Source organism: Solea senegalensis, linkage group LG9 (assembly GCF_019176455.1).
Source record: "Solea senegalensis isolate Sse05_10M linkage group LG9, IFAPA_SoseM_1, whole genome shotgun sequence".
NCBI classification, from domain to species: Eukaryota; Metazoa; Chordata; class Actinopteri; order Pleuronectiformes; family Soleidae; genus Solea; species Solea senegalensis.
The window spans coordinates 4,791,633-4,863,721 of NC_058029.1; the positions used below are offsets into that span (position 1 = coordinate 4,791,633).

Below are 72,089 nucleotides of genomic sequence, written 5' to 3' on the forward strand. Positions count from 1 at the left end.
CTGTGAGTGTCTTATCCGATCATTACGCCGAGCCTCTGCTGCTCGATTCGTCCAGTGAATCATTCGCCTTTTCCTTTCACCAGATCGTTTGGTGTAAAGGTTTAAGGTCAGTGCTCCTCGATAGGTGGCGGTGTAAGCTGCTGCGTATTGAATCAGTTTCCTGTTTACCTTTAAGTGACAGCGGATAGTTGTTTCGCACCTGCTGTATATTAATCGTGATATGAATTAGATTGAGCATGACTCTTGTGGACACTGTTTTGTCCAAAGAAAGACGGCGTCGCCGTATGATTTCTGGCGTCGTCTCTTTCTAAAGGAAATTTCTCTCCAGTCCAACTCCAGTCTGACTAAGTGTATACATGCAGCAGTGATCACACTATGAACCACATTATCCAGGTATGTTAGTCCGACTAAGACTAGCTCAATTTAATCAGACTAGCGTGTTTACGTGATGTTAAGAAAACCTTATTATTGTCTTTGTCCAACTTAGATTGGACTGATGCCGCAACTCCACCCACTGTCACCAGTGTCAGAGGTGACGGTGCTGCCCACAGGTGGCCGAGACACAACATGACATCTCATGTCATCTCTTAGCAGTTTCCAAGCTTCGCGTGGACAAAACAACAAACAAAGACATCTGTCAAGGAACCAAACACCTACAGCAATTAGACATTTGCTAAATCAAATTTAATCATTGCAGTCACGGATGTCCCTGGCCAATTTAAACAGGAGAAAACATGATAACATTTAAAATGGCTGCTCATCCCAACAGTCTCTCTAAAGCGACAATGCCTTGTGGGCATGGCACAAATTACCGTATAATAACTAGAGCAACAGTGTGGTCAGTTGGGACAGGAAAGAGAGAGAAGGAGGCATTTTATTTCTCCCTCCTTTTTGTGTGCTGCGAAACTGGATCACCTTAGATCTTTATATTTGGACAAGGCAGGGGCCAATCAGCTGCAGGATCAGCTCCAGGCCAGATCTCAAAAAAAGAAAACACTTACATAAATATGTAAAATAGTCACATCAGTTGAACTTGCTGTTCATACGATTGCTTTTCAAAGTACTCGTTATTGAGTAATGTGTCACTCGGCTGTTTAAGGGGCTTCCTGTAGTTTATTATTATTATTTAAAATGAAAGCCGTGCGTGAACACTGGTGCGTGTTTGTATTTCACAGTGGAAAATGGAAATCTGATGGCTTATGTAATTATGCCACTTGGACGTGAGGAGGAATTTGAACAGTTAAAAATGGAGCTTTAAGTAACATGGACTTAAATCACAAGCTCAAGACCTGGTGTTGTTTTCATAAATACTATGAGAAAGTCTAATAAAAATGTTTATTACAGGAGGACAGTTTCTGACTCTGCTTCACTGTCTGATGAATCAATGAACTGCATCAAGAGTTTGCCTGTAATTGGACTCGGAGCCCGACCTACAGGAAGTCCTGGTTCAGATTTATCCGCACTGAAGCTTTTTATGGCCAAAATAAAATGTGAGGTGCTTATTTATCACCTTGACAACGACTCCAGCAAAGATTTGACTTAAGGTGTGAAAAGTATCTCAGCGTCCCTTAGACCGTAAGCAGATTTTCAGAAAGCTTAGTGTTGGGTGTTTTTGCTCCCAGCAGGCGACGCTGAAGTGGAGCTCAACCTCACATTCAATTTTAATTAGTCCTCATTCATCCGCTTGCGGTTTTCTGATTAGGGCGAGGCAGGGTTGTGCGCTTTGTCTTTTCCCCCCGAAGCAGAGCACGGAGCATCTGTTAGTCAGGAGCCAGGAGGCAGCGCTCAGTGGTCGAGAGGACTGAAGAGACCGCGGCTAACACAGGCGCAGATGTAAAAGGTTAATAAAGTAAAGTATGTCAGAAGACATCCTTGCTTTAGACCAGGGGTGTCAAACTAGTCTGATCAAGATGGGGCCACGACTAGACTTCGCTGAATTTCAAAGTAAAAGTGCTTGCTTTGACATGGAACTGTGTATTGTCCCACAATAATAACATATTTATGATGCAAAAATAGAGAAATAAACCCCATGTGAGTCTCTAATACATTTTAAGGGTAAATTGGCAAGAGATACTTTTAGCTGTTTCTGTTCAAAGTCAAGTAGAAATGTCACTATTCTGGAGGAGAAAAGTATTTATAAAATCAAACAAAAATCCCACAATAGATGTGTAGAAATCCACCCTGGATTCATGCAGCATAGATTTCTACTTCTCTGTGTGCAGCTCATTGACAGCTGCACATGAAAAGAAGAGTGTAGCCTGAAGGCAAACTGGAAATCTACATGTAACGTTGCAACCGTCGGGGGTTTTGGGAGGACAATGGTAAATTCCAGTGGGCTTCAATTATATTTGGTTCTCCAGGAAGGGTCAGCACTTCCTGAGATAAATGGGAGGCCAATTAGGAAGGAGAAATCACGAAGCTTGACCTTTGGCCTCGGGGAGGAGCTGCTGTCGAGGTCCCAGCAGCGAAGCTCCGGCAGACAGAGACGAGTTACTCGTCAATACGGAGCTGTTTAAACATTCACACCACGGCTTTGTGATGAGTAAAAAAACAGGTAAACTTGTTTATCAGTTCCGTGATATGAAAACGTACCTCGGCATCTAATTTGCTTCCATCCCCCTTTGATTTGAATTAGTGTAGTTTGTCGAGAGCACTTTCTGCACGATTAGGCAGAAACGTGACCTGAGTCTCAACAACACAAACCTGAGGTCCATTCTGTCCTCCCTTTCTCCCTCTCTGAGTTAATGTATGACCGGGTTTACATACTTTACTGTATTTTTCGGTCCAAAAAAAAAGAAAATGTCAAATGGTCCAGTGGTTTCAAGTGGTTGCTTCTTTAGTGGTTGATTGGTTGTTCAAACCTCTGCTGTGTTACACAAAACTCAGCCTTCAGTTTCTCTCCTGAACACTTAGCATAAAAGGAGGTTTGGAGAGAAGATAGTCTGCAAAGTATGAACATCCCATGGCGGGGGGTGTAACCTTAGGCCTTATCCAAAGGGATACAGAACTTCCCCTCTACAATCTTTCCCAGTTTGTCGGATCCGTGAGGATAAAAAGCCGTTACAATACATCAAATTTGCAGATTTTCCTAAACTGTTGGAGTTCACCTTTGTAGTCCGGAACAACAAAGCTGACCTCCTCGCACGGTGGATAGGAGCTTTGCATGTAGGTCGTCCTTGCATGAGGCATGGCCACTAAAATGTTTGTCAAAGTCATCCATTAGTTGATTAGTTGTATTAATCACTCTCTGTGTTCTTGGAAACCTAAGGGACTTACTGTATACAACACACACACACACACACACATAGAGGAGTTACAAGAACATCTCTTATATAAAGTGAAGGTTGTTTATAATACGTACAGCACTGTACAAAAGTCTCCGGGCACCATCAGCGTTGGTGTTGAATAAACCTGGTGGAGAAGCTCTTTTTCAAAACAGATCACTTCATGCTCCTTAAGCACCTTTATGTTCTCGTCATATGCAGCGACATACCTGAGCTAAAACATCTTATCTTAAGTTTTTTATCATATTGGCATTTTATCCACATAAACAATCCTTTTTGGAGCACTGAAACACCCATTTTTTGACAACGGGGTCACAAAGGGAAAAGTCTTAGAACACCAATCTTGCGTTTTCATGTTGATTTGACCAAAACGCTACTTTGGGAACACTGATGTCATAGTCCCACGTTTTTCTTGCTCTGGCATTCGCTTGGCTTGGTTCATTCCCTGTTTCTCTGATTTTACACATTTGTAACGTACAGTATACTTGTTCAATCAAAGCTTTATTTTCTTAAAAAACAAAAGTGTACACACAGTGCACACACATGCTTCCTGCTCAATCTCTTCTTCCCCATTTTTGGTATCGCAGCACTGCAGTGCCACACACAGGCCTGGCATATGAACTACAGCGTTCAGTGTGTTTCGTGCCGTTTCTGTGTGAATGGGCCTAAAGTTTCGCAGCTTCAGCTATTCTCAAGGTCACAAACCGTCCCTGGTGTAGTCCAAGGAAACCCCACTGAGTTAAGATATGTGGTGTGTTAAGTGCAGCCGGGGCTCTAGGCTCGGCCTCTCATCACTCACAACCCACTATCTCTCTGTCCCATCGATCGATGGGTGTCTTCTCTCTGTCTTGCTCTCTCTAAAGTGTCGGCTTGCTGTATTTCACCAGGTGGGGGTGTGTATCTCAACCTCCTTTAAGACTCTTCCCTTCTGTATGGTCACTTTAGATAATGAGACTCACCGTGGATAGTGGACTGCTCTATTATCCACATCCACCCCCACGCAGTCCCGATTTCAGCAGCAGCAAACACACGGTACCATCAGACAGCAGGTCACGACCTGTGTGTGAGTGTAAGTGCATGAAAGGAGCGAGGGCCGCAGGCAGTGATAGAGTTTTAATCCAATTTCCCTGACTAAGGTGGTTTCCAAAGCGGTCGATGGCTCTATTTTTATCCAAAGTGTTGGAAAATCTATCAATATCTTTGTAAACTCTGAACATCTTATACTTAAAATGCTCTGATGTGAGCAGCGGCGGCCATTATCTTAATGTTCTGATTGATTTTCTGTTCTACAGAGGCCCCCGAGGGTCAGATCACAACACGGACTTGGGAATTTCAGGAAACATGATGACATTTCATAAAATAACAGCGTTTTGGAAAACATGACATGATTGGAACCACTGGAAAATAACGTTCAGGAAAGACAGTAACAGTTTGGAAAATGCCGTTAAAAAGGAAAGGACTTTACAGCACATGACAGCATACAGAAACATGCCATTCTGGACATGTTCAACTTCAAACAACATTAAAATGAACCTTCTGTTAAGAACTAAAGTACAGATATTGTGAAAATCCTACTATTTGTACAACACGGGTAATGGAAAAATAACAATTCATAAAAGCAGGTGATCATAAATAAAAAATGTAATGATCTTTTTCTTCAATTTCTGCCATATGAGAATAATTTCAGCTAAATGTTTTATTTTTTTTTAAATTTGAATAATAGTAATAATCTAAATTTTCTGCCATTTTCACATGCTTTCCCCCTTTTAAACCCACTCTAAAAAGAAAAAAAACATAAAACTACTCCATAATCCCCAAACCAGCTCAGCTCCCAGGATCCTCTGCTGCTGTCATATGACCAACCTGCTGACTCAGACAATCATGGGATGTATACTCTCCCTGCTATTAACAGAAGCGCCTGCAATAAGGGGAAGTAATCTTACATCACAGCGGTGTGCCACCACAGCGAAAACTCAATGACATCCCATTTTCTATATGCATCGCCCTGATCTATACGAGTCTCCCGGGGACAGATTACGTCACGGTGATGCTTTTTCTTTCTTTTTATCCTCTGGTGAAACGAGTTGTGTATTTGAGCGGCAGAAATCATCATTCACATTCTGCTTTGGCGATGTGGTGAGAGAGAGAGAGAGAGAGAGAGAGAGAGAGGGCAAGGGTTTAAATCCTGATCCAAACTGTGCACATTTTTCACTGACCAGTTCAGAGATTAGTGCAGCAGACACCAGAGAGGTTTTAAAGGCTTGTTTTGATTTCCACCAGATTAGACTGTTGTTGTTGTTGTTGTTGTTGTCTTTTTTTAAATCCAACCTCAGATTGTTTGTTGTGGAAAAAGCGGGAAGGGCATTCAACGTGAACGGGGAAAAAAATAATCCAACAAATGTTTTGACTTGTATAACTTGTCTACTAAAGGTGAGACCCTGAGATGTTGCTGCATATACTGTCATGCCCCGCCTTGCCTCCTCCCCTCAATCATGCAATCAGCTCACCTGGGGCGGGAGCACACCTGCTCCCAATTCACTCAGCAGCTCAGCCTATATTCTCTGGTCCTGCAGTCACTCTGGTCCTGAAAAACCTTGTTGTTAGGTTATGGCCTAAGGAAGACCAAAGACCAGGAAGATCAGGAAATGGATCAGGAGTCAAAATTTCTTAAAAAACTATTTCAATTAATATGTCTGATGATGACGACTGTTATATATATATATGTATATACATATATATATATATATATATATGTATATATATATATATATATATATATATATATATATATATATATATATATATATATATATATATATATATATATATATATATATATAAATATATATATGTATATATATATGTATGTATATATATACACATATATGTATATATGGGTGGTGTATATAGATAGATAGATAGATAGATAGATAGATAGATAGATAGATAGATAGATAGAGTGGCGAAAGAAAAATGACACCATCCACACATGAATTGATCTCCCATAATTCTTGTTCTTTACTATATTATTCTTTTGACCACTGGGACACTGTTTTTATGGAAAAAAACAAAACAAAAACAAGGATTTGATTTACAGCCATTCCTTATTTTGGAACAATGAAGATAGAATCGTATTCTCCTGGTGTCCATTGTGTTTTACACACAGGGCTCTTCATAATGACAATAACACAATCACGTCTTCTTGCTCACACTGCATCTTTACAACAGTGACCCAACAACAACCACTGAGGTCAATAAAATTCAGATAAACATAAATCACATCATCATTTGTATGATAAATGTTTGATTGATTAAATAAATCCGTGTATTTATGTGCACTTAGAAATGAGCGCACAACTGAACATCATTTACAGACGTCGCACTTCGTTATGTTGTAAATCTTTTGATCTTGTGAAATATTTTCATATTATTTGATTTTTTAAATAGTCCTTAAATGAAACATCAAGCATTGTAAAAGCTTCAAACCTTCTGAGTAAATGAAAATGTTCTGCTCATTTAAAGACAGTTAACAGAGTTTGGAGAGTTCTGCGTGTAAAATGTGGAGGTGGAACTAACGTGTTCAGCGAGTTAGAGGCAGATGAATGAGTCAAACATTATTTGGACGCACAATACAGACAATAAGGACAAGGACACACAGCACTGCAGACAATAATAACAAACTCACACGCAAAACACAGACACACTCTGAATCACACAAAGGTCTGTGGGGCGGATTGAATCAGGGTCAGGAGGTTTGTTTCATTTTACCATCAGCAAAGTTACCTTGGTTAAGTAAATTAAACACTATTTAAGCAGCAAAAGGAAACTGACCACTGACCTGGTGGCAATAAAAGGTGTATTGTTTCATAAAACCACACATTAAATGTGTAGCAGGCAGGAAAAACGCTTGATTGTCGAGTCTAATCTGGAGGTTAATGTTTTGGTTTCGGACGCTTTCTGTCCTAAACCACATCATGACCCGAGGCAGTTTCTTTCAGATCCTCTAATAAGGTTGCTGCCATGAATATGGTTAAATTGTTGACATGAAAAACGACCTGAGGTCTAGGAAAGGGGATGTTCTTTCCTCATAGTGTCAACATCCTTTCAAAAAAATAGTAAAATAGTTTGTGAGAACAAAACCCACTGGTACTTACTGTGAACTCCTGTGTAGTTACTGTGTAACCATAATACCACTATCTAGTAACATTATTTGCTGATCCATGTACAAATCTTCACACTTTAGTGTGTTAAAGTATTAAAATGATACATGTAGTGTTAAAAATCTGTGCATCTACTGCCTCTCTGGTCTCTTTCTTGGTCTGTTTCACTGGCACAAGCTTTCATCACCCTCTTGTCTAATCAGTGTGACGCTCGTCGTTTCCTTTTTCATCCCACCTTCTATAAAAGTCTGTGCACCTGCAGTCGAGATTTTCCACACAACTGAGTTTAGAAATCAAAAACATGTTCTGTGGAACAAGGAGCTCCTCTGTCAAGGTATGGCATGTCAATTATCTGGCAGATTAACAGATAAACCATGATAGAATGACATATGTAATAGACAGCAGCTGGGTGGTGTTTAGAGTGAGAACATTGATTAGGCTGCTGTTATTACCCTACTTAGCATTCATGCTTCAGGGGTTCAGGTGATACCGTTAATCAGTGGGTTTGCTCAGAGCCAAAATAATAAAGAAATTAAAAGAAAATGAAAAAGAGAAAGTTTGGCATCAGGTTTCAAGTTTCTATAGTTAAGGGAAAAAAATTTAATTTCTCCTGGAATCTAAAGTCTGTAAAGCACTTTACAGACTTTAAACGGTGCCATTTTGCATTGCTATGTTTCTAAGTACATGATGATGCACTTAGGACAGAGAGGGGTGATGGTGTTGGGGTGTTACAATGTGCTTTCTCACCATTAGATGTCACTCTCTCCTACCCACTGGCCATTTAACGGTCTAAAATGAGCTTTTCCTTGTGGCGCCGCTGGCAGCCATGTTCAGTCAAAGTGAGCCTACGTGTCTCCGGCTGGTTCTTACTCTGTATTTCACTCTGCACTTTAAGCTAGAGAATGTATGTTATCGAAGAAATTAATTCTGTGCGTGATTTGTTAATCGAAATCACGATCACTAACCAAAATATGAGTTAATGATATATGATATAAATTTTACGACCATGGTGATTTTACAATAATAATCCCTCGATTCAGTTTTGATACCTGGACAATATCCCAGCATGTCTCGTGCCGGGGGAAAAAAATCTATGATTCCTGAGAGCAAAACAAAGTCATTCAGAATTCCTGGCATCTAATCTTGCCGAGTTGTTGTGCATCTGTGCCTTCCGTTGATGTTTCAGGGATTAGTGTTTCAGTAAAACACTAGCTCCGACGTCACGTGCTGTTGATTTGTCTCCCAAGTTCACTCTTGAGGGATTAACAGTCAACACAAGGGTCGAGCAGCGCTGCAGTGTCATATGCTTATGTCGTTTTAATTCATATTTATAGACAAGAAACTGCTGACGGGAAAAGTAATTGAGCTTAAGGCCCAGTGAATATCAGTTGGGTCGTCATTAGAGGAGGCAACAGCTGAGGCCTCAGCGTGGATTTAAAGGCTAAAAGGTCTATGTGTGCTTGTAGGCTTTGTTCTGTTGAAGAGCATTAGAGCGACCTTTAAAAGCAGTGGATCGTCCGTCACGTCTTCCATTCATAAAGATTTACATCAGCAGGGATATGGAGGTTTAATCATGAGAAGCTTCGAGGCTTTTGGAGCCACGAGGGAGAATGTTTAATCGAAAGACAATAAAACGTGGGATCAAAAAATTTACTGCCGACCTTTAGAAGAGTACCTTGTGTTCCTGCTCACGACCTGAGCTGCAGATTATTTACATGTTTTTATTAACAATTTTATGTATTGATTAATATAGAAGATTTGGATTCTTCCATCAATGCCCAAAAATTTTGAAATGACTCCTACATTTTTATTTTAATGCCTTATTGAGCAATCTTCTTGTTGTTAAACAATTATCAATCAACAATGACAACGCGTACATTTACATCTCGTCCCATGTTTGAAAGGGTGTAGGCAGAAGTATAAACATTTATGTACCTACCCCATTCCTATTACACACAACTGAATTTATACACTACTTTATCCCATCATCAAATATTTACATAGTATTTTTTACAGTGTTAGACAAAGTTTGGTATGTTAAACAATTATTTGTGATTGCCAAAAGGCACATGTGAAGGGTATATAGCCTTGGGTATATAGCAAAAAAAAAAAACATACTGTTTAATAACAGGAACAACTACAACAGTTCAAGCAAAACCACCCAAAAAAAATGTTAAAAACGCTCCCATATGGACTCACTTGTTAATGCGAAATTGAACAAAGCCAAATTTCCTTTTATTCATAAAAATCGCTCCCACAGGACAAACAACCAAGATGAAGAGAGGAAGAGGAGGGTTATTATTCACCATCTGGACAATCTGTTCTCTGTTAAAGGAAACTGACCAGTGAAAGAGCAAACTCTTGGCCTGCACATGACTCATGACCAACACTTATCTATTCAGTTTCTGTCAGGAGCAGAAGTAACACCATATCAACCGTTTGTGAATGAGGAGTCATCAGAGGCAGCATTTATGATAAATAAAGAAATACGATTTAACACTTGGGAATGGATGAATAAGAGTGATTAAGACTGGGGAGAAAAATAAGAGAAAATACAAATTAAAGTGCTGGATTAACTGCCTTTAAAATTGCACGAAACAGCACGAGATTCATTAAATAAAGCAGAGAAAGCATTCAAAGAGCATAAACCTCGGAGGCCACTTAGTTTCCCACAGTGTCAATGTACTCCCCCAGGTTAACACTTGTTTTATTTAATACTAAGTTTTAAGTGATTTGTAGGATTGAGTGATACAACTACCTCACCAACAGGGTAAAAAAAGAAATCAGGTCAAAGTACACACATATATATATATATATATATATATATATGTATACATATATATATATATATGTGTGAGTCTAACGGGTGGAGATCAGGTATAAAAAAAAAAATGCTATAAAAGAAATTATTTTTACATGCTGTATCTGTGTCTAGGTAAAAATATTAAAAAAAGTCTAATTCTGAGCAAAATGTTATGTATATATACTGTTGGTGTAATGGTCAGGCGTCCAAATACATTTTTATTTTTCATTTTTAGGATGTGATGGTGGCAGGAGGAATGGAGAGCATGGCTTCTGAGAGTCCAGATGCCTCTCTGGACTCTCAGTGGGAGCAGTGGAAACTCACCCATAGGAAAGAATACAACGAAGAGGTCAGTATTAGCTCTTTTTTTTTTTTTTATTTACGTAACTGAACTGAATTTTCAGTTCAGTGATATACAGATGGCTGTTAAATGAGGTTAGCGAGTACACATACTCATACTTGACTGTAAACATTACACAGTGGTTGGAGACATTTGGTCTCATTTCCACTCTGAGTTAATTCTATAATTCATAATCAGATGATGTGGCCAATGAGTTTCAAGACCAGTAAGACACTTATGTATATGTAACTCATACAACCTCATTCCAAAATACAGAACTGCCACTTTGACCTAAATTCTCCTGGACAAAGACATCTAATTTCCATTGCTAGGTTAGTTTTTAATTGATTTTAAAGAGCTTCCATTTCTTTGATTGACTCACTGAATACTCACTGAATTCCCATTCCTTCTATCTTCCTCAAAAACATGTTTGGTGAAGGTTAGCGTTCATCAGTTAATGGACAAACAGCCTAAAGGACCGCCTCTTTTTGGAGTTCTGGCTCCTGATTGGATAGAGTATCTCATCTCAATCTGTGTGAGTGGGTGGGTGTAATCACTCATGATACGCAACAACAATGTGATGATGTTTTTAAAATGAAAGCTCAGTGGTACCCTGTGTGCAAAAGACATCATGGTCGCAAGTTCAACTCCACCCCTGGCAGGTTGTACTCAATTCCCTTGTAAGTCGCTTTGGATAAAAGCATCTGCTAAATGACATGTAATGTAATGTAATGTAACAATTAAAATAATCATAGATAAATAACTCTATAAATTGATATTAATTGGCAGGCCCCATGAAATCCATTGGCGGGCCGAACGTGGCCCACAGTCCGCGAGTTTGAGACCTCTGGGATAAAGCGTAGTGGGATACTGGCAACATTTCTCCTAGTTTTATTGACTGACCGGTATAACATCAATGATAGCTGTCAGAATATAGACTTATTTAATGCGTACATGCATTTAAACTCAAGTATTTCACTGACTGCAGATTAAGCCGAGATTATCCTTGATAATCTGTCAGTACCAGGTGTCACAGCTTTCAGTGGAACTGTGCAAAGTCCCCTCTCACCTGTGACTCACCTGTGATTTGCTATTTCCTTCTCTCTAAAGAATTCCAAGCCGTTTCTGTTTTTTTGTTTTTTTTTTTATGACTGCGTTTTAGTTCCTGGCTGTGAAAAAGGAAGCAAATGTAGTCGAGCTGGTGTTAAACCGGCCGACTGCAAATCTACTTCCTGAGCATCTGCCATCGCTTCACTCCTCGCTGCTAGCCAGAGGTCACCGCTCCCCAGCTGTGTGTGTGTGTGTGTGTGTGTGTGTGTGCAGCCTCTCCACCGTGCTGCATGTGCTTCACTTCATGAGTTAAATGTCGCGTCTGTCTGTCTGTCTGTTTTCCGTGCGCCCGTTCATTTATTCATTAAACCTGAGCTCTTTTGCGTTGTTGTTGTCGTCAGCAAAAGACCCTCATCTCCTCCTCCTCCGCCTCCTCCTCCGCCTCCTCCTCTCTCATCTTATGGTAATTTTAATCAGTATTCCCCCATTACTTCCTCTAATTCAAACTTCCTTGAACTGACATCACTGTAATAGAATCTGTCTCATCACATCATTTGCATTTTTCATTAGTGCAGACGATATGGAGATGGATAAAGTGATCACTTTTTATGCCAGTGGTTAGGAACATGAATATTGAGCATGACTGATCAAGCACTTGACTGCATCTTAATCACATATTGTGTGCATTTACATTATATAAATGCATTTCAGTCCACTTATGTGTTTTATTACTGTGTGCTGTAAGAATTGAAGACAAAGCATTATTGTAAAAAAGGCTCTGGACAGTCGTACAACTGTGTCCGGGCGAGTTAGGGAAAACTAGTTTATCACGGCCTAATTAATGAAATGGGGCAGTAACGCCGCTTTCTCTGTTTCCGTCGTGTCTTTACTTTTTCTGCTAATTAAAATGTAAATGTGGCCTATTTGTCCGTATGAATGTCTTTCAGCCGTCAGGTGTACGTACGTGCGGGCGGGAAAGGAATCTCACTTCACAAGATACCCACAAGGTGACAGGATGAATAATTCTAAAGCCTGTCTCTGGCTCTGTGACACAGTGCAAACACTTGATCATAGATTGGATTTAAAAAGGCATGTAGTCTCAGGTTTTTGGAAAGAGAATGATCTCAATCATTAGTTTTAGGGTCTTCTTCAACAGAGTATTTTGTAAATATAGCATTGTTTTGGGCTGTGAACGTTGACAGTGATTGACAACCTTCATCCCTTTTTTGGGGGCTGATTTAACACCTTCATTGTCTGTGTCTGTGACAGGGTGAGGAGGGGATCCGCAGAGCCATCTGGGAGGAGAACCTGCGTCTGATTGAAGCTCACAACAAGGAGGCGGCACTGGGGATGCATTCCTTCACGATGGGGATGAACCATATGGGAGACATGGTGAGTAGTGAAGCAAGAGACGGGTCTGCTTCAGTGCCTCAGGAGGCCTAATCCAGCAGATGTGGTTTGAAAAACTACATGATGTGACTGTTAATTTAATCCTTGGATTGAAGCTTCAATTGTTCTGGGTTCTTTTCTATGATATCATTGGCCCAACACAGACGTCTGTCTCAAGTTAATCAAGGGAATAATGACCATACTGTACAGCAAGTGTGTCAAAAACCAACCTGATGTAGACCTGGTATATCACACATGATACAATATCTCATGAACTGTGTCTGTGCTCATGCAGAGGCCAGAGGAGGTGTGCTGCTGCAAGAAGACGTACGACCGCAAGTCCGATCTGCCCAAATCTGTCGATTAGCGCAAGAAGGGTGGCGTCATGGTGACGCCAGTGAAGAACTAGGTCAGAAAATACTATATATCATATAGCAGAAATCTGTCTGATCATTTTCAATGTAAACTGGTGTTTTCTATGAAATTGAATAAAGGTTTCATTTTGAACTGGAACACATTTGTTTTTGTTTGTTGATGCCAAAGGCGGCAACAAAATGTTCAACAAATGACTACAGTGTAACTGGAATGTCAGAGCATGAGTGTGTTTATGTCAAATTGCTGCATTTACAGCCCGGTCTCACAAAAACATTGCTATTTTATTTTCAAAGAAGCTAAAAGTAACAGTGTGTATGTGGGATATTCAAGTATATTATGTTGTAATGCATTTATTTACAAAAAATTAAAGTTCAGCCAAAACAAAACCACTCAAAATAGTCGATATTAGCGGCCTTTGTCCACAGGAGAACATACTTTTGTGATTGTGGAGTGAAAATCTTGATACATTCACACCCACAGAAACTGGAGGAAACAACTTTAATGGTCACAAGTCATGAAGATAAATATCTGCTTGTCGTTTAACTTTAACACCCAAGTTGCCGTAATCATTGAGGTTTTTCTGCAGCTGCAGACACAGAGTAACCACCAGGGGGCCCCAAGAGCAATTAAAAAAAAACAGTTAAATTCTAATTTAATTAAAAAAAAATTTTTTTTTTTTTTGGGCTATGGCACAGACAGTGGAAAAGATTACTGGCAGATCAAGAACAGGTGAGACCCCGGGGTCCATGCAGAAAAGAACGTACAAAAGATGTTGTGACGTTGTTGACAGACCTTTTACTCAACTACATTAAGTTTACAGATGTAGTTATGTTTTTCACATTTTAAGGGACACTTCACCAAAAAATATACAGTTTTTTTTTTTACAAATTTTGATCATCAAACGGCCGAGACACACGTTTTTTGACTTTTAAATTATAACAAGTGTTGTGAGTAAAGGATCTTCGTTAAGTAAAATATATAATATTCCAGCGCCATAAGACAATGTGAAATAAACAAACAGCAGCATCACAAGGATCTTAAGTTCATTCTTCACTTGACCAAGTGGGGAAAAAGTATTGTTTTATTGTCTAAAAACAATAAATGATAATGATCCTTATCTCACAGCACTTAATGTTTGTCTTTGTCACACCTGTGAAGGCTCACAGCCTCAAATACAGTACACAAATGACTAGTTAGTTAGTAAAGCAAAGTTAGTAAGTTAGTAAAATAAATCTATGTCTCCGTCTTTCAGTTTTCTTGAAACAAACATGTTCACTAAATGTCTGATTCAACCCACCTGTGTTTGATGAGTGAGGACATGCAGGTGTGAAGTGGTGGGCGTGGCCTAACATATAAAAGCAGCCAGGTTGAGCTCAGTTCTGACAGCACAATGGAGAAGACATGTGGGGGGTTAAGTAAAGGCAAAGTTTACAAAATGTTTGCCCATAAATTGCCATGGGAGTAAAACACAACTCCTTGTGGACATGGCATTTTACACATACAAACAATGTTTGTTAAAATTAAAAAATGAAACTATGTGTGCGACTGACTTCAAAATCAGAGTTCTTGTCGGCCCCAAAGCAGAAATCACACCTCTGCGGGAGATGATGTGAAGTGCTTATGCCTTGGGCCGGCTCTGATCGCAGCGGTGAGCCACCACAGTGAAAACTCAATGACATCCCGTTTTCTATATGCATCGCCGTGATCTATATCTGTCCCATGAGGACAGATTACGTAACACTAATGCTTTTTTTTTTTTTTTTCCTTTGGTGAAATGAGTTGTGTGTTTGAGAAATCATCCTTCACAGCGAGAGAGCGGGCAAGGGTTTAAATCCTGATCCAAACTGTGCACATTTTTCACTGACCAGTTCAGAGATTAGAGCAGCAGACACCGGAGAGGTTTTAAAGGCTTGTTTTGATTTCCACCAGATTAGACTGTTGTTGTTGTTGTTGTCTTTTTTTAAATCCATCCTCAGATTGTTTGCCGCGGAAAAAGCGGGAAGTGCATTCAAGGTGAACGGGGAAAAGAATAATCCTACAAATGTTTTGACTTATATAACTCGTCTACTAAAAGTGAGACAAGAGATGTTGCTGCATATACTGTCATGCCCCGCCTTGCCTCCTCCTTCGTCTCCTCCCCTCTCTCCTGCTTTCACCTCCAGCATGCAATCAGCTCACCTGTGGGGGGAGCACACCTGCTCCTAATTCACTCATCAGCTCAGCCTATATTCCCTACTCCTGCAGTCACTCATCACCGCGTTGTAACAGAGTGGTGATGTCACGGCTCTCCTGAAAAACCTTGTTCACTCTAGTGCAGGGGTGTCAAACTCATTTTTGTTCAGGGGCCACATACAGCACAATTTTATCTCAAGTGGGCCGGACCAGTAAAAATAGTAAAATAATAAAATGCTTTTTATTATTTTAAAATGCTTTTTTTTCTCCTTTGTTTTACATTTAATGAAGGATATTTTTACAAAACATGACATTTCTTGAGAAATACAAGTGCAATTTCAACAATATTGTGCCTAAATGTGCTATTTACACATCACACTGGATCTAAAATGGCACAAACATTTAGTCACAGGTATCTGGAAGAGAAAAATATTGTATTTGACATTACGTTTAGATTGTAATCATAGTGTGAAATTTTAACACATTCCTCCTGTGGGCCGGATTGGACTCTCTGGCGGGCCGGATCTGGCCCCCGGGCCATATGTTTGACACCCCTGCTCTAGTGCTTATCCTCACTGCTTGTTGTTGTTTTTGCCTTTTTTGCTAATCCCTGTGCTCTCCTGTGTCCGGTGCTCTCTCCCATGTGTGCATGCTGCTTTTTGACGTTGATCCTCACTACGGTTTGGAACTGATTGCCGGTGTTTCAACTATTTCCCTCACGCTTGTTAAACCTTTTGAATAAACTGTCAAAACTCCCACGTCTCCTCACCTCCCTGCTCTTGTGTCCTAAACCGAATCGTAATATATTCAAGTTACCGAGCACAAGATTATTTACATGGATGTTGGACATGACATCCGCCACAGGACTGACTCTTGTAAACCAGGAATGTCCAAATAAAGAAAGATTAAATCCTTAAAGTTCACGTGTGTAACATTTCGGAGGGTTTATTTGCAGAAACTGAATATGCTACACCCATAAGTATAATTGTACAAGTGTACAATTATCTTAAATTATCAAAATTGTTTGGTTCTCATAGGCTCAGAATAAGATTTTTATGGGCTTTATGGAGGCTTGAGTGCAAATGCTGCATTTTTAAACGCTGGTTATGCATTTTTGTTAATCTAAAAGAATAATGACGCCACTGGTCAAAGATCTAATAATAGCCATCATTGTGATATAGCGTGTGAAGTGAAGGCTCAGCATTGAAGCTGCAGTTCCGTTATATGAATGAGGAACATGCTGCAACGCATCCATGTATCACTTAACATATGAGGTACATACGGGATGCTCCTATATTTGGACAAGTGACTACGTGTGCTAGACTGCTGTCAGAGTCACACGACATGTTCATATATACACACGCAGACCTGACACACTGTTGACTAAGAGCATGAGGAAGTACGTATGTCCCAGACAATACGGCACAGATATTATATTAATAACATATTATATTGAGATTTGAGATGTTTTGGCACTGTGAAAATGTTAACAATAATATTGAAATATTACAGTATTGTTCAAGGCAGAATCCCACATTTCTAACAATGTGTGTATTCACTTTAATGACATTCAAATTAAAGCTTTGCAATCTTGACTTTTGCCTCATAAAATTTACTGTAGCCTTATGCTTATAGCTTTACCAGTCGAAATGTACATTTAATTATTTTGTATTACAATGTATTGTATTGCACTGGCATATTAAACATGCAGATAATTAACAGTGCATGAAGTATATATATCTCATATCATATATATATATATATATACAGTTGTAAATCTTTTGTAAGTGAAAACATGCATGCATTTTTATTTTGGATTCCATTTCTTACTTCATTTATGTTGTCTATAATGGAAATGTGCTATTACAAAGTATCATAAAAGACAAAAGCCTTTAGATTTTATTTCTATCTTTCTTTGTTCTATTTGCTTTCTATTTCTTACTGTAATGACTTTGCTAATTCTGGTTTTGTTTCTGGTATTGGGTCTTGGTTTGTGTTGTCTCCTCTTCTCGCTGTCTATGTCATTACTTCTTAGTACATGTTAAACTTGAGGGAAAAGTGGGTTTAAAGACTAACATTATAATAAAACATAAAAATGTGAAGGATTTCTTTGGTTTCTCCAGCAGCAAACTTCATCCCCAGCCCCTGAGAGTTTGTAATCTGACACCTGACATCATTTGGTTTAGACATCATCTGCCATCTGAGTGAAGCCAGATGTAATTCCCCTACATGGTTAAAAAGAAAAAAAAGGAAAAAAAAGAAAAACCTCCTCCCCAGACCTGGATCTCCAGTTGCACTTCCTCAAAATCCAGCAAATATAAACTCATACACTGACCTACTTCGACAGCAGAGGAAGGCGGCATCAGACTCACAGGACTCAATCAAGCTCTCTGATTTTAAGGTAAAGTTTGTTGTTGATTGAACTTCTTTTGTTTACTTCCAGTTTTGTGAATTCCTTCACTCTGTTCGGGTCAGAGTCCAAATTCCTTTCCCACTTTGGTCTGACTGTTTTCTTTCGCTTTGAATCCAGGCTAAGAAAGAAATAAGCATGAATACATTTAGGATTGTAAAAAACGATTTTAACTCTGTTTTCTTGTCCAGAGTCTGAGAGTTTCTGCTGCACAGCAAAACAGTTTCAAAAACCAAAAAAGTACTTTTTTGTTTTTGTGCTTGTAGTTCAGTTTAACTTCACAGTGCAGTGGCCTTTACTGGAAACTGCAGAGTAGAGACAGGATGTACTGGAGCAGCAGGGATGAGTTTATGGGTGGCAGATGGAGGGAGCAGAGAGAGGAGGAAAAATAAAGGTGGCGAGGAAGTTTTAATGTGTGGAGAATGTGTCAGAATCAACAGATGACAGAGTTCTCAACAGCACAACAGGGAGTTGATTAGTTTGAATCTGTTTTTTATACATTTAGAGTGAAACTGCTCCTCATCTGATTATATTTAGGGTAAAAGAAATACACAAAAGTAAGTATTTTCCATGTGGCGCAGCAGTGGCTTGTGTTGAGCCACAATGCATTTTCTATTTTTCTTCCCCCAAATCTGCTGTTTGAGGGCTTCCATGGAAATGTGGGTCAGACGATCCATGTTCCTAAAAGTTCCCACATCAGCTCTGCATGGGTCTATAACTGCTTCTAAAATGTAACTTTATCTGAAAATTTAAGAAAGAATTATTCATTTTTTGCTCCACAAAATAATAATACAATATTCATCAACTGCAGTTAAAAACTCATGTTTGCATATTAATTCATACATTTTCTTACATAAGTTTTAATATAAGTGTTGTGTCCTAATGTAAATTATTGCATATTTTGTTTCACTACTACATAATATATTGATAATTAAAATCATGTTACAGATTGTTACAGAATTCTGGTACTTTGAGCGTTTTGAGCGCGATTTGATTTGCCATCCCGAGGTCTTGGGGAAGTTAAACTACAGTGAGAAACCAGTACAGTGTTTACCTCTTTTAATTTAGACACCACAGCATCTACTGTAGAAGGAAATAGAAGTAGTACATAGGAATGAGGTCCGGTTAATACATGTGAGTCCCGGTTAAATATTAGTTTAGATTACATTAGCCCCTAGTGGTGGTTAGGGTTATTAGTAAGTTAGGTCCTCATAAATCAATAGGTCCCCACTCGTGCGGTAAGAAAGCAATCTTTTCAGCTGTTGCGGTCCTACACATAGCTAACTCTGATTTGACTTTTCATTTAGCTCAATTAGCTTCCCTGCTAGTCAGTTAGCTTATGTCTTATGGGGCCTCCTTTGAATGGGATGTATTACATTTATGAATGACTTTTTACATATTAATGTGTTTTGATGATGTTTCACAGGACATTGTGTACACATACATATATATATATATATAATATAATATTTGTTGTTTTGTGCAGGATGCTGTTGTGTGTGTGTGTGGTGGTGTTGTTGGCGACCCCAGCTCTGAGTTACTTGGATGAAGCCTCTCTGGACTCTCAGTGGGAGCAGTGGAAACTCACCCACAGGAGAGAATACAATGGACTGGTCAGTATTGGCTCTTTTTTTTATTATTTATGACTGAACTGAATTTTCAAAAAAAAAAAAAACTTAGATAAAAGAGATAAACACACATGTGAAGTGTTAGTTAGATTAAAATTAAAGCCGGACTTGAAAAGCAGAGAGTTCCACAGACAACTCAAAACACATGGTACCAACGTACACTGTAAGTCTACCTGTCATAGATCTGTGAGGAACTGTGCACCAGATGTAGAGCGCAACTTTAGGAAACTAAAATCCTATTTTAGAAAGGACAATAACCTCTGAAACCACAGTGCTTCTACTTCTCAAATGTGACAGCTGTTGTTGTTTCTGGTGACAACAGCGTCACGTGACTCTGGGTGATTTCTGACATGTCTGACAGTAGAGATGAAAGAATCAGAAACAAACCAACATTTTGCTTCTTATTTTCATGAACCTGTGTATACAGCTGAGGTAAAGTAAAACCTCATCATTTTCATCGTTTCCCACAATACAGCACAATAGTTCAAACACGGTTGTGTGATGCACTGACACATTATCATCAGCCTGGAGCCTGGATATACTCACTCTCACTGATAACATGATAATTTGGCCAATTCACAAACGTCTCATCTAATAAATCTACACTTGCTTAACGCCGTGGTGCCTTAAGTGTAATGTTGCAGCATGTTCTTGCTTGACTTTTTTCATCTGGAGTCTCTCCTCGCACCAAAGTCCATAGGAAAATCTGAGTTTGAAATCCTTTACAAGCATAAAAGTGACACACATTTATCAAAATGAAGTAGCAGTAGAATAACAGTGTCCTTAGTGAGCTAAAAACAGTGATTTTTCTCCTTCTCGATGGACTTGTTATTCAGCTGGGAGGACAAAGAAAGCTCAGGGTAACATTATTATTTATCTGTTGTTTTAAATGTCTGTTGTGCTTCCCTTCTACACTCCGTCTCCTGTCTCACTTGTTCAAGCTTTGTTTGTTCCCTCTTCTCTCCCTTTGTGCTTCAGCGAGTTGCAGAACATCGCAGCCGTCTTCATGTTTGACTCACCGTCTGTCTGCGCCTGACTCAATTTCGCGGCCGGTCAGGTCGACATTAAGCGTCTCTGTTCCTGTCAGCAGTCTGAGAGAACAGAGAGAACAATAAACAGAGCAGATGTTCCTCATAGAAATTTAAAATCTCCATTTGACTTTTTCATTATTCTTATTCTTATTCTTATTCTTATCGTGTCACTCTGTTTAACAGCGATTGTTGTAATCACATGTTGTCGGGTCATTACTGTGAGTCCTCACTGCATATGCATTTTCCTAAGACTTTGTGCTGTAGCAGCTGAGGGAGATGGTGTCGAGGTGAGAATTGCGACCCGTTGATCTACTTCTGTGGAAACAAAACAGATGGCGCGAGAGAACAGGAGCAAAAGTAAAGCAGGACACGCACAATGAGAATTTGCAACACTTAAAATGGCAAATATAGGACGTTTTTTGGACAACGGGAAAAAATAATTTGAACCTATTAATACATCTATTATTAGCTTACTTAATAAAATCAACATCAGCTTAAGTGCACAGTATCTTAAGAGTATGTTCACTACTCTACTTTGCATCAAAATACACAGAATCTGCCCTCTGGTTTCTACCTGTGTGGAAAACAGAAGAGGTGGAACACAGCGACCGTAATGCACCGGCTATCGCCTCTTTAATTTGACACAGTCATATACAGATGGCTGTTAAATGAGGTTAGCAAGTACACTACTCATACTTGACCGTAAACATTACACAGTGGTTGGAGACATTTGGTCTCATTTCCACTCTCAGTTAATTCTATAATTCATAATCAGATGATGTGGCCAATGAGTTTCAAGACTAGTAAGACACTTACTTATGTATATGTAACTCATACAACTGCCACTTTTACCTAAATTCTCCTGGACAAAGACACCTCATTTCCATTGCTAGGTTAGTTTTTAACTGATTTTAAAGAGCTTCCATTTCTTTGGCTGACTCACTGAATACTCACTGAATTCCCATTCCTTCTACCTTCCTCAAAAACATGTTTGGTGAAGGTTAGCGTTCATCAGTTAATGGACAAACGATCTCATTGGCATAAAGGACCGCCTCTTTTTTCGAGTTCTGGCTCCTGATTGGATAAGGCAAAGGTCTCCAACTCAAATTAGTATTGGTAGAATTGGGTGTAATCACTCATGATACGCAACAACAATGAGATGCTGTTTTTAAAATAAAAGTGTTGGAACGATATATTGGTCACAATAAAAATATACATAGATAAATAACTCTATAAGTTGAAGGCGGGAAAGGAATCTCATTTAACTAGATATACACAAGGTGACAGATAAGTAGTAGTAGTCTCAGGTTTTTGGAAAGAAAAGCCAATATTTGACAATTTGCTGAGGAATTTATGATCTCAATCATTAGTTTTAGGTCTTCTTCTATAGAGTATTTTGTAAATATAGCATGTTTTGGGCTGTGGACACTCAGAGTGATTGACAAGCTTTGTCATCCCTCAAATTGCAGTTTTTGGTTGTTGTTATTTTGGGGGTGATTTAACACCTTCATTGTCTGTCTGTGACAGGGTGAGGAGGGGATCCGCAGAGCCATCTGGGAGAAGAACATGCGTCTGATTGAAGCTCACAACGAGGAGGCGGCACTGGGCATCCAGTCCTTCGAGATGGGGATGAACCATCTGGGAGACATGGTGAGTGGTGAAGCAAGAGACGGGTCTGCTTCAGTGCTTCAGGAGGCCTAATCCAGCAGATACATGATGTGATTGTTTATTTAATCCTTGGACTGAAGCTTCAATTGTTCTGGATTCATACTGTACAGCAAGTGTGTCAAAAACCAACCTGATGTAGACCCGATACATCACACATGATACAATATCTCATGAACTGTGCTCATGCAGACGTCAGAGGAGGTGGTCGATAAGATGACCGGCCTGCAGATCCCACTCAACCTGGACCGCAGCTTCACCATGGCTCTGGACGACCACGTGTCCAAACTGCCCAAATCTGTCGACTACCGCAAGAAGGGCATGGTGACGCCAGTGAAGAACCAGGTCAGAAAATACTATATATTATATAGAACATGTTGCTATTTACCCACAGAAATCTTTTTCTCTGTCTTACTGCTGATATAAATCCTCATAAATGTCACTGGATCAGTTGAATGATGCTCCACGCGGAATTTAAATATTGAAAAACACTGTGAGTGACGGTGCTGTGGCTTTGCAGCAGGAGATGTTATCTTTTGTAGCCTTGACGGGAAAACAAAGAGGAAACAGAAAAGATATATGTTGTTTTTTTTTTTATGAGATAAATACCTGGAAACCTCCTGCTGTGTTTTTTTCTCCCTGAGAAAACAGCCTGTTCTCAATGAGCTAATGGACGATGAAAACAGAATAATTGGTTTCATAAATCCAATTAGTCGTTATGAGCGGGTCGAACAACTGTGTTTTATTCATGTAAGCACAGGCCGAGACACAGAGTTCTAATATTTTGTTTGTTGTTATTATATTAGAGATGATACTGAAGCAAGTGTTTAATCAAATGTTCCATTTTGATTAGTTTTTGTTAGTTTTGTAAAAGTCTGTTTGACTATTTGAATTGTCGGAATGGCAGAACGTGATGCAAATACAGGATTTTCAGCACAAAATCACTTTTTCTACATAAGAAATATTTATTTTTAAAGCAGGAAAGGACAACTTTTTAGCTTAAACTAATCATTTTTAAGTCCACGTGTACTGGCGATGGAAAGATGTCACCATCCACATTCATAAACTAGGTCTCCTTTAAGCCTTGACTTATTTTCTGTGCAGATTTACACACTTGTTGTTTATTATGACCCATAAAAGCCACCATATCTGTGTCCTCACTGGCATTTATTCTTTTTTTTTTGGTCAAAACACGTTTAAATCACTCTCATCTCACTGAAGGTCCACCTTTGATAAATTAACCAATATAAATTTACAGTAATTCTTTTTTTTAAAAAAACTCTAAATTATGCCTTTTATAAAGTCTGTAACATTTGAGAAGCTATATATTGTATATATATCGATTAAGAAGAGTATTGATAACTACAGGGAAACTTTGCCCATGTGCATTTTGGCAGAATAACAATAGCTATTTGTCAGACAAGATTATTATTTTCATTCAATATCTGTAGTATATTGTGATCTTCATGTTTATGTGATGTGCTACATATAATATTATATTGCTTTTTAATACTTTGACATAGTGTAAATAATAATAACAACAAAGGGCTGTTAGTTAACAATGAGTTACTCACTCTGTTAATGTAATGTTATCATAATAATATTATAATATTATGTCTCCCTCTGCTGGTTACAAAGAACAATCTGCAGCGACGGTGAGGATTTATTGAGCCGCAGCTCAGCTTCCTCCGTTCTCCATGAATTATTCAGCAGAGCTGACTCCACTCTGTGCATACTAACAAATCCCTCTGCAGCTCCTTTTTTTTCATCACTCAACTGTGTGTTTTGAAGTGTTTCTTTAAGGCAGGTTTTAGTTGAAAACGCCCCCCAGTGGACTGACGTGATCACACATTTTACACAGTTTTTAATTGGAGCAGCTCAGAAGAAGCACAGTGTTAGTGTCAGTGGTTGAGGACGAGCAGAGGGCGGACGAGACATTAGAGACACTTTACTGCAGCTTTACTGCTCCGACACAATCAGGCAGCAGAGAAACTGCACTTTAAATTGAATTGAGTTTTTAATATTTGGATATTTTTTTAATTCTCTCAGCCAGATTTCAAAGTAGATTACACATTTTAACTTAGCTGCTCCACACTACCCAAACTACCCATAGTGGAATATTGTTTTGGGAGGTGTGGACACCTCTGTATTATACCCACATGTGATTGTTGATGATGTGTAAATTCTGCCTCCACACCTCCTGGTTTTCAGGTGTCAGCTGAACAATTCATGAATGTCATTTTTGAGTCAAAGTTTATCCAAGTCTGCCCCCAAGTGAACAAAGAAGAGACGGCACCAACTGTTTCTTTTCTATTTTGAATCGCTCATAAATCAATTTGGTCCCATTTTAGACTGCTGAGGTGTTCAGCTGCTGTCTTGCAGGTTTCCTTTTTAGTTTCTAATGTTTCGTGTTACACACACATAGCGTCTGTATTTGCAATCTGTCAGAATCGGACATAAACTGCAGTAAGCAGCTTTATATTTCTTCTGATAACAGGGCTCCTGTGGCTCCTGTTGGGCCTTCAGCTCGGCCGGGGCCCTCGAGGGCCAGTTGGCCAAGCAGACAGGTCAGCTGGTGGACCTCAGTCCCCAGAACCTGGTGGACTGCGTCACAGAGAACGATGGCTGTGGAGGAGGATACATGACCAAGGCCTTCGCCTACGTCCAACAAAACGGGGGCATCGACTCAGAGGAGGCCTACCCTTACGTTGGAGAGGTAATCGGTTGTAGCTCAGGTGGAAAGAAAACAGAACAGACTTACAGACCTTTTAAATATGTCACATGTCATCATCACATGGTGAAGCTTCAAAAGGAAGTGAGGTTCACCACATGTTTGAACTCTTATCTTATGTGTTGTTGGCATAACGACCACCATAAGTAGTTCTTATAGACGTGTCTTGTCAACACAATACTAAAAAAGTTAAAGTGGTACACAATGGAATAATGAATGAAAATGAAATAATGTTGTTTGTTTTTGTTGGTTACGTACAATCACCTGCTTATATGATTCGATGTTTACCACAGAGTGAGTCTTATATATTAACAGTGTATCAGGAGCTGGGTCAGTTCTATAGAAGCTGCCCATTTCCAAAATGGACAAACTAAACTTAATGCTAACTGAAGGCTACATACGTTCTTCAGTATTCTTAGAGGACGAGGGTGAGGATTTACACAATGTTTACACACTTTACCTTTAAAGCTAAACCAAAGAGGCAAACGACAACTTTTAGCAACAAGAGTCACTGCAGAAAATCCTACCTGGTACAAATTATGCCCATTGACACCTTTAATGGTCACTAGCCCAAGCTTTATAGCTAAACTAAGACAGGCTAAACTAACTTCTTGTAGATTAACTTGAGTGTTACTCAATCTCATTTAACAGGAACAGACAGTGTCATGAAAGTCATGTTTTGATACCATGAGGAAGTGAAAATGCTTGATAATCGTTACAGGCTGAGGTCACATTATTCATAATCCGGGAAAAGAACCGAGGCTGACACCCCATGCCATGTGAAATGTGCATGTGACTGTAAAACCACAAGGTTTGATGCATACAAACTGCAACTGAAACTGTATTTAAATATGGATTTATCCAAATATAAGATTTATTTTCTATTTGACCATTATACGGCATGGACAACATGGATTTAAAAGTTTTGAATGTCATGTTATTTTCAGTCATTTTCTCGTCCTGTGTCTCCTCTACAGGACCAGTCCTGCCGCTACAATTCATCTGGCATGGCAGCGTCGTGCAAAGGCTTTAAAGAAGTCCCAGTGGGTGACGAGCACGCGCTGGCGGTCGCTCTGTTTAAAGTGGGTCCGGTGTCTGTGGGCATCGACGCCTCACAGGGCACCTTCCAGTTCTACCAGAGAGGTCAGTGAACGTCTCAGGAGGTTTTTCATATGTCACCAGTGATTAAAACTAAAACATGGTTCAATGTTTTCCTCACTCTTCCCCTCCTCCCCCGCGTGCTCAGGTGTTTACTTCGACCGCAACTGCAACAAAGATGACATCAATCACGCCGTGCTGGCAGTGGGCTACGGCGTCAACACCAAGGGCAAGAAATTCTGGATTGTCAAGAACAGGTGGGACACGTCACCTGCTTGAGTGGCAGCAGGTGGCTCGTAAGGCCGCCAACATTTGTCCACTCTGATGACACAAAATGCTGTTTGTTTGACTCCCAGCGATGCTCAACACCTTTTATCCACTGTCTTCTCTCTTTTTCTCGACCGTCCTGACACAGCTGGGGCGAGGGCTGGGGCAATAGGGGCTACATCATGATGGCACGTAACCGCGACAACCTCTGCGGCATCGCCAACCTCGCCAGCTACCCCATCGTGTGAGGGCTGAACTCGGGGAATGACGATAGAAGAGAAGAGAAGAGAAGACTGCTCGTGAAAAAAGTTCATTCAAAATCTCGGCGACTTTAGGAAAAGAAATGTTTTTAAATTTGACCTTTTACAGTTTTTGTGAGTGAATCATCTCTGGTTAAAGGTTAAACACTTGTGTATGAGCATGTTTGGTTATCTTTGAGTTATTTGATGCACTTTGATCCCTGAAGTCTGCTCAGGTTTACCTCCAAACTAACAACGTACTACAGGGTATGGTTGTTGTTCCACGATGCATTCAGTCTCTGCGGTTTTGTGAGAAATTTCAATTCCAGTGTGACAGGAAAACATTGCTGGGCAATGGGAACTTTTCCTCTCCTGTTCACACAGTCATTTCATGTTGTTCCTCTCGATCATCTCTGCCGAGTATTGTTGTTCACTGTTTTTTGTTCTGTTTGGCACTTTTCTGATCATTTTAAATGTAAACTGGTGTTTTCTATGAAATTGAATAAAGGTTTCATTTTAAACTGGAACACATTTGTTTTTGTTTGTTGCCAAAACAAAAGCACACAAAATAGTCGATATTAGCAGCCTTTGTCCACAGGAGAACATACTTTTGTGATCCAGAAACTGGAGGGAATAACTTTTGTACAAAAGGCTCACTTAATGTGAGGGAGCAGGGACAATACAGTGAACTGGTTGCTTGTTAGGCCACACCCCCTTTTCATGTTGCAGCTTGTCTGGGCATGTCCGGGCATGTCTCGTCTGCGCTGCTGGCCAATGGAGTCCAACTTCCGCGCAGGGCGGCCATCTTGCCACAGTCAGCTCGCTCACCCATAACATGTGTTGTAGTGGTACATGGACTTTTTAAATAACCATAACTTGCTCAATTTTCTACCGATTTTCAAACTGTTTGGTTTGTACGGAGCCCGTCTGGTGACATGGGTGATAAAAAAAAATATTACGTGGCCACGAATGAATAATGTGTGGGAACAAGATCCATCCACATTCATAAACTAGGTCTCCTTTAAGCCGTGACTTATTTTCTGTGCAGATTTACACACTTGTTGTTTATTATGACCCATAAAAGCCACCATATCTGTGTCCTCACTGGCATTTATATTTGATTTTTTGATTTTTTTTCGGTCAAAACACGTTTAAATCACTCTCATCTCACCAAAGGTCATATATTTGATGCCTTTGATAAATGAACCAATACTAAAACTCAAACAAATTTACAGTATTATTTTTATTTATTTTTTTAATTATGCCTATTATTTATAAAGTCTGTAACATTTGAGAAGAGTATTGATAACTACAGGGAAACTTTGCCCATGTAAAGTTTGGCAGAATAACAATAGCTATTTGTCAGACAAGATTATTATTTTTGTTTCAATATCTGAAGTTTATAGTTTATGTTATGTGCTAGATATCACAATATATTGCTTTTTAATACTTTGACATAGTGTAAATAATAAAATAATAACATCAAATGGCTGTTAGTTACATTACATTACATGTCATTTAGCAGACGCTTTTATCCAAAGCGACTTACAAGGGAATTGAGTACAACCTGCAAGGGGTGGAGTTGAACTTGCACACAGGGTACCGGTCTTAACCACTGAGCTACCCCACCCCAGTTAGTTAACAATGAGTTACTCACTTTGTTAATGTAATGTTATCATAATAATATTATAATATTATGTCTCCCTCTGCTGGTTACAAAGAACAATCTGCAGCGACAGTGAGGATTAATTGAGCCGCAGCTCAGCCTCCTCCGTCCTCCATGAGTTATTCAGCAGAGCTGACTCCACTCTGTGCATACTAACAAATCCCTCTGCAGCTCCTTTTTTTCATCACTCAACTGTGTGTTTTGATGTGTTTTTTAAGGCAGGTTTTAGTTGAAAACGCCCCCCCAGTGGACTGATACACATTTTTAACTGCTCCAAACTACTGCATTCCCATAGCCTGGAATATTATTTTTTGATTCACTGTGATATAGGTGTGTCTATCACTGAATATGGCCAAAAACATGTGGACACATTATACCCACGTGTGATTGTTGATGATGTGTAAATTCTGCCTCCACACCTCCTGGTTTTCAGGTGAATAATTCATGAATGTCATTTTTGAGTCAAAGTTTATCCAAGTCTGCCCCCAAGTGGACAAAGAAGAGACGGCACAAACAGTTTCTTTTGTATTTTGAATCGCTCATAAATCAATTTGGTCCCATTTTAGACTGCTGAGGTGTTCAGCTGCTGTCTTGCAGGTTTTCTTTTTAGTTTCTAATGTTTCCTGTTACACACACATAGTGTCTGTATTTGCAATCTGTCAGAATCGGGCATAAAATTGACAAATACTGCAGTAAGCAGCTTTATATTTCTTCTGATAACAGGGATCCTGTGGCTCCTGGGCCTTCAGCTCGGCCGGGGCTCTCGAGGGCCAGTTGGCCAAGCAGACAGGTCAGCTGGTGGACCTCAGTCCCAGAACCTGGTGGACTGCGTCACAGTGAACGATGGCTGTGGAGGAGGATACATGTCCAAGGCCTTCGCCTACGTCCAACAAAACGGGGGCATCGACTCAGAGGAGGCCTACCCTTACGTTGGAGAGGTAATAGGTCGTAGCTCAGGTGGAAAGAAAACAAACAGACTTACAGACCTTTGAAATATGTCACGTGTCATCATGTCATCATCAAGTGGTGAAGCTTCAAAAGGAAGTGAGGTTCACCACATGTTTGAACCCTTATCTTTCTACAGGGTTCGTACAGCTTTTTAAGAGTAAAATTCAAGCACTTTTCCAGCACTTTCAAGATAAAATATCAACTTTTTCAAGGGACCTGAAGCTTTAAATATACTCGATAGATACATATATATATGACAAATAATCCTCCCTGTTTTTTTGTATTTATTTATGTTTTACTGTTGCTCTTTTGCAGATATGACAACCCAATTTACACAGCAAGGGAACAATCTTTTATGAATGACAATCACAGGATTTACCAGTAACATTAATTAAGGTTCCACTCCAGTATTAACAGAGCTGTATTATTGTTCAAGTCTAAGGGTAGATCACACTGAATACTGAACACCTGTAGAGGATGGTTGTTGTTTTTTTTCTGAATTTGTTTTAAAACAACAAAAAACAGCATACATATTTTCAGGATGTGTTCCAATAACGTTAAATAGAAATAAGTATGCTATTGTCATTATAGCATTGCTAAAGCAACAAATCTAATACTTCTGCACAGTATTGTAAAGTCTAAAAATTACATTACATTACATTACATGTCATTTAGCAGACGCTTTTATCCAAAGCGACTTACAAAAGTGCATTTAAACATTTGGGTACAAATAAGAGCTAGAAGTAAGTAAGAGCTTCAAGTAGAACAAACTATGAAGTGCTAGTCATAAGTGCAATACAATTTATTTATTTATTTTTTTTTGTCGCCTTAGTCGAGGTAGAGTCGGAAGAAATGTGTTTTTAGTCGGCGTCGGAAGATGTGGAGGCTTTCAGCTGTCCGGATGTCGATGGGGAGATCGTTCCACCATTTGGGAGCGAGGACAGTGAACAGTCTCGAGTTCTGCGAGTGCCTCTGTGATCCTCTCAGTGAGGGAGCAGCAAGCCGGTTTGTCGATGCAGAGCGGAGTGGGCGGGCTGGGGTGTAGGTTTTGATCATGTCCTGGATGTAGGCTGGACCGGATCCGTTTGTAGCATGGAACGCAAGCACTAGAGTCTTGAAGCGGATGCGAGCAGCTACAGGAAGCCAGTGAAGGGAGCGGAGGAGCGGTGTAGTGTGGGAGAATTTTGGTAAATTGAAGACCAGTCGAGCTGCCGCATTCTGGATGAGTTGCAGAGGTCGTATAGCGCATGCAGGAAGACCAGCCAGGAGGGAGTTGCAGTAATCCAAGCGTGAGATGACAAGAGCCTGGACCAGAACCTGTGCCGCCTTCTGGGTTAGGAGAGGCCGAATCCTTCGGATGTTGTGCAACATGTATCTGCAAGATCTAGCTGTTGCAGCAATGTTGGCAGTGAGGGAGAGATGGTCGTCAAGTGTCACACCCAGGTTCCTTGCGGTGTGAGAAGGAGTTACCACAGAGTTGTCGAGGGTGATGGTTAGATCTGTGGTGGGAGAGCCCTTTCCTGGGAGAAAAAGAAATTCAGTCTTGTCGAGATTGAGTTTCAGGTGATGGTCAGACATCCACTGAGAGATGTCAGTCAGACAAGCGGTGATCCGTTCTGCTACCTGTGTGTCGGAGCTGGGAAAAGAGAGAATGAGTTGGGTGTCATCGGCGTAGCTGTGATAGGAAAAACCATGAGAGCGAATAACCGAACCAAGAGAGTTGGTGTATAGAGAGAAGAGGAGAGGGCCCAAGACAGAACCCTGAGGGACCCCAGTAGCTAGAGGACAGGGTTCCGACACGGATCCTCTCCAGGTTACTCTGTATGTTCGGTTTTGAAGATAGGACGAGAGAAGGGTAAGTGCAGAGCCTGAGACACCTAGTTCTTGAAGGGAGGAAGTAAGGATCTGGTGGTTAACTGTGTCAAACGCTGCAGAAAGGTCCAAGAGGATGAGCACAGAGGAGAGAGAGGCAGCCCTGGCAGTGTGGAGTTGCTCAGTGACAGCAAGAAGTGCAGTTTCGGTCGAGTGACCTGCTTTAAAACCAGACTGAAGAGGATCAAGAAGGTTGTTCCGGTGAAGGTAGGAGGAGAGTTGATTAAAGATAGCGCGCTCCAGAGTTTTGGAGAGAAAAGGAAGAAGAGAGACAGGTCTGTAGTTATTTACTTCAGACGGGTCAAGGGTGGGTTTTTTAAGGAGGGGGGTCACTCTGGCCTCTTTAAGAGAGTCCGGAAAGCAACCAGATGACAGAGATGTGTTAATGAGGTGGGTGAGGAAAGGAAGAAGATCAGAAGCAATTGACTGAAGAAGGTGAGAGGGGATAGGGTCAAGGGGGCAGGAGGTGGGGCGGGCAGAGGTTATTAGGGAAAGAACTTGATCCTGAGATAGAGGGGAGAAAGAGGATAGAGAAGGAGCTGAATGTGTGGTTGGTGGAGTGGTGAGAACAGGAGGTGGGGTTGAGAAAGAAGAGCGAATGTCATCTACCTTTTTTGTGAAGTAGTTGACAAAGTGAATTGGTAGAAGGGAGGAAGGAGGAGGGGGGGTGGGGGGATCAAGGAGGTTAGAGAAGATAGAGAAAAGTTTTTTGGGGTTAGAGAAAGAGGATTGAATTTTAAAAATGTATTATTTCAACTAAAAGTAGCTTCCTGACTAAAATGGACTATATGCAACAATGAAACGGTATTTACTGCAACAACAATGCCGTCTTTTTGGCTTGTATTGTGTTGTATATGACATATTAAGTACTGACATTGAATTCAACTTGTATTCTCTCACATGTCCAGCAGGGTGACTCCATTGGTTTGTATTTAAGTCTGAGGGAAAAAACTTGACTTATGACATCATTTTCACTGGTTTAAGGTCTTTTTTATACTAGGTTAGGAGTCAAATAGACGATGAAGCAGGTTATGCTTTAGGGCGTGGCTATATGCTACTCTGACAAAAACTAGGGGTGTAGAACCAAACTGTAAACAGACAAAATACACAAACCACGGTTCAGTTTGGGGGGCGCGGATCAACAACTAAAGAAAATCCCTTTGAATACCTCATGTGAAAATGGTTTATATATAAAAATGACTCATTTGTAACCCAACACTGCTCTCTGCTGACTTTGTTCTGACCTTGCTGGAGGCAATAGTGTGGATTTCTTTGAAAGGCCAACACATCATTTTCACAGAGTGCAGTGACTGTACTCTTAAGAGCAAGTTTGTGCACAATATATTATTTTTTTTCCACTTATTACAATTTTTAATGCCATTTCCACACCTAATGTCATCCATTTTACAAATAAATCTTGCGTAAACGACTGCGAGTACTAAACGCATCCTGCAATCCACTCACTGGGAATGAAAGCCTCCCAATTTCCCCCCCCCAAACACAGATTTTCGGTAACCGTAAACGTGCACGTGCACAGGACACAGATATTTAGCGCAGACACAGGTATTGATTTTGGTTTCTCCCTCGTAACATGTTCTACTGTCAAGTGGTTTCTGATGTGTTGTTGGCGTTGCTGGGCAATGGGAACCTTTCCTCTCCTGTTCACACAGTCATTTCATGTTGTTCCTCTCGATCATCTCTGCAGAGTATTGTTCAGTATTTTGTGTTCTGTTCTGCACTTTTCTGATCATTTTAAATGTAAACTGGTGTCTTCTATGAAATTGAATAAAGGTTTGTTTTTGTTTGTTTATGCCAAAGGCGGCAAAAAAAACGTTCAACAAATGACTACAACTGGAATATCAGAGCATGAGTGTGCTTATGTAAAATTGCTGCATTTACAGCCCGGTGTCCTACGAAAACAAATAAAAACTTTTTTATTTTATTCAAACCACCTACAATTCATGAATTAATACAAGTGGTCACCCTTTGCATCTGTGTAACATCCCTGTAAAGGCCAGGGGAGAACAAAACCACACAAAATAGTCGATATTAGCAGCCTTTGTCCACAAGAGAACGTACTTTTGTGATGGTGGAGTGAAAATGTTGATACATTCACACCCACAGAAACTGGAGGGAACAACTTTAATGGTCACAAGCTCCATCTTTTCACTCTGCTTCTAACCCTTTAAGATAAATGTCTGCATGTCGTTTAACTTTAACATCCAAGATGCCTTCATCGTTGAGGTTTTTTTCCGCAGCTGCAGACACAGATCCTCGTTTGTCAGAAACGTACACGGATTCGTTTGTGTCATGTATTGTGGTGCAATGAGGAAGTAGAACTGCTGCTTAATCAGTACAGGCTGAGCTCCCGTAAACAGAACTGAGGCTGAGAACATGACGTGAAATGTACATGTGAAACCATAAGGTTCATTTCAATGTTGATCTATTCAAAAATATACACAATATGATGGTATTTCTTGAAAAAAAAAAATCCAACGTCTCTTATCATTATCACCCCGAAACATTCATGTTCATAACCATGACCATATAAGAATAAAGAATTGAGAACTAATATTTTAAGTATTTTTCCTCATCTCATCTAGGGGCTAAAGGGGTAAAATGTAAATATGTTGATCTGGTATAACCCTCCCTATTCTCTACCCTCAAACGCTGAACCTATTTGGTTGATGTTCACGTGTCAGCAGAAGATGGAGATGGAGAGTGAAAGAGTGTCTACTTTCAGATAAGAATAATCACATGAGGAAATGAGATGGCAAGCGATTGTACGAGGGTTTAATGCGTTAAATATTCATTGGTACTGCTTTTTGACACTTTTCAGATGTGGTATAGTTGTGTGGTAATATTTCTGACCCTTAGCACCAGGTTCTTGCTCTCTGCTCACTCCGGATGCTGGAATCTGATGTTCTTCACCTCAAAATTAGCCAGGTCACTTCTGTAGAGGCTGCCAATTTGGAGCACCATGTTTTTACACTATGAACAAACTACACTTAATGCCTTAAAACTGAAGGCTACAGCCCAGCTAACAGTTTTTGGTTCCTAGAACGTTGCCTTTTGGTTGTGGGAAGGTTCCCTGAAGATTACCCCCTAGGTTCTCCTGTGGTTGCCACAGAAATTGTTCCTAACATTGCCCTAAAGTCAGTTTTTGATTCCCAGGAAGCAACTGCCACAACCTTCGGAGAACGTTCTCCAAAGGTTCCCAGAATGTTCCCCTAACGTTACTTTTCTACAACCTTTAGAGAACATTCTCTCAATGTTCTCAGAACGTTCATAGACATACTTGCAGTTTTAGATAAAAAGAATAGGCAAACTTGATAGAATTCTGAAAGTTTAATTTTCAACCAAAACATGTACAAGCATACAAAATAAAAAATAGAATTAAGTCAAAGTAGAAAAAAAACCTCTAAAAATGTCTAAAGATATGTACAAAAGTGTATATGAAATAAAAATAAAAAGACATTTTGCCCATCAACACCTTTAATAGTCACTAGCCCACACTTTTTGCCCTGTTTTTTAAGTCTTTATGCTAAAATAAGCTAAGCTACATATCTAATTGTAGATTAACTGGTGTGGGATTGATTCAGACTCATTTAACACAAACTAATAAAAAAAGACATGAGTCATGAAGAGTCATGAAAATCATATAATAAGGAAGTAGAGGTGCTTGTTAATCGTTGACCGTATTTTATATTCAAAAACATATTTAGTGTTTTCAATTTCTGCCAATAAACCCCTCCCACACAATATCACACACTGGACCTTTAATATGTATGATTTGCTTTGGCTCTCTCCTTCTTTATTTAATTAAAAGGCAGATAAATGCATGTGTCTTCTCAACAAACAACACTCAGAGGTGATGATGACGATGATGATGCTGTGGTGCACAAAGAGGAAGAGAACGCGCCTGGAAACTCGTGACACTTTCTTCATAAATGTGAACCAAGAACAGTGCGTGACGACAGATTGAGCAGAGAGGCAGAGATGATGAGACGGACTGACCGAGGTGAGTGAAACTCAGGCAACGTTTGGCTTTTTATTTCATATGGCGACGGTTTATTTTTACGATTCAAGAAGGAATTAAGTTTTACTTTCGTTTTTGTTGTTTTTCGTGCTCAAAGTGCAGGTGTCGAACATTAAAGAGAGAGTAAAATCACACTGAAGCTCACTGTGGTTATTAATAATAACTTTATTTTATTCTTATAATACTACTACTAATAATAACAATTATTACTATTATTTGACTTCCTTTTCGATATTTATGCCGAGTGTGATTCTGGTAGGAAGTCTGTGTAAATATACACATCACAACTACAACTATTAATCGATTAGTAGTCAACAACTAAGAGTTGTTGTTGTTGTTTTCAAAAATAAAAGCGTTATCATCGAAAACGTCCAACACATTTGTAAAGACACTGTCGTGTGTTGATTATACATATTTATCAGACTTATTTCCTCCACTCGATCAGATGTTAAACTGGCTCGTCTGTATTCATACTGTGACCATGTGTACGTGTTATGATCAAATATGTATAAATAGTCTTGTCCAGTCTTTTAAAGGTGTGATAACAACGTTTCTTCACGCTAATGTGATTAAACTGCAGCAGTGACTTTGCTTCTTCATCAGTTTCTGTTCTGGTTTATTTTGTGTGGATTCAATTTAAGTTCAGTTGAGGAAGTGATACTTAAGGTATCTCTATCTAAATATCTATCTATCTATCTATTTACATATGTGTGTATACACACAAGACAGTGTTTATAATACTGTTTGTATTGCTGCTTTGTTAAAACAATTTCCCCTTGGGGATGAATAAAGTATTTCTATTCTATTCTATTCTATTCTAAGCCAAGTAACATTTAAAACTTTAAAGGTATGGTGTGTAAATTCCGTAAATGTGAAGTTGCATGTTGTAGCTGAGTATCTCTCTCTCTCTCACTCTCTCTCTCTGTGAAAGAGTTTGTGTCCACGAAAAGAAAAAAAACAATTGTTAGGAACCTGAAGAGTCGAAAGTAGAGGAAGTATGGAGATTTCACCGGTGTTGTGTTTACTTCCGCCTGAGTAACGTGGAGTAATCTCCTCCCACTTTGGTTCCTTTTAAACTGGTGTAAACGCCAGAAAGCACCAAGGCTCTAAGGCTTCAGAACCAGAACCGTGTTTCTCTGAAAGCACCAACAATGTCCCGTCTCCTCCATCACGTGTGTGTGTGTGTGTGTGTGTGTGTGTATGCGTGTGTGGTTACAGGCGTGATGTTGCCGAGCCTGCTGCTCGTCTCCCTGTGTGTCGGCGCTGTGTCCATGCTGGACAGCCAGCTGGACGTCCACTGGGACATGTGGAAGAAGACGCATGAAAAAAGTTACCGCAACGAGGTTTGTCGTTTAAAATGTCTCGTTAGAAATGAAATGACAAGAATGTGAATTAAAATCAGTGTGTGTGTGTGTGTGTGTGGGCACAAAATCCATATTGTCTTCAACATGTTCTGACCTTGTGCACTCTGTGTGTGCGTCTGCTTGTGTTGAGGTGGAGGATGTGCACCGCCGGGGATTGTGGGAGAAGAACCTGATGCTCATTACCATGCACAACCTGGAGGCCTCGATGGGGTTTCACACCTACGAACTCGGCATGAACCACATGGGAGACCTGGTAAGATTCTTGTGCACATAACTTTACACATTGCTTCCTTTTCTTTCTTTCTTTTTTTTTATCACAGCGGTGGTGCAGTGGTTAGCAGTGACCTCAGAACAACAAGGTTCTGTGTTTGAACCTTAGCTTGCATGTTCTCCATGTGTGTGCTTGGGTTTTCTCTGGGAATTGTTTCCCCCCAGAGATGATAATTAGACATTGAAGGATGCAAGCGACACATAAATAGAAGAGCCAACAGGTGGCGCTCTCTGCTTCTGAACTGACCTGTGATTGGTCAAAGATTCCTGTCAGAGGACTGTAGAGCTGAAACAATTACTCGATTATTAATCGATTTTTCATTATTAAAGCACAATTTCTGATAGTTTTAGCTTTTAAATGTGAATACTTTCTAGTTTCTTTGCTCCAGATGACAAAGAAATCATTAAAAACTGAATCACTTTGGTTTGTGGACAAAACAAGACATTTGAGAACATCATCATTTCCAGCTTTGACCACATTTTTGACAGTTTTCCAACATTTTATGGACCAAATGATTACTTGATTAATTGAGAAAATAATAATAGATTCTGAAAATAATTGTTAGTTGCAGCTCTAGAAGACTGATTATCCTAATGCTGGAGTCTAGACTCTAGAGGAAGTGCAGTAGTCGAGTTCTCGCTCAAAACACTCAGTTTATATTTACAATTGAAATTTGAATACAAAAGCATTTATTTCAATAAAAATGAGACAAATTGTGCCTCGGACAGACTTTAGGTTTGTGGCTTCACTGAAGAAGTAACCTCTCGCTCACATGACTCACCTCAATCAAACACGTTTTGATCCTGTGCATAAACAGGAAGGAAAAACCGCGAAAAGTCACTGATTAAACTCTATATGAGGATTGTGACACAGGACGTTTGATAGGTCACATGTTTTTCGTTAAGGAGCAACAGTCTAAGATAATTCCGTTCTCTGTTTATGCCACTTTAGCTATATTTCAACTCTCCTCAGAGTTGAATGGAGGCTCTTATCATAAATAAATGACCCTGAATGTGAAAGAACAGGCACATTTTAATTGAATTTTAAAGCCACATTGCTTCATTTTTACCTTCATTGTTGTCGTCTTGGCTCAGTCGTAAACAGCAGGACAACACGTGTCATCATATCACGCTGTAAAGTTGTTGGCAAACATTCCAGGGGGACGTGCAGAGTCGAGTGATGAGACCTTTGCTTCTTTATCTCACTGAGAAATGTGATTCATACAGTTATAAAATGATGCATGGGACAGCTACAGTGCGTTAGTCAACGCACGATCAAACGTCATGGCTCTTGAGTAAAAAATTTGAAAAATAAAACAATACAGTCTCTGTGTTAAAAACATCAGAGCTAAAGCACACACTAAAAACAAAAAAAATGGTCAATATGGACGGTCAGGAAATTAGAAAAAGAAAATTCAGCATGTCTCAGTTTTAATTCCCTTTTTCATGTAAAAGGAAGTCAAATGCAGCTTAATTTCCTGCTTCGTGGCGGTAGGTCACCTGACTCTGCCTCTTTTTTCTTACTCTTTCTTTCTTGTTGTACTTCCTCATAGACAGAAGCGGAGATCCTGCAGTCCTACGCCACACTCACTCCTCCTGCTGACATGCAGAGGGCGCCATCTCCCTTCACAGGCACGTCAGGCGCTGATCTTCCAGACACCATGGACTGGAGAGAAAAGGGCTGCGTCACCAGTGTCAAAATGCAGGTAAAAAAACAAAAAAAACAAACACAAACTGTGAAGAACCTGTTTGAGTCAACACCTGCGATGGAAGACAGAGGCATTTCATTCAACAGAAGTACAAAAAAGCAAAACCCACATACGGTACTTCCTGTTCCTTGTTTTCTGAATTATGTTGAAGTTCGCGCAGGAAACTGTTGCCACAAACACTGGTTTAAGTCACTCTCACGTTGTGTGTCAGGTTCTGAGACCACTGTGTTACACCGCGAAGACCACGTCGCCTCCTGACTTATGTCTAATTCTTATTAATCCAAGTTTAGTAAAAACCTGACATGGAAACAAAAGTCATGCAGTGTATGTGTATAGTTTTGTGGATTTATGGCCCCAAAATACCAAAAGTCACCTTTATTCAACCAAGAAAACCCAAGTGAGTTTAAGGGTTGTTACAATATTTTGTTGTGTAAGTAATAAGTATTATAATTTAGATACAGTAGATAGATAAGGTGAAAGTAATAAATAATAAACATGCATTTCCTCATCTATCAATGTACAATACAGACAAATATTGACGATTCATTTTCAAAATATGCAGATCATCCACTGTGGTGGACCCCCTAAACGTTGAGTAACCAAAATATATACAGCGTGGGCTTGATATTTACAGTGTAAAATTGTTAAATTATCATGACCTGAGTATTAACATCTGTTTACCTGAGCATAGAGTGAGCCGTTTAAAAAGTGGACAATACTATAAATGGTGAGTGTCTTCAGTTATATGTGATGTGCAACTTCCACTAAACCTTTTCCGTGAGTAAGATCCCGACAAATAAATTCACAACATGATAAGAATACAAACAAATCTGATCTTAAGAACCGTCTTATTACTGACTTGTATTCTGTTCAGCATCAGTCAAGCAGACACGTGACATGAGAATTGATTTTTTTGGCATTTCTTCTCTTCTTGTTCTACAAGTTAAATATAATTGATAAAAAAAATAAATAAAAAAAAGTTCTTTAACCTCATAAACTGTGCTGGATCCTCCAGTGGCTCCGTTCGACACTCAAGTCTGTTGTGTTGCCAAACATGGAAATTTGGAGAATGTGATAAAATCCACACAGTGTTAGAAGCTGTTAGATTGAACATTGAATCCGCAGGAACTGGTTTAGGGTTTAGTTCTGGTTCTGGACAGAAACCAGAACTGAAGAAGTTTCTTGTGAAACCCCTTCACGTCCAGATGCTAGATGTGACGTCACAGTAAACACACTTTGTGTACACGCAGGGTTCCTGTGGCTCTTGCTGGGCCTTCAGCGCCGCGGGGGCCCTCGAGGGCCAGTTAGCCAAGAAGACAGGGAGACTGGTGGACCTGAGCCCCCAGAACCTGGTGGACTGCTCTAGTAAATATGGCAACAAAGGTTGCAACGGCGGCTTCATGCACCAGGCCTTCCAATACGTCATTGACAACCAGGGCATCGACTCAGACGCTTCGTATCCCTACAAAGGACGGGTGAGTGCATGGTGTATATGCATGTGGAAGATACGTACGTAAAAATCATCATGCATTTTCAATTGAACCCAGACCATATCAATGCTTTCTTCGCTTTATTGTTGTTCTTTTGTGGCTTTTGTGACACAAAGAAACCGATGGAAAACAACCTTTTGTATGTTCTATCTTTTAATTGCAAATGCAATCATACAGATTTTTCAAATAACCTTTTACTAAAACACAAATCACAAACAATAACAATTTTACAGCATTTCTTTGACCAATGTCATCTTATTTGCAGATGACACTCAGCTAATTATTGCCTTCCTCCACGACTACAGTGGATTAGTCTTAAGGTATTTTCTCGAAAGATGAGGCGTTCATCGGGGACAGAACACTGATGTTTGTGCGTTTCTTCCCTAATTTTATCATTCTTTTGTGGCTTTTGTGACAGGAAAACGACATTTGTATATTCTATCATTGAATATGTTGCAAATGCACAGTACAATAAAAAAGGCAGCATGACCAGGCACTTAAGATCTTCCACATCAGCAATGGAAAAGGGTCTCCACATAGTGGAACTTAGTTTGTACTAAAAGTATCACATGGAAATAAAATGAAAATGCAAATGACATAAATCCTTGGCTTTTGTGACGCAAAGAAACCTATTTAAAACACCTTTTGCATATTCTTTCTTTGGAAAAGTACAAATACAATCATACAGATTTTTCAAATAACCATTTACACTACCATTAATCACAAACAATAACAATTTTACAGCATTTCTTTGACCAATATAGTCCAGGCAATGTCATTGTATTTGCAGATGACACTCAACTAATTGTTGCCTTCCTCCTCGACTGCAGTGGATTAGTCTTCGCAAAAGAGAAGGCGTTAATCGAGGACAGAACACTGATGGTTTTTTTTGCCTTTCATGTAATGCTGAGATCCCAGAAATGAAAAAAAAAAGCACAATGTTCCTTTAAAGTGTAAACACGTCGGAATCCAGTGCAAACTCAGGTTTGCTGTTAACACATTCCCTTCACGAGACAACAGTGTGGGTGTAGCAACAGCAACAATAAGTTAAGCACAGCGCTCCAGGCTGTAGACAGCAGCACTCTTCTCACTAGTCTGTGGTCTGCTGTTAATGTCTCTTTGGAGCAACAATAAATTAATCGGAGCGGACAACATGTTTGTCCTCCAGGCTCCATCATCTGGTTTGTGTGGAGGAGGAAGAGGAGGAGGCAGTTCCGTTGTGGATCCGACAGGCTGTTGAAGCCTGATGTGACGACCAAGTGTGTCTGAAATCTTCTTGTCTTACTCACCTGGAAAACATCTGAATCCAATGAATGAAAGAGGAGATGAGAAGAAGTTCATTTTAAAACGCATGCCTTTAATAAAAGTTGTGGGAAATTGAGGATCATTGTGGAATATGTAGTAATGGTACGCTCCATGAATTGGTTTTTCCTGTAGTGTCGCGAGATTTGTCATATAGAAGAAACCAAATTAAGTGCAGATTTGGTTTGAGTGGAGCCCCCTGGTGGTGGTGGTGAGGATGTTAAAAACTCCATGGTTATGTCTTTGTCTGGACTAGACTTTTGGGACTCAGTTTTGTGGGTCTTCAGTGCCGCAAATGTGTACTCAGCCAGCAGTGACAGTACATGTGAAGAAAAAAAAGCTACTATGTTTACTGTTTCCTACCAAAATTAAAACCAAAATTAGCTCCAGTTTTTTCAGAATTTGTGGGAAGACAGAGGGAACTTGAACTTCCCGAACGAGTCCGGTCTTCCTCGTTCCTGCCAACTTTTCTTTTCAGTCATCGCAACAATGTCGTGAATTGCAATTATTTTAACACTCTTTGACACCCAAAAAATTGCAGTTCGCGCTCCCAAACTGAACCGTGGTTTGTGTATTTTGTCTGTTTTTTTACAGTTTGGTTTTATACCCCTAGTGTTTATGGACAAGTAGCATATAGCATATAGCCACGCCCTAAAGCATAACCTGCTTCATCGTCTATTTGACTCTAAATGGGACTAACATTTACAAAACCTAGTATAAAAAAGTGAAAATGATGTCATAAGTCGAGTTTATTCCCTCAGAAGTTTCAGGCTACATTCAATGTCTGTACTCATTACTTAATATGTCATATAAAACACAACACAAGCCAAAAAGACGGCAGTGTTGTGTAGAATTGTGTATTATTGTGAATCATGAGTGTTAACCTCCTCTTTCTTTTCACTTCAGCAACAAAGTTGCCAGTACAACCCCGTGTATCGCGCCGCCAACTGCTCTCAGTACAGATTCCTGCGTCAGGGCGACGAGGGGGCTCTGAAGCAGGCGCTGGCCACCATCGGACCAATCGCAGTAGCCATTGACGCCTCGCGACACACATTTGTTTTCTACAGGAGCGGTAAGATAACACATCATCAGCACGGCCCCTCCCACCCTGAACTTCTCAGCTGACAAAATAATACATAACGTTGAATTCGTGTCTTTCAGGGGTCTACGACGACCCAGGGTGCTCCAAGAGGGTGAACCACGCCGTGTTAGCCGTGGGCTACGGCACAGACAGTGGAGAGGATTTCTGGCTGATCAAGAACAGGTGAGACCCCGGGCCCATGCAGTACTTATACATGAGTACATGTGTCGTGAATACAGCCTCCGTCCAGTGTATTTCTGAGGCAGTTCCTCCTTGATGCACATGTTTTTAATCATTTTGGTTTGAAAAGAACTTACAAAAAATGTTGTGACGTTGTTGAACGGACGTTTTCCTCAACTACATTAAGTTTACAGCTGTAGTTAGTTACGTTTTTCACATTTTAAGGGACACTTAAACTTAAATGTGTCACGTGATCATCAAACGGCCGCCCTGAGACACACGTTTTTTGACTGTTCGTCGCCCTACGCCGCTCTTCATTGAGTTCCTGTAAATTATAACAAGTGTTGTGTGTAAAGGATCTTCAATAATAAAAAATATCCCAGTGCCGTCAGATAATGTGAAATAAACAGTTATAATAGTTACAATAAAAAGTTCATTCTTCACATGACCAAGTGGGGAAAATATGTGTTAAAATATGTCATTTAAAACAGCCCTTTAAATAACACATTGTAGAAAAATTATTGTTTTATTGTCTAAATACAAACAAAGAGAAATTCCTAATCCTTATCTCACAGCACTTAATGTTTATCTCTGTCACACCTGTGAAGGCTCACAGCCTCAAATAAAGTACACAAATGACTAGTTAGTTAGTAAAGTAAATCTAAGGCTCTGTCTTTCAGTTTTCTTGAAACAAACCTGTTCACTCAATGTCTGATTCAATCCACCTGTGTTTGATGAGTGAGGACACACAGGTGTGAAGTGGTGGGCGTGGCCTAACATATAAAAGCAGCCTGGTTGAGCGCAGTTCTGACAGCACAATGGAGAAGACATGAGGGGTGGGCAGCAGTGTAAATCCAGATTGATGTAGTTGCTTTTAAACAATCTTTAACACTCATTGTATTCAGATTGACAGAAAGTGTGACATGTGAAGTCAAAGCGAAGTTTACAAAATGCTATGAATAATACACAACTCCTTGTGGACGTGGTATTTTGCACATGACGTGTCTGTGGTTAAAAAATGAAACCACCTTTTGGTGCTCTGATTTAATCTGAAACAAATATGACAAAAGTGCCATTAAAGGGGGAAAACGGAGAATAACGTTAGGATATCAAAGGAGAAAAAGCCACAATGACTGTGTCTGCACCAGCTCCTGTACTGTGAAGGAATTTGGATGGAAGTGTTAAATCAGGGTTCTTGTCAGCCCCAAAGTAGAAATCACACTTCTACAGGAGATGATGTGAAGTGCTGGAGACTGTGTGGGTGTCAGGAAACTCAGCCACTGGCATAATAATCTGGGACTGTCCAGAAATAACACAGTGCTGGTCAAACTCGCAAAAACAAGCTTTGGAATTTATTTATTTTTTACAGAAAAGCACATTTTCACATCTGCAGTTTAATCAAAGTTCTGGATCAGTTCATTAATATCTGTGTAGTCGAGTCCTGACCCCACCCCCCCACACAACAGAGGAATGGATTGGCTTAGCTAACGAAATATATGCTTTTTCACAATTAAAATGGACACATTTAAAAAAGAATGGACAACGTCCTTCATACGCACAAGAGATACAGCCATCACAAATGAATGGACCCTTGGTGGAAGCTTTATTCTACTCTTTTAATTTGAATTCTAAACGTTTGTCATTTATAATCTGTGTCTTTAACAGAGTGCATAATCTCCTTTTTAGTCTGTACATAGTAAAGGACAGCATCGAGCACTTTTTGCAGATGATTTGGCTAATCTTTTTTGTAAGCAGACAGATTGTCCTCTTTCATCATTTACAGTAAATAAAGAAATTTAATTCTACCCCATATTATTTTTTTTTTCCGTTCCTTTCATCCAGCTGGGGAACCTCTTTTGGAGAGTCGGGCTACGTCCGGATGTCACGCAACAAGGACGACCAGTGTGGCATCGCTGAGTTCGCCTGCTATCCCATCATGTAGCCAGAATGATTTCACAAGTCCCCCACCACCACATGTTTCAGTTCTAAATAAAAGTAGAGATGTAATGACAGGAGGAGCGTGTTAAACCCCTTTTCCACTGTAGTGGAAAACCAACAACAACGCCTCCAGTAAACCAATGAAGCACGTTTCGGTGTTTAAACTTAAATTCTTTGTTTTTATCCTGTAAAACTGACATGTTTTCCTCTCAGAGATGCTTTCCGGTGTGTTTTGATGATGCACAGATTTGGCCATCAGGTCCTTTTCACATCTGCTGAAAACGCAGTGAAGGTGAATTGAGCTGATTTCCCCATCAGTGTCTCGAGGCCTCGTCTGTTAAACCTGCCATAAAACCGTCTGAGAGGAAACCATTGACGTGGGGGAAATTGGTGCGTTGGTCAATTTAGCATTTACATGTTACGAGGGAGAAACCAAAATCAATACCTGTGTCTGCGGTAAATATGTGTCCTGTGCCCGTGCAGGTTTACCGTTACCGAAAATCTGTCTTTGGGGGGGAATTGGGAGGCTTTCATTCCCAGTGACTGGATTGCAAGATGCTTTTAGTGCTCGCAGTCGTTAACGCAAGATTTATTTGTATTTGTTGTAAATCGTTTTCAAAATGGATGACATTAGGTGTAGAAATGGCATTAAACATTGTAATAAATGAAAAAAAGACTCTATATTGTGCACAAACTTGCTCTTAAGAGTACAGTCACTGCACTCTGTGAAAATGATGTGTTGGCCTTTCAAAGAAATCCACACTATTGCCTCCAGCAAGGTCAGAATAAAGTCAGCAGAGAGCAGTGTTGGGTTACAAATGAGTCATTTTTATTTTTTTTTTTAGTGCAACATCACAACAAACAATTTTCACATGAGGTATTCAAAGGGATTTTCTTTAGTTGTTGATACAAAATGTCCCACCATGATTGACGTTTAAAGTGTTGTGTATCATCTTTTTAAAGCCTTTGGTTGGTTAGCCACATTCATTAGTAAGTCTAACACATGAACAAGAATGGCACGATAAAGCATGGTGGGTCGGGGTCCGAGCCGAGGAAACGTAGACTCAAATATAATATTTCCCCCCGGCTCTTCCCCCGTTTAAAGCTTTTTGTATGGATTTCAATAATTCCTACTTACAACAGTGGGATCGAACAGTATTTCAACTACACTAAACATTTCGGAAAAACAGGGTATGGGAGGGGGGTGGCTTACAAATGTGGAAAAATAGCTTCTGTCTCCTCTGACCGTGTTTCTTTTTTTTTATTCGGGGATGGGTGCTTGATTCTTGGGCTTTTTTTCTATAACAGCAAGTCACGTGATTCTAGTTTTCGGAAAACAGGGAATAGGCAACGTTGATTACAGCAAGATCCTCCTTGCTTGGATTGTCACCTCCCCTTTTTTTTGGTCTTGACATTTGTGCATATATATGTATATATATATATATATATATATATATATATATATACACAGAACATGGGTCAATGGGACACTCTAGCATACTGGACTTAAGCTTTGGCTGGACAGGGGCCTCGTTTGGCTCCTGTTTGCGGATTGATTCCAGCACATTTGGTTTGAAGTAAAAGGCATGAAGAAGAGACGGATGAGACAGACAAGAGATAGATTGATAGATAGATAGACAGACAGACAGACACCCTGACAGGATGGATTCTTTGGTTAAGGAATATCTTTGCCACACAACATCTCACACAATTGAGGTAGATGGGTAAAGTCTTCATGTACACACAGGGGGGAGGAGGAGAGGGGAGGGCAGGGACAGACGGGGGGGACACTGGGGTTTACAGAGTCAAAAGACTTCCATCTGAAGACACTGCCTCATGTCAGTTTCTCAGTTCCAGCTCAACTTAATACTGTTTTATGCAACATTAAAAAAAAAAAATCAGCACGGTGAACCCCACTGGTGCTTTCTTTTTTATTTTTGAATCCTCTGAGTGCTACGGTAGCTGCGATAGGGAACTGCTAAAACCACCCATGATACATAACGATTCAGCAGTCACCCATCAATCTTTGGTTGTTTGTCTTTTTTTTTTTTTTTTTTTTTTTTTTTTTATTATTTGGTTTAAACATTATCAAAAAAAGTGTTGTTGATTTTTTTTTTTGTTCTTTTTACATTTTTTATATCTGAAAGGTATACATTAGCTTTCAGTTCTGCTATTTCATTATTTAAGCCCCCCCACCCCTCCTCTCACTACTTTGCTCTTGCAACGGCCTAGGCTGGCAGCCAGCCTAGTTTCAGGGTCAAGTTTCTATAAAAGCCACTAGGGGGTGCCCCAGGCTAAAATGGCAATGTGGATCACCTGCAGCAGCCAAATGGATTCACTCCCTCCCTTCTGTTCTCCCTGATGCACTGAAAGGGAAGAGCTTCCCTGCTTGACACGGAGCAGAAGGTGGCTCAATACAAAAAGCTCTGTCTCCATTTTAGGCTTGCAGTCAGAGACAAAGAGAAACCTGAAAGGTGTCACCTCCGCTTTGATACAATGACAGAAGCGAGCCGGGGTCAGCAGAGGAGCTTCCAAGCTCTTTCATTTTTCATTTTGCCCCTCTGTACTGACTCAACTGCACGCCCCCGCCATGGCCCCCCCACCTTTGCTCTCAGCATGCTTACAATTGTTGCTCATTAAAGTTTAATTCAGCTCCATGCCCCACTACTTCTATACCTCCTGTTCCTCAAATAACCCCACCCCCCCCGCCTCCCCTCCACACACACACACACCACTACCACTGTCCTCATTCTGGACGATTCAGCCTCCTCTCTGATCTCCCTCCGCCCTCTTTGAATGCCCCCTAAAGCCCACAGGTCTGGCCAAGAGCAGACCCCAGACCAGATACTCAGAGAGGAGATAGGATAAAAAAAAAAAGGCCTTCCCTTTGAAGTCTGAGAAAAAGTCGATGGCCTCTTTCATGACTGCCCGTCTTTCAAGTGCATGCTGTGAAGGGGGCCCTGGCAATCCACCCCTTCCAGTGTTAAAGCTAGAGAGAGCGAGAGAGAGAGGGGTAAAGAGAAACAACAGAGAGAGGGATGGAAAACGGCCTCGCCACTCTTTGGCAGCAATTACACAGAGGTCAGAGGATTCGATCTTTGGTGATTCCTCCCGGTTTAAACATTAATGCAGGCAAAACATGAGAAAAATCACGTTACCTAACGCTTGTGCAAGGACAAAGCCTTCAGACAAAATCCAGGATTCCTCCAAGATGAGGTACAAACCCTAAGATACCTCAGCCGTTCAAGAACAAACCTGACAACCCGCCCAAAGATTTACCTCCCAAGGAACAAAAAGCCTGGGAGGAACAATACCTGCGACTGTCACAGTCCCAACAAACAGTCCAGGAACAGAGCCAAATCCAGAACTTGAGCCAAACGCTTTCAAAAAACCCCCAGGGACGGGAAGAAACCCCCAAGATCCTTAAAGAAACCTCTAGAAATCCAGGAATGAACCCTTTTTCTTTTTTTTTTTTTTTGGAACTGAGACAACTGGCAGACGGGCACAGGGATGTGGAGGAGAGTAAAGATCACACTAAACTGGACATAGACGAGACTGTCTGCACTGCACTGGGGAGGTGAGGGAAGATGGGAGGGGAGGGGGGTCACAACCATGCATTTCCCCCAGGCAGACACACACAGTATGCATGTTTTCATGTGACCCTCGAGGACTTGCACTCGACGGGGGCCTTCAGACGGCACTTTAAGTGGGTCCCCAGACGCTTAACACAGTCCCGCCCAGATGGCATTGGTCTGAACACAACTTTACAAGCAACCTGTGAACCTATGGGACGCCACATCGTCATCATCATTATTGTTGTTGTAATTATTCATATTACTATCATCATTATTATTCTTATTAATACTGTTATCAATTATCAATATTATCACAACATTCAAACAAGCTTTGGCCTTGGCGTTAAGAGCTGACCGCAGAGACAATCGCGAGAGTAAAGAAAACCCCAGATATTCTACAAAAAAAAAAAAAAAACAAGAAAAAACAAAGGCCAGGCCTCGGAGATAGAGGGAGATACGTAACATCACTGGGTGTTCGGGGATGGATCGGGGTCGGGGGTCAGGTACAAGGGTTTCGGGGATTCAGGCCGTACATTCAGGGAAGCAATGTTAATCTTTGGTATTACGATGGGATTCTACAGCTAAAAGTGCCCATCAGAAAAAAGTCTTCAGTTTCACACAGACATACAGAGCATCGTTTAAATAAATACTTACAGTATATAGATAGCATAAATAAATAACCAAATAAATTAGAAAGAGGGAAAGTAAATGGGGAAACAATAAATACACAAATGCAGTAATAAATATGTTGATCAGATCAGCAATTGCATTTGAAACGTCCTCGGGTTTTTGATTTTTAAACGACTGGCTATAAGGAGGCGTGTTAAAGCCGTTCCTTTGTCGACCAAAAAATGACCTTGTACGTACGTCAGCGGGGCGGGAAATAATTTGCCCCGCGCTTCCAAAACGTGTGTGTCTATAAATAGAGTGATGTGCTTGAAATCTGTACAAAAAGGGCTGAAAGAATCACATTCCTCCAAATTTTTTTTTTTTTCTCTAGACATCTGTAAAAAAAGATTGAAACATGGAGCAGAGGTGAGCACAGTTTGAAAATGAGTGGAGAAAAAACGTCTACAATGTCACTATACATTGTGTCGGGTTGTACCTCCTCCTCCTCCCCGCTTCGCCTTCAGAAGCTCCTCCTTCATTTTTTTTGTTTTGTTCTTTTTTTTTTTGGCTTGATTTTGAGTCAAAAAAAAATGGCTGGAGCTTTCGTTTGGAAGCTCGGCGAGAGTCTTTATAGCTAGTCCGTTTTTTTTCTGGCTGTGTTTATTGATTCTTGTCCTGGCATTACGGTGAGCTGCGCTGCGGTTTCGCCCCCCCCCCTCCCCCTCCTCGAAAACTCTGATTCATTCGAGGTGGGAGCGTCTTCACAAAGCACAGGAAAAGGCTCAGGTTGATGGTAATTGATTGACAGTTGGGAAGTCACGGACGCTGCAGAGCCCTCCCGGTAATTCCAGGCTCCGAGACTTGGAACAGCGCCACGCGGACGTGGGAAACCATCACCATGGAAACACATGCTAACAAATTGGGATATCAAGTTCTTCTTCAAAAAAACAAAAAAAACAACAGAGATAGATAAATAAGTAAATAAATAAATAAAAAAATCGCCTCTTCTTCCTCTTTCACCTTGATTCTCGAGGAAAAAACAGGGCCGCATCTGCAGACCACACTTGGGGGCGGGCGGGGGGGGGGGATTAACGTCTTTGGATGAGCAGTTTTTGATTAAGATGTGACACAATGGAGCTCTCCAGATGTGAGCAACACGACATCTCTTGATTCTTCACGTTTGGAGAGATGACGATAGATTTTGAAGGTACACCAAAAAATATGTTTCCTCCTGATTTGTAATACCCTCATTATCGCTAATCTACATAATCAAAATAATGCAATGAGATGGCGTCTATGTAAGGGCGTGACTCTTCCGAGTCAAATCATCTTTGCACCCTTGGACTATACAAGCGGGACCTCGCGCCCCGCACTCATATCACTCTGGGTATCGCCCCCCTTCCATTTCAAGGGAGCGATCGACTTTGGTTTAGGAAAATGCTTCATCTTCGTAATATCATCTACAACAGGCTGGCTCCGTCGCTCCTTCTGATAACGAGGAGGACATTTTATGACGGCCGATCTCTGCTTAGACCAGTCTATGTGCCCCCTTGCTCCCTCGGCGCCCTCCCCACCGCACCTGCTCGGCGGTCCGTCATCACGCCGTGCTGCAGGACACTGCGGAGGAGGAGACGCTGGAGCCTGAGGAGCCCGTGGAGGAAGGGCGGCCCTCGTCTGCCCACTTGTTGAGGTTACGTCGGCGGGCGTTCATGAAGAAGTTGCTGACGGTGGAGAGCTCCAGGCCCAGCTGCTGGGCGATGGTCACCTGCAGCTCTTTGGTCGGGCGGTGGTTCTCCCTGAAGATGGCCAGGAGCGTGCGCCGCTGCAGGTCCGTGAACACCAGCCTGGTGCGCTTTGGGCCTTGATTGCGCTCCAGCTTGCTCTGCTCTTGCTCCTTTCGCTTGCAGGCTGCAGGCAGATGGAAAAAAGATATATATATATATAATATATATATATATATATGTGTGTATATATATATATATATATAAAAAAGGGGGGGGAAACAGGTTAGCTAACAGACTAACTGGCTAACTGGGACAAATGGATTAAGCTAAGGGAAAGTGGATTTGCTGAAAGAAAACACATTAGCTAAGCAACTCTTATTAGTTAAAAGAGATGAATCAGCAGCGTTGCTTCATTGTTCTGTAAAGGAATCAAGATGTGCAGCCGATCACATCTTATTGCCAAAGAGCCGCTGTGAGGCTGCCGGGATAAAAACCAATAACTACATGCAGCTCTGAAGTTTCCCATCTTTGCTTCTCATTATTCTCTTCACCCCACCCCCACAGCTTTTTCTGCTTATACAGATCTGACTTTAAGACAAAGTGCTAAACCGTCATCAACTGAAAAAAATAATCACATTCATAGACATAAACAGATGCGTCGCACATTTGTTTTTACAAAACCCCCAAACCCCGAAAACACTAAATCATTTTCATTTGCGCCCGCCTTTTTTTTTTTTTCTTTTCTTCTGTGACAAGAAAATCACTGCAACCCATTTGTCTCCAGCGGCGGAATTTAAAAACTTTTTCAACTTTCTCCACGCGTGTGTTTAACACATGACTGAAATAATTATCCAAAGACTCATTCTCACATGTGGATTGTAGCAAGTCAAAAGTGCAAAAGAGTCTGTCTGTCTCATTATAACTCTGTCCTCAGAGGATTAAAAAAAAAACTCATTATTTCTTGCTCGATTAGCCCCGCGTGTCAAAGTTGGACGTAGTCAAACTTTTTAAGTGGTTATTTGTATCATAATGTTAAGTCTTGCTCACACCAGCACACGCGAAAAACTAACTCAGGGGTCACCGCCCGCTCAATTACATAATCAATATTTCCTCAGGAAAAGTCTGAAATTAAATTTAAAAAAAAGAAAGAAATCTGGGTATAATAATAATGAATATAATAAGAAGCGGAAAAATACCCTGGTGTGTGTCTGTGTGTGTGTGTGTGAGCTTTTCTGGCACAAACACTGACCTTGTCAGGACCAGTAGGCCTCATGGAGACCAAAAACCTGGTCCTAAATGAGTTTAGGGCTGAGATTTGAATAGTGGTTAAAAGTTAAAGTTACGGTTAGGCATTAACTGGTTGAGGTTAGGTGTCACGCTTTGTTCAAATGAAAGAATGTGTCCTCAGAAGAATAGCAGTGTGTGTGTGTGTGTGTGTGTGTGTGTGTGTGTGTGTGTGTGTGTGTGTGGTGGTGTGCACTCAGATCCATTTTGAGAATCAGGCGATTGCGGTTTTTTTTTTTTTTTTTCTGAACTCGGGCTGCTACATGTTCCTCTGCATATCCATCGCTGAACTCTTCACCTCCAACACGCTGTAATTCTGTATTTACAGGAAACACAACACCAACCTCTGCCTTTGTGTACCGAGCCAACAACCACTACCCCCACCCTTCTCCGTCCATCTCCTCCACTTCCTCTCTCTCCCTCTCTCTCTGTCTTCGCCGTTACTTTAGCAGACACTTGGACATCATTAGTTTCTCATAGAAGTCATTTACATGTGGCGGCAGTGAGTGAGCAATAATCACTTTAGGGGGGGAACTAATTTATTTTCTATTACAGGCAGGTTGCGTCAGGGGTGAGTGAAACGAGCAGAGTCTGCACTGCCTCGGGTGTTTAGAAGCCTTAAGTGGACTAAAACATATTTGGAGAGGGGGCACGGGGTGGAGGGGGAGGAGAGAGTCATGCAATTACCTAAATGCACACTTTTAAGAGGTTTCAATCAGCACTGTGTGGCTGAGCGACTGTTTTGCTGATGGTATCAAAGGCGTTTCTAAGTGTAAGCATCGGTGTATGTCTGTGCACTCAACACACACACACACACACTCAGCAGGGGAGGGAGGATCGATGGTGTGGTGCCCATAGTGGACTTTTATTTAACACTGTAGCCTGTCGACTGGAAACAAAAGTGCACTTGTTTTTTTTTTTTTGTTTTTTAAATTAACTTCAGGAATGGCTGATGTGATTGGTATCAGTGTTGCTCCGATACTCGTCAGCTGAACCGCTCAAAAAACAGGTGAATTTCCCTTCTTTTAGGACCCTGCGACAGTGAATCGATGATTAATCTACCGCGGAATGAATGGCCAGCTATTTTAAATACTGATTATTCAGTTTTGCAGTATTTTTTGTGATTTAGATTCTTGATGTCCTGATTTTGTTTCTCTCCTCGGTCAGTAAACGGACAAAATAAGACTTTCTTTATGAAAGCAAACCAGATAAATTCATATTGAGCATCGCTGCTTTTCTTGCTGACTTAAAGGGAAGATGAGCACAATCACTGTCATGTGACTCAACTGTCAGTCATTGATTCAAAGTTCAAAGGTTGTGGCTTACATGTGTTACTTACGGCGCCGCTGCTTTGAAAGGGTTAAAAAGACTGTATTGACTGATATCAATATCATTAGATGTGCAATAATGTATCGTGAAGAAATTGCATTGAGCCATCGCGGACATGCAATAATGTGCAAATAATAATTTGCGTGAATTTAAATAAACAAACCTGCTCTTTTACTACTTGAAGAATAAACATGTGTGATGTACTACACAAAAAAACACAACCATAGGAGTCTTTTGTTGTTCATTTCACAAATATTTATGTTGAAGTATCATAAATATGTGGAAAATGACAATAAAAACAAGCGGAAGTGGAAATAAGGATGACGGGCACGCTGCCAGACGCGTTCACTTGCTTTAAGAAAACAAGGTTTATGAACTCTGTTATTGATCTTGATTAGATGGACATATCAGCCTGCAATGGGCTGCACATTCCATAATTCAAAGCCTAACACACACACACACACACCTGCTGGAAACATGCGCCATATTGAGCACAAACGCCGCCTTTTACTGTGAAAACAGCTACGACACGTTGACTTGATTGCTTTACATCTTCCTATTGAGAAACATCTCACACTGACTCGGACTCTTCACTCCACAGAAACCCCCGCTGTGGCAAATTTCTCTCATTAGCCGAGTGCTTGACGAATAAGTGTGACCTCAATGACTCGACGACGCCTTCCCCATCGCAGCGGTGGCGGCGTGGGCCGCGAGCCTTGATTGCACCCCCCCCGGCCCCCCATCCCCGACATCCAGCTGAGTTTCTGAAACTTAAGCACTCGACTCGGCGTGAATAAATCTGGCCGATGCGTTCGGCACCAAAATCATTATCTGAAGGAAATGTTTTGACTCGGGGATGCGCTCTTGTCAGCTCGAGATTACAGGGGCCTGTTAGCGTTTAGGCATCCAGAGCTTGTTTGCATTTCTGAGAGTTATCGAACGACGTCTCATTAAAATCTGAACAGGCCAAGATGTCAGCGGCGCGTCAATATCACTACAAGTGAATTTTTTTTCTTTCTTTCTTTTCTATTTCCCCTCTCTCTCTCTCTCCAAATGCTACATTTTCACAGGCGTTACACCATCCCTGCCATCAATATTTCTGAGTTGGGGGGTTGGGATGGACGTGGGCTGCAGCTACAGAAGGTATATACAGTGGTGCACTCTGGGCTCATGTAGTAATGAAAGGGATGACATGATAGCGCTGGCTAGCTTGCTTGTATCGTGGATTTATGGCTCGTTGGAGGAGTCGGGGTGTCCTGCAGCTCTCCTCCTCCTCTTCCTCCTCCTCCTCCCTGCTTCCATCGGCGCTTTACTGACGAACACAACGGCGACCATTAAGTAAATGCTTCCTTATGCTGTAATCATGTGTAAAAGGCTCACAATTACCATGCTATAAATCCACGATGCGAGGGCTACTCATGGAGACATAAATATTCCCCTATAGGCTTCTTATGATCGTGGGAACAGCCCCTAATCATGATGTACGCCCCTGTCTCGTGTTGCTGAAACGTGATCGAAAGCCCTTTCCCTACCCTACACCCCGCGTCTCAACCTACACCTCCCCTCCTAGTCAGAGAGCCCCCACCCTGCCCCTCCCTGCAGCCCCAGCCCACCCCCTGCTGATTTCTTGGGCCAGGGGCTGATAGAAATTATTGATTAAATCTGTGCAGCTCAGACTCCTCGACCCACAGAGGCTGGTTAACCCCTTCAGTGCCGGAGTGAGGGAGCTGCAAGAGCCAGATAAAAAACAAAAAAAAAACAACAAATAAAAAAACAATAACAACAACCCCCCCCCCCACCGTTTGGTGCGTGGTGTAATGCAGCAGCAGCAGCAGCTTAGGTCACATGCGCCTGTTTCCTGATATGTAAATGGAATCAGCGTTGACCTTTGAGCCGCGCTCGCCGAATGTGAACTGTATTGCAGCGCGAGGTGGACAAGGCTTTGTGGCTTTCATTACCGTGGGGGTGGTGCAGGCACTGGAGCCGACACGTAAACCGCATTGACCTTTCTTATTCATTTAGACCTTTAGTCAAGGGCTTCGGCCATCATCTTTAAAGTTATAGTCTCTGATCCCCCTTCTCCTCCTCCTCGACTTTAAGTGTCGGAGCATGGCTGCACGGTCTTTATCCCGCCTTCTCCTCCAACTAAATCCTGATTGCCTCCTCCATTGCCTGAGGTTGGGGCTGGAGATGCATCTCATATGTACAGCACAGTAATCCATAGAGCACACACAAGTACGCAGAGAGAGAGAGAGAGAGGGGGGGGAAACAAACAGGATTCTGCAGATAAATCCTGGAGATCACCTCCTCTGTGTTTAGCAAAATGTCTCTGCAGGAAGACAATTATTTGAGGAGACAAAATGGCAGCAGCTACATAATCGCAGCGCGCCGGCAGAACTCTATGGAAATATAACAACAATAATAATAATAATAATAATAATGCACGGCTGCTGCGCTGACACCAGTGGGCCCTTCTGTGCATTTAAGCGAGCGTTACATTAAAGCAGGTGATCTTAAAACTCGAAGCAGGGAGAAAGCTCTTGAGCTGCTGCCTTCAGCGCGAGGTTGCACGGGGCGCCGCACATTCAAATTCCAGTCTCGATTTTTTTTGTTTTTGCCGATGCAGGCGAGGTGTGTGTGGGCAAGGCGTGCTGCTCTTTCCCATGGAAATCAATAGAGGCTTGTAATTAAACAAAAGGGGGTTGGCCAGGAAAAAAAAAGGGGGGAGGTGGCGTTGAGGGGGGAAAAAAAACACAACAACCCCCCCTTCGGAAAGTGGGTTATGTAGAAAAGTGCCGAGCTGTCTAAATTGCGGCTTTGCCAAGAACTACATATGCACTTTCCGAGTGTGTGGGAGCCGACATTGTCAAACACAAGCACACTACACTCCTGTGCAGGGATGTAAATTTTTTATGACTCTGATTGATTGGCTGCTCCTCGGACGACTGCGAGCACTGACTCGTTAAAATAACGTTTGTGTTTTGTAAAGAGATGAAGGAGCAAAAAAAAAGAAAAGAAGAAAAGACGCCGTGAATGAAGAGAAACGCACGCTGATTGACGACCGGAAATCTGCTCCGAGGAACAAAGGGGGTTGGGGTGTTTTGGTCACCAGGAAGGGTTGTTTTTTTTTTTTCTCCCCCCGTTTTGCATACAGAGTCTCGACAATCACAGCGTCGGCTTCATCAACAAGCAACATTTCAGTGGAATCAACGGAACAAACCCGGAGATAAAGCGTCGCCTGATAAGAGGCTTGGCGAGTGATTGGTGTAGCGCTTCGCTAAATGGAGGATGTACACATGTGCTCTCAGAGCCAAACAATCAAAGATCAATAATTGTGAAGGGATTGCAAGAGTGCACAATCATTACCTATGAACCCTATTGTGTTGCCGGGCTTAATCAGTCGGGGCTGCTGACAGGGAGCGAGAGGCGGTGATCAACTGGGCAGCCTCGCACACACGTCCAGCTCACAGACCCCCGCAGTGAGCAGACACACACTCACACACACTCACACACACACACACACACTCGTCTATGCTCATCTCATATTACTGTGTTCACTTGGATCTCTGTCTGTGTGCCGTGTATCAGATGGGCCCGGAGTCCCTACGGAGGCACAACACTGTAACGCGGCACTGTACGGCGTGCTGTTGTGTCTTCAATTCGCATCCCCGAAGAATATTAAATGTCGAGTAGCAGATTACAATGTGCCTTTCAAGACGAAAATTTTGAAACATCTGCACACACGCCGACGCACCTGTAACCCGCGCCGCTTCCTATCCACTTCATTTCCCTCTAAAATATTGCCTATCGAATCCGAAAATTAGAAAATGCAACAGCAAATTCTCCCTCTCTCTGTCTTGAGATGCTAACACTGAAGCGAGCTTGGATTTTTCTTCACCTCCCCACACAGACCTGGACAACCAACAAAACAAACCAGCGAGACACTCAGTCTTTAGCTGTTTCGCCGTAATCGCCACGGTGACGGCGCTGATAAGAGACGCCTTGGCAGAGGCTCACGCTCTCATTTGCATCGGCCACTTTTGCCAACTCAACTTTAAGGCCGGCGCGCTGAGCCGATATAAATCACTGCTCCAGTTAATCAATCGCTCCACAGTGAGTGGCATTTCTGCACAAATTATTTTGTGGGCTCAAAGGCGATTAAATTGCCAAGCCCCTGCTCGGGCTGATCTTCATGGTTCATTTAAGAGGAGGGCAAATGTCTGTGGCTTTTCTTTTCTTTTCTTTTCTTTTTGTATTATTGTAGCTACTGTACAGATCAATAGATGGTGTTTGGGAGCAAAGTAAACAAAGGAACGGCACATATGGCCCCTTTCTTACTGCAAACTGTCCTCAGTGCACTGATGAGTTCTTATTACCCAAGCTGTTGAGACAATGGAGAAGGCAGTGTGTGTGTGTGTGTGTGTGTGTGTGTGTGTGTGTGTGAAGAAGAGAAACATCAGTATGATGCTTTTGCTTTTCCTCATGTCTACACCTGAGCTGCATACTGATTGCTGGAGAGAAGAATTTATTTTGGAAGACATGGAGAAGGAGGGTGTTTGGGGAAAACGAGGGGAGAGAGAGAGTGTGTGTGTGTGTCTGTTTGTTGTTGTGATTTCTGTGTGTGTGTGTGAGACAGATAGAGAGCAAAGCCAGATCTTACCCTCCAGCCGGAGTGAGGCCATTCTTTGAAACTCTGGCTCCTGGAGCCAGCGGGACATCCTCTTAAAGGTCTCGCGGCCGGACTTGAGCTTGCCCCAGGGCTTGGGGTTCCTCAGGAGGTCAGACAGTGTGCCCTGTGACCTACACAGAACCCTCTCGGCGAAGATGGCCTGGGGGATGCTGTACCTCTTCAGCTCGGTGATGATCCTCTGGGCCACATCCCTGGTGTTGATCTCCTCCCCGCTGCTTCCCCCGCCGCCCTGCAGCCCCGGGAGCATGCCCTCACCGGGTGAGGACGCCACGGACGACGAGGAGTGCAGGTGCTCGCTCACCTTGGAGGTCTGATGGCTGGGGTGATGATGGGGTTGGTAGTGCTGGCTGTAGATGTGAGGGTGGTGGCCCGTGGCGTGCTGGTGAGCCTCCATTTTGTTCAACTGGTGCCCCAATGACACGTCGCCTCCTCCCAGGCCCGGCGGCGATATCTCGCGGCCGAAATCCGACGTCCTGCAGAAGAGGCTCCCCCCATGGACGTCGTAGCCGCCGTGGAGCATCTGACCGCCGTTGCCGTTGGAGCTGTTGCCCAGGCTGCCGTAGCCGTGCATGGTCGAGCTCAGGCCCGAGCCCGTGGTGGGCGGCGACAGACTTTGGGTCATGGCGAGGTCTTTGCCGTAAGGGTTGTAGAAGTTGGTGCTGAGGCCTCGGTCCTCGCGCATGAGGGTGAAGCTGCCGATGACGTTGCTGACCGGCAGGCAGGGATGGTGGTGATGGTGGTGGTGGAACTTGTCATCAAAGGGCTGCAGGGGGGTCAGGGTGGTGTAGGTGCTGCCCGTGCTGGACGGGGAGTCGCCGCTGTAGCCCAGTGCCGACATGGAGTGGTCGAAGCCCGGTGGACGAGGCTCGGGCTCCAGGGACATGGAGGGGCCCCCAAGGGAAGGCCTGGGGAAAGCAGCTGAAAGGTCTCGCGAGTGCAGCATGGCCCTGCCATCCTGACTGTGAGCCAGATCAGAGTGCGAGTGAGTGTGAGTGTGCAGGGACATCTCTCCCAGACTGACCCCGTCCATCTTCGACAAAATAAAATCTGGAATGTGTTGTTTTGTTGTTGTTGTTGCCGCTCTCCTCTTCTTGTTATTGTTGCTAAACAGTCGGAGCTAGCAGTCTGGAAGGTCTCTTGTTACACCAGACTATGGATTTATTGATTTGTGAATTAATTGATTTCCAGGCTTATGGGGTGTCTAATTAATTATCTGATAACGTTAAGTACTGTCTTCAAACTCCCTTAAAACTCCCACAAATGGAGTCAGCAGCGGCAGCAGCAGGAGGAGCTTTGGTGGAGATTTTTTTTATGTTCTCTTGTCTCTTTGGTGCTCAGCTGTGCTCCTCGGTCGAAGCCTCGCTTTTGTGCCTGCGTGAGACAAGACAGGCGATGGTGTTAGTGCGCTGCCTTTTTAAACTTTCAACGCTGCAGAGGGAGGGAAAAAAAACACACACACACAGACGAATCTCTTTCGTTTTGTGCGCGTATTTTACGCACATGCATGAAAAAAAATCGCAGAAGCGTCACAATGATCACTCTCTCACACACACACACACACACACGAAGGAACACGGACTGCGAGGCTTTCATCACTTCAGCCTAATCTCGTCAAGGAATGAAGCGGTTTTTGATCCATTCTGACGCTTAGTTACAGGCGAAACTGCACAGTGAACGTGTGAAATGAACGAGGGCGACGCGATAAAAACCAAACACAAACACGCCGGAGATTCACAGACACCGTGTCAGACAGACACGCGTGCAGTGGAGCTCCACGGTCCACACTCCTACCTTTTTTTTATGTCTTTCTCTTTTCCCCCGTTACTGTCCACTTCTCAGAGCGCGTTGTCCGCGGCTGTTGTCCGTCCTGAGCATCTCTCCGTCTGTGTCGCCTGCCAGCGCCTGCAGATCCACACAATCGGTGCGCTGCGCCCCCGGGGTGCAACGTTCACCAAAACCAGAGCGCAAAAACCATCTGCGGTGATTACACGATCCTCCTGTCTCCGTTTTTTTTTTAAAAAACCCCACTCTTTTGTGTGCGGTTTTTTTTTTCTCCACCTTCGAAAACGATCTCGTGCTCTACGGTCTCCTTTTCTTTTTCCTCTCTTCTTTTTTTCCAGCTCTCTACTCTATCGCAGCTCTCCTCTTCTTCTTTTCATTATCTCGTGAGATTTTCCTCCTCCTCCTCCTGCCTCACTGCCTGCCACTTCATCGATCTCACCACCAACTCTTTCTCCCTCTCCTCCTCATCCCCCTCCCACCCCCCTTGCTCACATTGACTCCCTCCTTTCAGTGCGTCACGGCCTTAAAAATCTGACAGATGTGCGATGAAATTCCTACTCCAATTAACCCTTTCTCTCCGGGGGTGGGGGGTGGGATGGAAGAGGAGGAGGAGAAAGGGAAGGGAAGAGGAGGTGGAGATGCTCCCTCTCTCCTAACCCCACAGGTTAAAGCCTCCTTCTTCAGCTGATTGCAGCGCACAACTTATGAATTGTACGTGGTCGTTTATTGTGGCTGATCAATGGAGGCTGCGGCTAATGTTCAGAGTAACAAGTGATGCCTTCACTGCGCTCATTGTCACTCGGGGTAAAAAAAATAAATATCTGCAACATAGAAATGGAATCAGTGGAAGAATCTTTAAAAAAATAAACAACAATAACCACGATAATAAATGTATAATATGACATTACAGAGGCCCAGAGATTCTGAAACAACTGCATACAGGGTTAATATGCAATTATGCGAATCGCCTCACTTACTTATTGACTTTTACAGGCTTGAGTTTCCCTCTCTGCTTTTCACCATTTCCACACCATGCAGGCCTGCATGCGCGTGCACTGTACGTGAAGGCAGCACCTTACGCTTTTATTTTATTATTATTACCCTTTGCAGGAATTAAAGACAAATAGAATCCCACTTTGCAGGAATAATAATACTAGTAATAATAATACACGCATGGATGGATGAATAATTAATTGAATAAATGAATAATTTACAGAACAGTGCAAAACCCACATTAAGAGATTTGGAGAGACAGAGATACACTGTGTTCTCTGCTCTGTCTATGAATGTGTGCACGTGACAGTTGCAACGCGTGCCCACATCATCCATAATAACAATAATAATTATTAGGATGATTATGATTATAAATACTGTATAAAGTGAGGCTCTGGGCTTCTTCTCCAGCTCTTAACCAGCACTCGGAGGCTCAGAGCACTCACACATCACCGACACTCAAATCTGGAAAGTCCCCAAACCAGATCAATCCCACCTCACCTCACCCCCCCACTCCCACTCCCACCTCATCTCCACACCTCATTCCTCCCAGAAAACACCGTGCAGCTGCTGCTGCTGCAGTCAGGCCTGCTGGGTGCGCGTGCACGCCTATATATGTGCTTGCTGTAAGAATCCAATATGCGCGCGCTGACGCCTGCTTGATTGTATGTGGGTTTTCTATATATATGAAGCATAAATGCATGTACATTAAAGTCTACGTACGTGTGCGTGCGTGCGCGCAGCCGGCCTCAGAAGACAGGACTGAGGCAGCGCGCGCATACTAATCGCATCTGTCTGTCAGTTTAATTTTCAGAGATGAGCAATTCTGGCGTTTGGAAACAGCGGAGCTGCAGCGCGGTGTGGGACCGCGGGCTTCCCGGAGCAGATGCTGCCCTATCGATCCGCGCTGTGCGCGCTCACGCACGCACGCAGCCATGGAAGGAAGGGGTGTGTGTGTGTGTGTGTGTGTGTGTGGCTGGAGAGTAGCTCGAGGTAAAATGGTCAACGGCTACACAGTGAAAATAAAAAAAAAAGGAGGTCGGGGTGAAAGTTCACCTTCTGTGGCTGGAAAAAAAAAAAAGGCTGACACCCGAGATGCAACTTTTTCCACTGCAGGCCTCCAGGACAGAACTGATGACACCCGGTGGGGTGTTCAGGTGTTCACGTGTTCAACAACACCCTCAATTCTCCATCATCATCATCATAAAAATGATGATTACAAGCTGCAAATCTGGAAAATATAGGGGTGGATTTTTTTACCAGTGGTGTGCACAGACATTTCATGGGACAGGGGCTCCAGTGGAAAAAGGGGCACCTCCTTAGATTATTCATTTTAAAGATAATCCTTTCAAAAACATTTTTACTATTTTTATAAACATTTATAATGTGTGCAATAATGGCTGGTTTTGAAATAGTCATTTTATAGAATCTTGTTCTACACCAATTGATTAAACATCTGCACATATATATATGTATGTATATATATATATTTATATATATATATATATATATATATATATATACATATATATATAAAAACACACACATATATAACACACACATATATATATGTATATATATATATAATATACTATGGGTCATATTATATTTCATGGGTCAGGGGCTCAAGTGAACAAAAGGACACCTCCAATAATTATAAATAAATAATAAATAAATAAAAATGACTCAGTATATATTTATTTATTTAAATAACCACAGAGATGTTTAATACACAGAACAAAAAACATAATCCATAAGTCCACACTGAAGTTACCAAGTTAAATTAAGAACAACTTTATTACTTTAGTTTCAATTAGTTTTAATATTTTCTCAATAGAGGTCTCTTTTTTTTTAGTTTGTAAACCATTTTTCCTTCAGTGTAATGAATTGTTAGGATTAATTCTTTAGGCTGAATGTAAACACAGACCCTGAACCATGGGGACGACGTGTCCTCTCTGTTTTTTGTGCCTCATAAAAATCAATTTTCACTTAAAACTGTGTAATAATGGCCAGAAATGATGATGATAAATTATGAAGATTACAAGCTTCAAATCTCAGTAAGGTTGTTTCCATGTTAAGGATTTTAGCCAGTGGCGTGCACAGACATTTCATAGGGCAGGGGCTTAAGTGAAAAAGGGGGCACCACGCTTTAATTATGAATTAAAAAAAGATACAAAGGTAAATAAATTAGGTGTTTCTATTTCAAGGATTTAGCCAGTGGTGTACACAGATATTTCATGGGACAGGGGTTCAAGTGAAAAGGGAGGCACCACACCTTCATTATGAATCCAAAAAACAGGAGATAGGAAGCATTTTTTTATTTATTATGATTACCATTATCATTATTTCGATAACTGCACACTCATGTAGATGTTTAATATGCTGACTTGACCTTTTTTTACAAAAGTAAAGCGTAAAAATGCTTGGAATTCAGAAACATAACAATAATAATAATAATAACATAGCTCATTGTGATAAATATGATCACAAGTTTACTTATTTCTTTAAAAAAAATAAAAATAATTACTTGTTTCTATGTCAAGGATTTTAGCCAACACCACACAAAAAAGACACAGAAGCAAATGTACTTGGAAATATTTTATTTTTTAGTAACTGCACACTAATACAGATGTTTTTTTCTCTAAAACTGTACTACTATCTCTCAGAAATCAGAAACAAGCATCCACTTCTGCATAATGATGATGATTTATGATGAATATGACAATTATGAGCTTCAAATATTTAAAAAAATGCACATCCTGCTGCTCTGAGAGCATCTCCACAGTGAGATGACACTCAGAGCCTCCATTACAGAAACAACACAACACGGGCCATAAATAAAGTGAGGTAAAAACTCACGTTTGAGCCATTTAGCTGCAGCTCTTATCCAAAGTGACTGTGGCTGCAGAATAAGCTTTTAATCTAAAGTCAATATGGAGCGTGTTTAGATGTGAACCATTTAGCTGATGCGTCCCCATCCTGTGGGACACGCGCACTGTGTGTGTGTGTGTGTGAGAGAGAGCGAGATCACCAATATTACAAGAAGCCCAGAGTGACCTGTGGGGTCAGAGAACACGTGGCCAACGTGTGACCTTAAAGGTGATCACGCATGTGCTGGATTATTTAAAAATGGAAATTGTGACGTGGAAAGAAAGAAAGTGACGTGCCATGATTTCTTGAAAAATCACATTTCATAAGGCGATGGAGAAAAAGCAGGGGTGTGGATTTTCGCAGCGTGCCGTGGACACAGTGGGTCCCCACGCACAAGGCCTGCAGACACACTCACTGCTGCTGCTGCTGCTGCTGCAATCACAGAAATACAGTGTCACATTATTCATCCCGCATTCACACTCGCCCCTCAAATCTGCTCTTTAATCAGCGGCTAAACGTGATCACTTGTTGGTAAATGATAATAGATGGAGCGCACGCACGCACGCGCGCGAGCCACAGCCACACATTTGAATGAGATATCGACTCCTTGTTTATAGCAGCTGAGAAGAGGAAGGGGAAGAGGAAGAGGAGCAAGAAGAAACAACAACAACTCTATGTGACGGCTAGAGGAAGAATCTAATCTGAGGGATTAAAGAGGCAATAGCTGCCTTCTCTTATTCTCATTACTGATGTGTAAAGAAGGGAGTAATAACAATAATAATAATAATGATAGAATAATAATTTTGAAGAGACTGAATGTGGTGGTGTTTTACTGCTGCAATCCTAATCTGGTGGTTTTGTCTTAATCTGATTTGGACACACACAGGCAATACACACAAAACACAGGTCTTTGATCTGAGGATATTTATTGTCATATACAGTGTCATATACATTGGATTATTGGATTATAGTCTGCGACAGTACAGATTGACATATTGGTCGGCCATTTTCTTAGTCTCTTATTTTGAAAGGAAATCACGCTGCAGCAAATATCAGCATTCAATACTGAAGCATAATACACACACACACACACGTGTAGATGAAATGTGTTTCCTCTATTTTTTCCTGTGGCTCAAAAACTCCAAAGTTGTTACATAATAAACATCATCCCGGTAATCGATAATAACCATGTGATCAATGCTGTTGATTAACGTATTCATGTCTCCACTGCCGTTCCTCTCAGTGTTGTCTCCTCACAAACATCTTTACGGCATCAGTGGTGCTTCTGTGTCGAATATCGTCTAATTTTTCACTCATTTGTGTCATTTTTTAAAAAAGAAAGACGGATTTTGTTTGTGTTTTTGACGCAAAAACAACAACAACATGCAGGGAAACAGGAGAACGTGGAGCTGTGGATTTTTCTGAACATATTTTTAACGTTTTTCTAAAAAAAAATAACTTCCTAAACTCTCCATGTGTCAAACACACACACATACACACACGCTGAAAGTGTGATATTTTCTCATTAAAACCAACGAAACAAGTAATTATTGTGATATCAATAAAATTATCAATATTAATCATGTCAGAATCAACAGTAAAGTCTTCATGAAATCCTGTTTTGAAGTAATTTATTTATTAACTGTTTTTATTGGTTTACAGTGTGTGTGTGTGTGTGTGTGTCAAAATCAAACTTCGTTAAAAAGTGATAACATTTAAACTTAAACTTTAACATTTTAAAACCTATATAATATCAATGATAAAATGCTATATCACATTTTATGTATATTTTTTTTACAGAGTGTAAATTGAAATACTACAGATGTGATAAACATGTATTATTTAATTGTTTAGACACAGTGTTTATATAAGGAAAGAAAACACAATAGTATAACTGCAGCATGCACTGTAATGAGGATGATTTATATAATCAAAAACATACATTTCAATGTTTTATCAAAGATAAAATTGACTTTGAATATATTTTATTGTGACATTCAGCAGCACATAAACATTTAAATATATGAAACTAATTGTCAACAGTGACGCTGCTGTTTCCTTCCTTCCTTCCTTTTTTTTTTCTTTTTTAATTTCTCTCCCTTCCCTGCACGAGCGATCGATAAAATCAATTATTACAACGAAACCTGGTGATGCAGAGATCACAATGTGAATAATCGATAACGGGATTAATTTCAGACGATTAGAACTGCTGCGAAATAATGAGAATAATAATAATAATAAAAAAACAATACAGTTAGAATACAATTGTGGACACACACACACACACAACACTATGCGTGGCTTAATATAATAATAAAAATAATATTAATATTATCATAACAATAATAATAATAATAATGGTAGAATTTAGGCCATATTTTAATGTCAATGATGCAAACACTGACTGTGCAGCAACAATGATGATGAGGAGGAGGTTAAAACAGGTTTTTCATGCATCTAATCTGTTAATAATATAATAATAAAATTGTGTTGCATACATATCTATACACACATATATATACATATACATATACATACATATAAACTTTTTTCTGTAATAATTAATTACTTGTTTGGGCCATAAAATGTTAAAAAAAATGTGACATTATGTCTTGTTTTGTTCACAAACTAAAACATGTATTCATATTAAATTTTTCTTTGTTAAATGGGACAAAAAAAACAACAACCTGAAAATGTTTAAAAATCTGTATAATCTGAAAGTGTGTTTTTAAATAAATAGAGAAATAATTTTAAAAAAAGGATTAAACTAGTTGAGGATTTATTCAGTACATTCAGGTTATAAATATACAGTATAAATACACGTGTGTGTGTGTGTTTGTGTGTAAATGTATAGAACAGCACAATCAGACAACATCTGAATAATTCAACAATAAAATGAATAATTACTTCACAATATATTAACTTTATACTACAATTCTAAGTTTCTTTGCCTCCGCCCCCTCCCCCAATTAAGGTGAATTCATCCGTTTCCACAGTCAAAACTGTCTCCATCAGGTCGAACATGTAAATGTAAGCAGCTGCAGCTGGAAACTTTGCAGCAGCAGCGAGTGCATGAATGATAATCACATTATTCCCCTATAATTTGCAGATTTAGTCGCAGTAATGATCGTGCGTGGGTGCGCGCGCGCGCCCCCGTCTACGTGAAACTCGACTTCGCAGCTTGAATAATGTCGTTATCGATCAAATCTGCTTTCATGCAAATTCTCCAGATGAGCCAATAAAAGCAGGAGGAGGAAGAGGGAACAGGCCTCAAGTGTGTGTGTGTGTGTGTGTGTGTGTGTGTGTGTTCAAATACATACATTATGTACAAACTAATACTTATACTTGCAAACTTTATATCATGCTTGAAGGTAAAGGCTTTGAAATATTTATTTATATTTTATTTTTGCTTTATTTACTTTGGAGCAAACTTTAAAAACAATCATTGAACAATCACTGCTGCAGGGATATTTTTTTTTAATTTATCTTTTAAAAGCTTTTATTTTAGAAAGTTCTGTAATTAGAATAGAGGGGGCGTGTGTGTGTGTGTGTGTGTGTCAGTATCGATCCGTGCATTTTAAACAGCCCCTGATTTTGCCCTGCAACTATTTTTTTCCCCTTCTTTCATATAAAATGTAAATATGCGTGTTGGTAATTTGACTTCGCTTCTTTATGCAAATGAAATTATGTGGCAGCTTGAAACCGCGAGGGGGGGTGAATTGATGCAAAATGCTTAAAAAATACATAAATAATGAAATAAATAAATGAATAAATTAAGAGAACGCAGCTCAGGGCGGAGCAAAGGTCGATAAGATGCAACTTTGTGTCTGAGTTTATTTATTTCCACCCTCCCTCTTCTCTGCAGGGTCAAGTTGTTTTTTTTGTTTTTTTTTAATTTATTTATTCAAAGTTTAACAATTAGCTTCCTCCATCATTAGTCACTCAGCAGCAGCAGCAGGAGGAGGAAGAGGAGGAGGAGGTGAAGAACTCTGTGCATCTGCTTATACAAGTGAAGTTTTTAAGGTTTTAATGTGAAAATATTTAGGTGTCACTTCCTGTGTGCTTTTATTTTCCAAACCAAAAATGAAAGACTGTTTTTGTTCTGATTTTGTATCTTAAATAACTGACTTGATGAGTTTTGATGATCAATAAACTCACGTTTTAAGTGCTCTAGTCTTTATCTTGTCAGTTTTTCCTCATAATCAATGAATCTGTCGATCACTTTCTTGAACCACGACGTCCTCAAATGTCTCAAACGTTTAAATAACATAGAACATATTCATATTTGAGGGTCTGAAATCACACGCCAGTTTCTATAAGTGCACTCAAACAAATGCAAGAATTTAAAATAAAACTTTATATTTTTGCCGAGATTTTGAGTCACTTGAGTGAATCGATCGTCCACTGTGCTTGATTTTAAATATTAAAAACTAATAACTTTTCATTGTTTGATTAAATATACATATATATAGTATATTGGCTTTGGATTTCTTTGAAAATGTAATTATTTCAACAAAAAAACGAACATGACATCTATTTTGCAGAATATAAACCAGATTTCAGGTAAAAAAATAATTATGTTGTGTTTATAAACTTCTTTTGTTCTTTTTACACAGATTATAGATAGATATAGATATAGAGATTATACACATATATACTCATAGACAAGTCAGCGTTGACCCTAATCCTAATCTAACCGCTCTCCAGTTTCTCAGAAACTGAGGTTCTGCCTCATTAGGACCAGGTTTTGGTCTCCAAAAAACTGACAAGGTCAGTGTTTATGCCACAGAGAGGCAACAGATACACACACACACACACACACACACACACACCTGGGCCTTCAGGCTCCATCACAGCCACATTAAACACAGCAGGAGTCACAGCAGCTGCCACTGAATCACACAACACACAACACACACACACACACACTCATTCAACTTCTTCATAACTACACAATCACACACACACGCATATATCAATTCAAATTCTGTGATGATTGACATGTGGATTGGAACCATGTGACTGACAGTGGAGTCTTGAACACACAGTGCGACGACGTGTGTGTGCGTGTGTGTGTGTGTGTGTGTTGTTAGATCCTGGTGTAAAAGAATCACAGGTCACACTTTAACCTGTGGAAGCTGCTGAATGTGTTACATTTCGTGTGGACGTGTACACAGTACGGTCGTTATAACACATCGATATAAACATCTTTCTGATCCCGCTGCATCAACGCTCGTCCTCCTCCTCATCCTCATCGTCCATGCAAACATCCTAACAAACACGCAGACACACCCACTCGCGTACAAAGCACAAATAAACAAAGTCTGCGTCCGCCTGCCAGCTCTCTGTCTCCCCTCCTCCCTCCATCTTGCCCTCCAACGCCTTCTTCTTCTCGTCCCTCATGGAATTAAATAAATACATAAATAAATGAATTCCTGGCGTGCGTGCATCTTCAGAAATCCCTCAACGCCGGCTGTTTAACACGGTCACTCAGTGATGGGAAGAAAAAAATAAATAAATCACCTTTCAGGAAAGCATCTACATATTGACCACACACACACACACACACAGGTTTGCAGAGCTATTCTTCTGAAGACACTGCATTCACGTCTCATTCATTTTGGACTCGAAATAAATAAATAATAAATAAACCATAACCAGTTAATGATAATCGTAGCCTAACCTCATGTTAAGGTCTTAACCAGTTCCTCAAAAAACGAGGCCCTGCCTCATTAGGACCAGGTTTTGGTCTCCAAAAACCAACATGAGTCAGAGTTTATGCCACAAAAGAAGCCACAAATACGAAAACACACACACACACACCATCTCGTACAACAGTCTTAGTGAGGACATCATGCATTCCCTAGACCCTCATCCTTACCTTAACTATCACGACCCTTAACCTAACCTTAAAACTAAGTCTTAACCTTAAAAGAAACTTTAAAATCAGCAGGAGCAGCAACAATGTCCTGTTTCCGCTAAATGTGCATGTGGATCATACAGTTATTTTGGTCTTCACACACACACACACACACACACACACACACACAGACACTGAGCTATTTCCTGCTACAGTAATGCAAGCATTAGCCTCGGCGGCCTGCCAGCCTTCAGTGTGGGTGCAGGTGTGTGTGTGTGTGTGTGTGTGTGTGTCTCCAGCTGCAGTAGGCCAGTGTAAACTCAGTGTGAGATCAAAGACATCACGGTTTCTTCGTTTCCCCGTCAGGTTGTTGCCCTCCCCTTCTAGCCCCCGCCCCCACACCACCTACCCTCACACCCCACCACCACCATCCTCACCCTCCTCCTCCTCCTCCTCCTCTTCTTCGTCTCTTGCATCCGCTCCTCAGCTCCCCTCTCTCCTCCTCTTCCCAATCACTCCCTGATTTTCCTTCCCTGCTCTCGGCTGTTAAATCCACTCTGCATCCTCTTCCTCATGTCGGGCCACGGCTGCTGCTTCCTCTCTCCGTTCGTCCGAGGCGAGGCGAGGAGTGTGTGCAGCCTCGTCTGCTTCTCCTTCACTGCCTCTCCCTCTGCCTCTCTCCCTCTCTCTCCCTCTCTCTCTCTCTCTCTCCCTTCTCTCTTTAATCAGCATGTTAATAAGAAAGGTAACTAATCAATACATTCAATGGCCTGGCTTGGGCGATTGATACCATCTCCATCCACCTCCCCCTTGCTCTCCGCTGCCTCACACACACACAGCTGCAGGACTGTCGTGGATGCTGGGCCCTGAGCTGTAATTTAGTCAGCTGCACAGCTGCAAGTTTGTGTTATTTTTTTTTTTGGTCAGTTTTGAAAAGGGAAGGAGAAGACGCCAGTGACACGTCAGGACAACGACAAACAAGAGACAGCGTTTTAAATTCTCAGCCTGTGGAGGCCTCTCCTCATACCTCGACATATCCATGACAGCAAACACCAGCAGTGAAACCTGTCCTTAATAGAAAGAAGAAGAAAAAAAACACCACAGTGGTTGTTTAAACACCAGCAAAGACCCACTTAACAAGACAAGGACCTCTTGTGGCCGCGCTACTTATGGCTTTAGTCTCCCACAAGCAAATGTATTGAGTAGAGCCACTAGAGACGGAAACACACACACACACTCAAAAATCTGGCTTTTATCTGCAGTGGGAATCAGTGTTCTTCTCAGAAGTAACAATGACACCCAGGTGAATGTGAGAATGTCTCATTCGTTTACGTTGTATCCACACGGAAACGACGTTTCGGGAGCCGTGAAACACACATTCATTCTTCCATGAAGGTCCCAGAGTGCGGGAAAATCTCAAAACACCACCCGTGTGTTTTCGTGTAGAGAACCACGATGATGTCATAGCGCCAACTACTGTGCAGGAGGATACAATGACATGTGACATGTCAATCAACTGGGGTGGCCAATCAGATTTCAGGGGGGGGACCAGTAGTGCCACCCCTGCCTCCCCCTCTAGCGCCCATGTTTATGGAAAACTTTTTTAAAAAACGACAAAGACAGAGGTCGTTTAGGGAAAGTTCCCGTTTCCGTGTGAATAAGGCCTTAAATTTGGCCACGAAATCTTTCAGTTAATGTGAATTTGTAACCATGGTAATATTGTCCCCTATTGTGACTTTAAAAAAAGTCTATAAAACCAACATGATGCGGCGACCGTGCTGAAAAAAACCTGGGATTCAGGGCGGATGAAACAGAGACCACCGTCCATCTCCGACCCACAATGATGATTATTCTTCAGGGACAAACGACTGATTATTTTTTTTTTGTTTACTGGGGGAAGAGTTAACGTTTTCGGCCGAGAATGCGAAGCAGCTTTGGGTCGCTAAAGACTTCAGAGACCCCTGGAGGAGATTTGAAGATTTGAAAAGGTCAGAGATGTAAGAAGAGGCCGCGTCGCCTTTAAAACAAAACATAAAAAAAGAACGACTTTAAAATCAATTCTGTCCTTCACTGTGAGCCAGTGTAGAGTGAAGGATGACTTATACTGCATAAAGAATTCTAATGGCGAGGCACTTATTTATCATTATCAGCAAACCCTTTGTTGACGATGATTAGAAAATGAGACGACAAATACCAAGGTTTCTCTGGGATATGTCACCGAAAATCCTTCTAATCGAATAAGAGACTAAAAAGGCGTTTGATTTTCACTTCCCCTTTTATTTTGGTTAAAATTCATGTCTTCCTGTCGCGTTGTTCCCTCATCTGTCTTGACACATTTCCCCTAATTCCCTCATTCACTTCACCTGGTGATCCTTAAGTAATCACTCGCACCTTGCACCCTCTTCCCTATATAGTGTCCCCAGTCCCTCTGTCATGTGCCAGTGTGTCAGAGTCCGAGTCTGTTTTGCCTTTTGCTTGTTTATCTCCAGTGCCAAGTTTTGTCTTGTTTAGGTGAATGGATGGATGTTTTATGCATGTTATTCAAAGTGTAAACACATAACTCTTAATGGAAAGGTTGGGAAAGACCTTACACGTAAATGTGGAATCTTTTTACTCTGGGACTATAACTGTATATAACCGAAACCATTAAGAGTTCTTTTTAATGCTCAGATGCTAAAAATGCTAAAAAACCTTTTCCAAAAATAGCGTTTTATGGCAACAGAAACGGATAAAAAGCCGATACCACACAAAACTTCTGAGGATTCTATTTCCAGCAAGTGTTTGCTTTTGTCTGAACAGGAAGAAGTTTAAAATTACAATTAACTGGTTTCTTACTTTCATTCAGGAGCAACCGGACATTAATTGTAATTA

General features: G+C 41.1%; 4 protein-coding genes across 4 annotated transcripts; 3 read left to right on the forward strand and 1 right to left on the reverse strand.

Moving 5' to 3' along the window:
• The first annotated feature begins 10,305 nt into the window (after positions 1-10,305).
• On the forward strand, positions 10,306-13,539 carry LOC122775143 (cathepsin K-like). The gene is made up of 4 exons (XM_044034914.1): positions 10,306-10,321; positions 10,483-10,596; positions 12,907-13,029; positions 13,322-13,539. The coding sequence occupies exons 2-4, from the start codon at positions 10,489-10,491 to the stop codon at positions 13,391-13,393; spliced, it is 303 nt and encodes a 100-aa protein (XP_043890849.1). The 5' UTR covers positions 10,306-10,321; positions 10,483-10,488; the 3' UTR covers positions 13,394-13,539.
• A 4,315-nt stretch (positions 13,540-17,854) lies between these two features.
• On the forward strand, positions 17,855-27,169 carry ctsk (cathepsin K). The gene is made up of 8 exons (XM_044034913.1): positions 17,855-17,974; positions 19,470-19,596; positions 22,170-22,292; positions 22,500-22,652; positions 24,805-25,023; positions 26,016-26,181; positions 26,285-26,393; positions 26,552-27,169. Exons 2-8 carry the CDS (start codon positions 19,471-19,473, stop codon positions 26,649-26,651), a joined length of 996 nt encoding a protein of 331 aa, XP_043890848.1. The 5' UTR covers positions 17,855-17,974; position 19,470; the 3' UTR covers positions 26,652-27,169.
• Positions 27,170-34,940: 7,771 nt separating this feature from the next.
• ctss2.1 (cathepsin S, ortholog2, tandem duplicate 1) lies at positions 34,941-45,305 on the forward strand. The gene is made up of 8 exons (XM_044033704.1): positions 34,941-35,149; positions 36,386-36,510; positions 36,662-36,784; positions 38,355-38,507; positions 39,761-39,985; positions 42,209-42,374; positions 42,464-42,566; positions 44,406-45,305. Exons 1-8 carry the CDS (start codon positions 35,128-35,130, stop codon positions 44,503-44,505), a joined length of 1,017 nt encoding a protein of 338 aa, XP_043889639.1. The 5' UTR covers positions 34,941-35,127; the 3' UTR covers positions 44,506-45,305.
• A 3,037-nt stretch (positions 45,306-48,342) lies between these two features.
• Positions 48,343-59,847, reverse strand: onecutl (one cut domain, family member, like). Its single transcript, XM_044033703.1, has 3 exons — positions 59,504-59,847; positions 57,683-59,083; positions 48,343-50,593 (listed from the first exon to the last, which is right to left on the reverse strand). Exons 2-3 carry the CDS (start codon positions 58,740-58,742, stop codon positions 50,283-50,285), a joined length of 1,371 nt encoding a protein of 456 aa, XP_043889638.1. The 5' UTR covers positions 58,743-59,083; positions 59,504-59,847; the 3' UTR covers positions 48,343-50,282.
• Positions 59,848-72,089: the final 12,242 nt, after the last annotated feature.

Bases quoted from the DNA above. Each gene is read 5' to 3' on its own strand.
- ctss2.1 (XM_044033704.1), top strand. From the start codon at position 35,128: ATGATGAGACGGACTGACCGAG. The intron at 36,511-36,661 runs GTTTGTCGTTTA...GCTTGTGTTGAG, and splicing joins AAAAAAGTTACCGCAACGAG to GTGGAGGATGTGCACCGCCG. The intron at 38,508-39,760 runs GTAAAAAAACAA...GTGTACACGCAG, and splicing joins TCACCAGTGTCAAAATGCAG to GGTTCCTGTGGCTCTTGCTG.
- onecutl (XM_044033703.1), bottom strand. From the start codon at position 58,742: ATGGACGGGGTCAGTCTGGGAGAGATGTCCCTGCACACTCACACTCAC. The intron at 50,594-57,682 runs GTAAGATCTGGC...ATCTGCCTGCAG, and splicing joins GGCCTCACTCCGGCTGGAGG to CCTGCAAGCGAAAGGAGCAA.
- ctsk (XM_044034913.1), top strand. From the start codon at position 19,471: ATGCTGTTGTGTGTGTGTGTGGTGGTGTTGTTGGCGACCCCAGCTCTG. The intron at 22,653-24,804 runs GTCAGAAAATAC...TTCTGATAACAG, and splicing joins TGACGCCAGTGAAGAACCAG to GGCTCCTGTGGCTCCTGTTG. The intron at 25,024-26,015 runs GTAATCGGTTGT...TCTCCTCTACAG, and splicing joins CCTACCCTTACGTTGGAGAG to GACCAGTCCTGCCGCTACAA.
- LOC122775143 (XM_044034914.1), top strand. From the start codon at position 10,489: ATGGTGGCAGGAGGAATGGAGAGCATGGCTTCTGAGAGTCCAGATGCC. The intron at 10,597-12,906 runs GTCAGTATTAGC...TGTCTGTGACAG, and splicing joins GGAAAGAATACAACGAAGAG to GGTGAGGAGGGGATCCGCAG. The intron at 13,030-13,321 runs GTGAGTAGTGAA...GTGCTCATGCAG, and splicing joins TGAACCATATGGGAGACATG to AGGCCAGAGGAGGTGTGCTG.